At 45.8% G+C, this 72,089-nt stretch overlaps 3 protein-coding genes, 1 long non-coding RNA gene and 1 pseudogene across 4 annotated transcripts; 2 read left to right on the top strand and 3 right to left on the bottom strand.

The window, feature by feature from the left end:
- Positions 1 to 14,363: 14,363 nt before the first annotated feature.
- Positions 14,364 to 15,173, top strand: LOC139541882 (uncharacterized). The gene has a single exon (XM_071346766.1). The coding sequence runs from the start codon at positions 14,364 to 14,366 to the stop codon at positions 15,171 to 15,173; it is 810 nt and encodes a 269-aa protein (XP_071202867.1).
- A 4,049-nt stretch (positions 15,174 to 19,222) lies between these two features.
- Positions 19,223 to 23,074, bottom strand: LOC139541883 (elongation factor 1-alpha 2-like; annotated as a pseudogene).
- Positions 23,075 to 25,463: 2,389 nt separating this feature from the next.
- LOC139543019 (MRG/MORF4L-binding protein-like) lies at positions 25,464 to 30,903 on the bottom strand. Its single transcript, XM_071349113.1, has 5 exons — positions 30,609 to 30,903; positions 28,936 to 29,057; positions 28,739 to 28,820; positions 28,363 to 28,437; positions 25,464 to 26,727 (listed from the first exon to the last, which is right to left on the bottom strand). Exons 1-5 carry the CDS (start codon positions 30,742 to 30,744, stop codon positions 26,525 to 26,527), a joined length of 618 nt encoding a protein of 205 aa, XP_071205214.1. The 5' UTR covers positions 30,745 to 30,903; the 3' UTR covers positions 25,464 to 26,524.
- Positions 30,904 to 38,686: 7,783 nt separating this feature from the next.
- On the bottom strand, positions 38,687 to 39,944 carry LOC139542999 (DNA-binding protein inhibitor ID-1-like). The gene is made up of 2 exons (XM_071349064.1): positions 39,427 to 39,944; positions 38,687 to 39,261 (listed from the first exon to the last, which is right to left on the bottom strand). Exons 1-2 carry the CDS (start codon positions 39,769 to 39,771, stop codon positions 39,226 to 39,228), a joined length of 381 nt encoding a protein of 126 aa, XP_071205165.1. The 5' UTR covers positions 39,772 to 39,944; the 3' UTR covers positions 38,687 to 39,225.
- A 118-nt stretch (positions 39,945 to 40,062) lies between these two features.
- LOC139543000 (uncharacterized) lies at positions 40,063 to 41,677 on the top strand. Its single transcript, XR_011668585.1, has 2 exons — positions 40,063 to 40,246; positions 40,827 to 41,677. It is a non-coding gene; the product is annotated as an uncharacterized lncRNA (long non-coding RNA).
- Positions 41,678 to 72,089: the final 30,412 nt, after the last annotated feature.

Genomic DNA, 72,089 nt, shown 5'->3' on the forward strand with positions numbered 1-72,089 from the left:
TCTTAGGTCTCTCTTTATGTAGTGTAGTCTCTCTTGTTGTGATGTGTGTTTTGTCCTATATATATATTATTTTATCCCAGCCCCCGTCCCCACAGGAGGCCTTTTGCAATTTTGGTAGGCCGTCATTGTAAATAAGAATTTGTTCTTAACTGACTTGCCTAGTTAAATGAAGGTTAAATAAATATAAATCATTAAATAAACTAACTCTCCTCTCCAGTCTGCCTGAGCTAACTCTCCTCTCCAGTCTGCCTGAGCTAACTCTCCTCTCCAGTCTGCCTGAGCTAACTCTCCTCTCCAGTCGGGCCTGAGCTAACTCTCCTCTCCAGTCTGCCTGAGCTAACTCTCCTCTCCAGTCTGCCTGAGCTAACTCTCCTCTCCAGTCTGCCTGAGCTAACTCTCCTCTCCAGTCTGCCTGAGCTAACTCTCCTCTCCAGTCTGCCTGAGTTAACTCTCCTCTCCAGTCTGCCTGAGCTAACTCTCCTCTCCAGTCTGCCTGAGTTAACTCTCCTCTCCAGTCTGCCTGAGCTAACTCTCCTCTCCAGTCTGCCTGAGCTAACTCTCCTCTCCAGTCTGCCTGAGCTAACTCTCCTCTCCAGTCTGCCTGAGCTAACTCTCCTCTCCAGTCTGCCTGAGCTAACTCTCCTCTCCAGTCGGGCCTGAGCTAACTCTCCTCTCCGGTCGGGCCTGAGCTAACTCTCCTCTCCAGTCTGCCTGAGTTAACTCTCCTCTCCAGTCTGCCTGAGCTAACTCTCCTCTCCAGTCTGCCTGAGTTAACTCTCCTCTCCAGTCTGCCTGAGTTAACTCTCCTCTCCGGTCGGGCCTGAGCTAACTCTCCTCTCCAGTCTGCCTGAGCTAACTCTCCTCTCCAGTCTGCCTGAGCTAACTCTCCTCTCCAGTCTGCCTGAGTTAACTCTCCTCTCCAGTCTGCCTGAGCTAACTCTCCTCTCCAGTCTGCCTGAGTTAACTCTCCTCTCCAGTCTGCCTGAGTTAACTCTCCTCTCCAGTCTGCCTGAGCTAACTCTCCTCTCCAGTCTGCCTGAGCTAACTCTCCTCTCCAGTCTGCCTGAGCTAACTCTCCTCTCCAGTCTGCCTGAGTTAACTCTCCTCTCCAGTCTGCCTGAGCTAACTCTCCTCTCCAGTCTGCCTGAGCTAACTCTCCTCTCCAGTCTGCCTGAGCTAACTCTCCTCTCCAGTCGGGCCTGAGTTAACTCTCCTCTCCGGTCGGGCCTGAGCTAACTCTCCTCTCCAGTCTGCCTGAGTTAACTCTCCTCTCCAGTCTGCCTGAGCTAACTCTCCTCTCCAGTCTGCCTGAGTTAACTCTCCTCTCCAGTCTGCCTGAGTTAACTCTCCTCTCCGGTCGGGCCTGAGCTAACTCTCCTCTCCAGTCTGCCTGAGCTAACTCTCCTCTCCAGTCTGCCTGAGCTAACTCTCCTCTCCAGTCTGCCTGAGTTAACTCTCCTCTCCAGTCTGCCTGAGCTAACTCTCCTCTCCAGTCTGCCTGAGTTAACTCTCCTCTCCAGTCTGCCTGAGTTAACTCTCCTCTCCAGTCTGCCTGAGCTAACTCTCCTCTCCAGTCTGCCTGAGCTAACTCTCCTCTCCAGTCTGCCTGAGCTAATTGTCACAGTTCTGCTTCAACTGGACGTGAACATCCTTTTACTCCACTGTAAGCTCTGACAGTGAACACACCGTGGAGGCCACTGAGAGACAGTGATGACCAGACAGAGAACCAGATCTCCACAAAAGTGTTTCAAAACTACAGTTATTCTTAGTCCACTGAATGTGGACCGGTATGGTGTTCTCATCAGGGTTGAAAACTGGGCTAACTCCAAGATGGCTTCCCCTCTGGAGAGGCACAGAGAAAGTTCAGCTCAACATTTATCAAAGTAGGCATGAACTCGCCGTGACATGGACTATACAACATCACTACCAGGTTGGGTCAGTAGGGAAATGCCCCGAAAAAAAATGGGCTTATAAAATATTTGTGATGTGCCAGTTGATGTTGTAATCATTGTGTCACGTTCCTGACCTGTTTTCTGTTAGTTTTATGTGTTAGTTGGTCAGGACGTGAGTTTGGGTGGGCATTTCTATGTTTTCTGTTTCTATGTTGGTTTTGGGTTGCCTGGTATGGCTCTCAATTAGAGGCAGGTGTTTGACGTTTCCTCTGATTGAGAGTCATATTAAGGTAGGTGTTTTCACACTGTTTGTTTGTGGGTAGTTGTCTCCTGTGTCTGTGTCGATGTTACACCATACGGGAATGTTTCGGTTTGTTCGTGCGTTTATGTAGTCTGTTCCTGTGTCAGCGTGCTTCGTGTATATGTAAGTTCGTTTGTTCAGGTCTGTCTACATCGTTTTGTTGTTTTGTTAGTTATATCAAGTATAGTTCGTTTTCGTCTTTGTCTGTTTTGTTTATTTAATAAATCATTATGTATTCACAACCTGCTGCGCCTTGGTTCGATCACTACTCCTCCTCTTCGTATGAAGAGAGAGAGGAACCCCGTTACACATTGTCTCAACATTTAGCTGTTGATTTAGCCTAACAAATCCTGCCATCCTCTTATTTGAAAACCAATGTGTTTCATTCAGTCATCTTAAAGATTCTCTGAGTTGCAGCTAATGGACTCCACACGTGTCTTTCTATCTTCACAGACACATGTAGACTGACTTATTTTCCTTACAGGGGTCGGTCAAAATGCTCACGACAAGCAGACTTTAATACGTTCTCTGAATAATTAATTTCTTACGCTAAATGATTTAGTGTTCTCAGTTACAGTAGGAGAGTTTGGTAGAATCAGGAAGTGATGAGGTGATATGACTATATAGACTAGACCTAGATCATAGAGACCATGAATCCAGATAATAACCCGCCAGAGAACCTGAGGGGGGTTGAAACTGTGGACATTTTTAAAAGAGATCTTAAAACACATCTTTTTAGTTTTGCTTTTCCTCTGGGTGCTTTTTAGTTGTTCAAATTGTTATTGTAATTCTCTCATGTTTGCTGTGTAGTAAATATTTCAGTTTTTATTTTCATTGTTTTTATTCATGTTTTCTTCTTCTTGTGAAGCACATTGTGTTGCATTCCATGTCTGTAATCTGCTGTATAAATAAAGCTTGATTTGATGCCTTTCATGGTTGTTATAACTGAACAATACACAACATGACCAAAAGTATGTGGACACCTACTCGTCAAACATCGCATTCCAAAATCATGGGCATTAATATGGAGTTGGTTCCCCCTTTGCTGCTATAACAGCCTCCACTCTTCTGGGAAGACTTTCCACTAGATGTTGGAACATTGATGCGGGGACTTGCTTCCATTCAGCCACAAGAGCGTTAGTGAGGTCGGGCGCTGATGTTGGGCGATTAGGCCTGGCTCACAGTCGGTGTTCCAATTCATCCCAAAGGTGTTCGATGGGGTTGAGGTCAGGGCTCTCTGCAGGCCAGTCAAGTTCTCCCACACTGATCTCAACATAATACTTCTGTATGGACCTCACTTTGTGCACAGGTGCATTGTAGCCTAGTGGTTAGAGCATTGGGCCAGTAACCGAAAGGTTGCTAGATCTAATCCCCGAGCTGACAAGGTAAAAGTCTGTCGTTCTGCCCCTGAACAAGGCAGTTAACCCACTGTTCCTAGGCCGTCATTGTAAATAAGAATTTGTTCTCAACTGACTTGCCTAGTTAAATAAAGGTTACATTTAAAAAATTGTCATGCTGAAACACACACACACACACACACAGAGAGACACACACCACAACTGACCTTAACACTAATGTATTTAGATAGGTGTGGCATTTCTGGTGACATTTTGGATACATTCATACTGATGCCCATTGGGCCATTACCATGTCACTGTTGTAATTCTATCCTGCATACAACCACACGAACAGTCCAGTCCTGCTATCTCTCCCTCCACATTGTGTCTAAATAGGCCTTACAGAACATGATTCATGAGCAACAATGGCAGGTAGGTCTGACGTTGGACCTGACTGTTTCATTTAGGGAACAAAGTGAGGCTCACTTGGCTGGGTTGTGTTTGGCATACTAACACACCAGCCGTAGCTATTTCACTTATCATTCACAGAGCTCATTTACAGAGCTCATTCACAGAGCTCATTCACAGAGCTCATTCACAGAGCTCATTCCCAGAGCTCATTCACAGAGCTCATTCACAGCGCTCATTCACAGCGCTCATTCACAGAGCTCATTCCCAGAGCTCATTTACAGAGCTCATTTACAGAGCTCATTCACAGCGCTCATTTACAGCGCTCATTCACAGAGCTCATTCACAGAGCTAATTCACAGCACTCATTCACAGAGCTCATTCACAGAGCTCATTTACAGCGCTCATTCACAGAGCTCATTCACAGTGCTCATTCACAGCGCTCATTCACAGCGCTCATTCACAGAGCTCATCATTCACAGAGCTCCAGGCTGCTTGGATATGTACACAATGCAGTAAGAAATAGAATGCATACATTACAATAGCGATTCAGTGGCAAACTCATTTCAAACAGGAGTTAAACAAACTGTCCATGCGGGATATCCAGGAACACTAATGAACACAGAAACAAGGCTCTGTTATTCTTCAACACAGAAATATGTATTATGTTGTTGACGTTTCTCCTAAAAGATATTCAGGAGTACCCCAGAGTCATTCTCAAATCTAGCTACGACGAACGTGGTTATGTGGCTGTTGGGTGAAGTCAGATCATGCCCGTTTTAAAAACTTCACAATTAACGGCTCTAGTCTTCCTCCACACTTCTGCAAAGCTATGTAACACGAGCCCCCTGATTCCCCCCGTCGTAACCTCACAGTGCAGCGCAGACTAGCTTGTGCCCCAGACCTGCCCTAACTAGTAACCTGGCTCATAAACAGCAAGTGACTCAGGTGCCAGACAGGACTAAGCAACCAGCGAGTCAGGTGCCAGCAGAGCTGTGTGAAACCACAGAGAGAGACTGGCGCCTCCGTCTCAACACAGAAGACTGTGTGTGTGTGTGTGTGTGTGTGTGTGTGTGTGTGTGCGAGAGAGAGAGAGAGAGAGAGAGAGAGAGAGAGAGAGAGAGAGAGAGAGAGAGAGAGATGGACCAGCTCAATTCAATAATATTCTATGCTTTATTCAGTTACATAATCGTAACAAACAGATTTCACTTTTTACATATCTTTCAAATATCAAAAGGAGGACTGATGTGTGTACTATACTGCTGTATGATCTATAGTGCTGTGTGTTCTATACTGCTGTGTGTTCTATACTGCTGTGTGTTCTATACTGCTGTGTGTTCTATACTGCTGTGTGATCTATACTGCTGTGTGTTCTATACTGCTGTGTGTTCTATACTGCTGTGTGTACTATACTGCTGTGTGTTCTATACTGCTGTGTGTTCTATACTGCTGTGTGTTCTATACTGCTGTGTGATCTATACTGCTGTGTGTTCTATACTGCTGTGTGATCTATACTGCTGTGTGATCTATACTGCTGTGTGTTCTATAGTGCTGTGTGTTATGTTCTGCTGTGTGTTCTATACTGCTGTGTGATCTATACTGCTGTGTGATCTATACTGCTATGGGTTATGTAGTGCTGTGTGTTCTATACTGCTGTGTGTTCTATACTGCTGTGTGTTCTATTCTGCTGTGTGTTCTATACTGCTGTGTGTTCTATACTGCTGTGTGTTCTATACTGCTGTGTGATCTATACTGCTGTGTGATCTATACTGCTGTGTGTTCTATACTGCTGTGTGTTCTATACTGCTGTGTGTTCTATACTGCTATGGGTTATGTAGTGCTGTGTGTTCTATACTGCTCTGTGTTCTATACTGCTGTGTGATGAAGCATAAGATGAATGTAATGTGGGATTCATTTACTGTCAGAGAATTGCCACACAGGTTTTCATTAAGAAGAAATATCATTGTTCTTGTCACTCGCTTCCCATCAGAAGCAAAGAGCCAGGGAGAGTAAGAGGCAGAGTAGGTATCAGGCATGTTTTAATAGATAGGGAGAGTAAGAGGGAGAGTAGGTATCAGGCATGTTTTAATAGACAGGGAGAGTAAGAGGGAGAGTAGGTATCAGGCATGTTTTAATAGACAGGGAGGGTAAGAGCGAGAGTAGGTATCAGGCATGTTTTAATAGACAGGGAGGGTAAGAGGGAGAGTAGGTATCAGGCATGTTTTAATAGACAGGGAGAGTAAGAGCGAGAGTAGGTATCAGGCATGTTTTAATAGACAGGGAGGGTAAGAGGGAGAGTAGGTATCAGGCATGTTTTAATAGACAGGGAGAGTAAGAGGGAGAGTAGGTATCAGGCATGTTTTAATAGACAGGGAGGGTAAGAGGGAGAGTAGGTATCAGGCATGTTTTAATAGACAGGGAGAGTAAGAGGGAGAGTAGGTATCAGGCATGTTTTAATAGACAGGGAGAGTAAGAGGGAGAGTAGGTATCAGGCATGTTTTAATAGACAGGGAGAGTAAGAGGGAGAGTAGGTATCAGGCATGTTTTAATAGACAAGATGAGTATGTGTTGTAGTTCTTGGTACACTTTAATGAACTACTTAATAAATAAGCCATAAGCCTCCTGATCATGGTTAATATGCTCTCAGTCTCAACACACTCAGCTCTGAGAGACGAGCCAGGGTAGGCCTGTCCTCGTATTCTAATGATGAATGTAAAAGCATATTTCAAAAGGCCGTTCTCCAACGGAGCCATCACCTCCAAACCCCCTGTGTTATTTTATTGTTTACTCTCATCAGATCCACGTTTCCTGCCCCCATCGGTTCTCTTTTATTTATTTCATTATTTATGTTATTTAAAATAAAATAAAAGATTATTCCACCTTTATTTAACCAGGTAGGCTAGTTGAGAACAAGTTCTTATTTACAACTGCGACCTGGCCAGTTTTACACTGTGTTCCTCTACAAGCTTCCCAGACAGCGAGCTCTGAGTCGGAATGACACCTTTAATGGCTGAACTGCTGTAATGGAAAATAGAAGGACACAAAGCAGCAGTACATGAAAACGGGAGAACGAGAGAGAGAACGAGAGAGAGAGAGAGAACGAGAGAGAGAATGAGAGAGAAAGAGAACGAGAGAGAGAGAGAATGAGAGAGAGAGAGAGAACGAGAGAGAGAGAGAGAGAGAACGAGAGAGACAGAGAGAGAGAGAGAGAGAGAGAGAGAGAACGAGAGAGAGAGAGAGAAAGAAAGTAGAGGCCTCAAGTCGCCGCCGGTCTAGTGTCATGGTCATACCATCAGAAATGTTTCCTGGCTGTTCGGGCCCTACCACCACTACCTACTGTATACCTGCTCCAACCTGACAGCTATAAAGAGGAGCAGGCAACATGCCAGCAAGGAGCCCTGTAAAATTGCCATGAAAACTAATTTGTCCCATGACTGAGCTGCTTATGAACAAGCTTGGAAACAGAAATCAAAGCCAGGAGCTGTAGCATTTAGGCTAATTACTGTTGCAGCAAGCCAGAGGATAGTACACAGTGTTCCATGGGTACAAACACAAAGTGGTCTCAGAGCACTTCATATTATTCTGTACGTAAATCCGAGGCACTCCATTTAGTGTACAGTGGAGGCTGCAGAGAGGAGGACGGCTCATAATAATGTCTGGAATGGAGTGAATGGAATGGTATCAAACACATCAAGACGTCGTTTCCATCTGGTTGATACCATTCCATTGACTCAATTCCAGACATTATTATGAGCGGTCCTCCCCTCAACAGCCACCACTGATTTAATATTATATGTTATGTTTTGTATGGTATGTATTAATTTGTGGATGTCCATCATCCGTTTCGTATGATATGTTATGAATTACAATATGTATGATATGTTATGAATTACAATATGTATGATATGTTATGAATTACAATATGTATGATATGTTACGAATTACAATATGCATGATATGTTATGAATTACAATATGTATGATATGTTACGAATTACAATATGCATGATATGTTACGAATTACAATATGTATGATATGTTACGAATTACAATTTGTTGTGGCTAACGTTAGCTAGGTGGTTAGCTAGCTCTAGGGGTTAGAGATTGGGGTTAAGGTTAGCGATAGGTTAAAGGGTTAGGTATAGGTCAAAGGGTTAAGGTTAGGGATAGGTTAAAGGGTTAACCCTTTAACCTATCCCTAACCTTAACCCTTTAACCTATCCATAACCTTAACCCTTTAACCTATCCCTAACTTTAACCCTTTAACCTATCCCTAACCTTAACCCTTTAACCTATCCCTAACCTTAACCCTTTAACCTATCCCTAACCTTAAGTAACTTTCTATCTTATGTAAACATACCAAACGTAACACATCATACTAATTAAAGTGTCCCGGATTCGCGTTTACTATGTTACGTCTAGTCTTTGAGACCAATCTGAGAAACATAAAATCTGTCTTCTGGCCACAGGGGTATTTATTTATTCCTGTATAGTACAATCTGTCTGCTGTGGTTTAAATTACCTCCATTCATCTCAGAAGACACAGGCAGGGCAATGTCACTGGACTTAATAAAGACTGGCTGTCAGATCAGGATTCCATTAATGTGCCTGTCTCTGCCCAATAGAGGCCCAGGACTTTATCATGTGTCAGACATTGAGGTCAGGGCAGAGCCACCCATAACCAATCAAATAAAATGGTATAGTGAAATACTTACTTACAAGCCTCTAACCAACAATGCAGTTTAAAAAATATGAATAAGAAATAAAAGTTACAAGTAGTTAATTAAAGGCCAGCAGTAAAATAACAATAGCAAGACTATTTACAGGGGGTACCGGTACAGAGTCAATGTGCGGGGCACCAGTTAGTAGAGGTAATTGAGGTAATATGTACATGTAGGTAGAGTTATTAATGTGACTATGCATAGGTAATAACAGAGTAGCAGCAGAATAAAAAAAGGGGGGGTGGGACAATGCAAATAGTCTGGGTAGCCATTTGATTAGATGTTCAGGAGTCTTACGGTTTGGGGGTAGAAGCTGTTTAGAAGCCTCTTGGATCTTGACTTGGCACTCCGGTACCGCTTGCCGTGCGGTAGCAGAGAGAACAGTCTATGACTAGGGTGGCTGGAGTCTTTGACAATTTTTAGGGCCTTCCTCTGACAAACCCTGGTATAGAGGTCCTGAATGGCAGGAAGCTTGGCCCCAGAGATGTACTGGGCCATACTCACTACCGTTTGTAAAATCACTGGTAAATTGTGTGAGGTGGTGTGTGTATACAGTCGTGGCCAAAAGTTTTGAGAATGACACAAATATTCATTTTCACAAAGTTTGCTGCTTCAGTGTCTTTGGATATTTTTGTCAGATGTTACTGTGGAATACTGAAGTATAATTGCAAGAATTTCATATGTGTCAAAGGCTTTTATTGACAATTACATGAAGTTGATGCAAAGAGTCAATATTTGCAGTGTTGACCCTTCTTTTTCAAGACCTCTGCAATCCGCCCTGGCATGCTGTCAATTAACTTCTGGGCCACATCCTGACTGATGGCAGCCCATTCTTGCATAATCAATGCTTGGAGTTTGTCAGAATTAGTGGGGTTTTGTTTGTCCACCCGTCTCTTGAGGATTGACCACAAGTTCTCGATGGGATTAAGGTCTGGGGAGTTTCCTGGCCAAGGACCCAAAATATCAATGTTTTGTTCCCCGAGCCACTTAGTTATCACTTTTGCCTTATGGCAAGGTGCTCCACCATGCTGGAAAAGGCATTGTTCGTCACCAAACTGTTCCTGGATGGTTGGGAGAAATTGCTCTCGGAGGATGTGTTGGTACCATTCTTTATTCATGGCTGTGTTCTTAGGCAAAATTGTGAGTGAGCCCACTCCCTTGGCTGAGAAGCAACCCCACACATGAATAGACTCAGGATTCTTTACTGTTGGCATGACACAGGACTGATGGTAGCGCTCACCTTGTCTTCTCCGGACAAGCTTTTTTCCGGATGCTCCAAACAATCGGAAAGGGGATTCATCAGAGAAAATGACTTTACCCCAGTCCTCAGCAGTCCAATCCCTGTACCTTTTGCAGAATATCAGTCTGTCCCTGATGCTTTTCCTGGAGAGAAGTGGCTTCTTTGCTGCCCTTCTTGACACCAGGCCATCCTCCAAAAGTCTTCGCCTCACTGTGCGTGCAGATGCACTCACACCTGCCTGCTGCCATTCCTGAGCAAGCTCTGTACTGGTGGTGCCCCAATCCCGCAGCTAAATCAACTTTAGGAGACGGTCCTGGCGCTTGCTGGACTTTCTTGGGCGCCCTGAAGCCTTCTTCACAACAATTGAACCACTCTCCTTGAAGTTCTTGATGATCCGATAAATGGTTGATTTAGGTGCAATCTTACTGGCAGCAATATCCTTGCCTGTGAAGCCCTTTTTGTGCAAAGCAATGATGACAGCACGTGTTTCCTTGCAGGTAACCATGGATGACAGAGGAAGAACAATGATTCCAAGCACCACCCTCCTTTTGAAGCTTCCAGTCTGTTATTCGAACTCAATCAGCATGGCAGAGTGATCTCCAGCCTTGTCCTCGTCAACACTCACACCTATGTTAACGAGAGAATCACTTCAGTTCATTTGCATGGCAAAGAGGGACTTTGCAATTAATTGCAATTCATCTGATCACTCTTCATAACCTTCTGTGTGTATCTGTGTAAGTAGCAGACCGCTTTCGTAGACAGGCGCTGACTTTCAAAAGAAAACTGTATGTGTTTTTGATCGGTATAGGGCTCTAAGTTTACTTTGTTTACGGGTAACACTGGTGCTTCCAAGTTTTAAAAAGTTAGGAGAACCAACAAAAATAAATGTTTTTATGTAGATAGCCTTCTCTACATTAATTACTTTATTAAATGTTTTATTTAACCTTAATCCATACCCTGGATTCGAACCAGGGTGTCTGTAGTGATGCCCCTAGCACTGAGATGCAGTGCCTTAGACCGCTGCGCCACTCGGGAGCCTAGCAGCCTAGCCTACTTATGAAGCACATCTCCTGGTACCATCCAGGAGCCCCTTGTCTTTCTTCCAGTGCCATAAAACATACTGGTCAAGTTGCAGGTTGCTAACTTGCCCTTCTTCCTCCAGCATGGCCTACACAGATGGGCAAATTGTTAGCCAACTAGATAACATGTCTGGACACAGTTGTTTGTTATTAAACAAATATAGTTAATCAAGTCCGTGACATAGTTGATATATGTATATATTTAAATATACAGATATATGGCCCTGAATCTGCATCGAAAGAGACAATGTTAGCTCCGGTATGAGACATATCTTTTAAACGGCTTGTGCTAGAGAGACGAGCACTTTTCTGCTTGTAAAGGTGCAATTGTCATTAAGGTCATGACACAACAGTAACTGAAGTTGTAGCTCCAGTTCTATGAGTGGAGCTCCGCCCCATAGGGAGCTCTGCTCCTATTGGTTTACCCTAGCTAGTTTCTCACGTGACTGGCCTATCTCGGTGATGTTTTTTCTCATCTGAATGATCTGAATCTAGGATTACAGGGACCCTCCGCAACTATATTCAATGTGCGGGACAAAATGGAGGCAATATGATTAAGAAGTTGGAGCTCTTCTCTGTCTGCATTAACAAGGACAACAAACAGGTCTTTCCATCATTGTATGATTTTTTTGTGTGCAAATTAACTCAAGCTTACGGACAATGTCAAACGTGATATAGTGAAGGACCTGAGTGAGTTGGGTGCGCAATTATGCAGATACTTTCCTGAAACGGACGACACAAACAACTGGATTCATTATCCCTTTCATGCACTGCCTCCAGTCCACTTACCGATATCTGAACAAGAGAGCCTCATCGAAATTGCAACAAGCGGTTCTGTGAAAATTGAATTTAATCAGAAGCCACTGCCAGATTTCTGGATTGGGCTGCGCTCAGAGTTTCCTGCCTTGGCAAATCGCGCTGTTAAGACACTGCTGCCCTTTGCAACCACGTACCTATGTGAGAGTGGATTCTCGGCCCTCACTAGCATGAAAACTAAATACAGGCACAGACTGTGTGTGGAAAATTCTTTAAGACTGAGACTCTCTCCAATAAAACCCAACATTGCAGAGTTATGTGCATCCTTTCAAGCACACCCTTCTCATTAACCTGTGGTGAGTTATTCACAATTATCGATGAACAAATAACGTTATATATGTAAATAAAGAGCAAAATTATTGATTATTATTATATTATTATTTGTGCCCTGGTCCTATAAGAGCTCTTTGTCACTTCCCATGAGCCGGGTTGTGACAAAAACTCACATTCATTCTTATGTTTAATAAATGTATTGTATAGTGTGTGTTGCAGGCTTATACAATGATGGCAAAAAACAACATTTGAGAGTACGCTGACCCTGGTGCTAGAGGGGGTACAGCTGGAGTGTGCTGACCCTGGTACTAGAGAGGGTACGCAGCTGGAGGTTGAATGTTTGAAGGGGTACGGGACTATAAAAAGTTTGGGAACCACTGCTCTAGGGGAATATCCTCACAAAAGAAAGCCCAAAGCTGCATCCTATCCTTTACAGGAAGAAGGGCCAGCTGGTGCGTTCTGGGGAATCTGTGAGGCCACTGTGATCCCAAACACACGGAACACAGGTCATGTGACTCCACAGCCATCAACATGGAGAAGCAGCGACACTGAGCTCTAAAAAAAAAAAAAAGCTTTTGGGGGTGGAAAAACTCCAGGCGTACTCATTATGAAGAACGACGGAGTAGCTTGAATCGACCGCCTGTTCACTCTGAAGGACAACAGAGAGGCTTGGATCGATTGCGTGTTCATTAGGAAGGACGACGGAGAGGCTTGGATCGAAAGCGGGTTCATTATGAAGGACGACGGAGAGGCTTGGATCGACGGCAGGTTCATTATGAAGGACGACGGAGAGGCTTGGATCGACAGCAGGTTCATTATCAAGGATGAAGGAGAGGCTTCGATCGACGGTGGGTTCATCCTGAGTCTTATCTCTTCTTTTCGTCTGGCTTCTTCAGTCCAAGTCTCGCTGAAGATAAAGGGAGACTGATTGTGGGGACGCGTCCCAATATATAGGGGCACGTGGACTCCCATTGGCTGCAGGTGCATGCATACATTTTCTCAGGCTATTTGCTGCCTAGGCAGCTAGGGTAAACCAATAGGAGCAGAGATCCTCTATGGGGCGGAGCTCCACAATATAGAACTGTTTTTACTCTATCATACTCAGAATCTGCGGTACAACAAAGCCTATTCAGACTTGCTTGTGCTCATGGTTCTCACAGGTGAGCTGCAAAGGAAAGTTAACACTACAGCTACTGGTGAACAATATAAGTTGTTCTGCTTATCAGCAGGTTTGACAGATTGAAAAGTGAAGGAGGCTTTTATATATTTCAAATAGGCTCATGGGTTCAAGGACCAATCACAATGGGAATACAAAACAAAACATGATGTGAATGGTCAATGAGTTGAAAATAATTGACCAATAGGATAGTGGGTCAGCTGTTTGTTTGCCCGCAATTGCTAATAACACATCCGCAACCACCCGACTAGATGTGATAAAGTGAAGATCTGAGGCCTGCACCTGACCCGCTAATATAGAAAATGCGCTGTAGGCTACAGTCAGAGACGGCAGAACGATTCTTTGACCGTGGGTGCAGGATGTTTTTTTTGCCTCATTTAGATATGTTTCTGCTTGTAATTTCCAACATTTCTGTAGGCTATTTGTTAGTCAACTTGTTTATAATTAGATACATGTAGCTTCTCTTCTGTCATATGCTGCTCTAGAATACTAAATAAACCATTACTCAACAGAATAATGTAATAGATCGATAGAATGAATGCTTCATACAATAATGCAAAAAAAGAACGGGAACAATTTTCTGTACAAAATGTCCAAATTGACATCAGTTTGACCGGTTGTAAAGATAAAGAAAGCTGTGAAAACTACCCAAAGTGTTTCTGATAAGATTTCAGTTCGGCTTCGATGCATAATTTGTGTGGTTGAAATGCAGCTTTTATGATGAAGACAGCACCTCTACATGAGCACTGCGTTCTCTCAAGATGCAGAAAGAAAGAAATCATATTTCTCCACTCCTGTTCCCAAGTGCAAATTTTGCCTACATTTAGTGTATCAAGAAATGGTTAAACCACTTCACCTGACCTTTACCAAACATGACCTTTCTGGTCCTCCATTCTATTCATTGTCACCTCTCCTTCAGCAGCTTTTGTCTTGTTGAAGTAAACTTCGACAATGACCTTTTTGCCTCCGTGGATTGAGGTTAACCTTGCCTGCCCATTCCCAAAAGCATTATTTGGCGATTGGCTGTGTACTCTATTTGGCACGGGTACAGTTAAGACTTAAAGCTTAGGCCTATGCATTAACAGCAGATAGATATAAATTGCACAAGAATTATACATTTATGGAATTTAAGGTATTGTTTTCTCTTTATTCAACCCGCTCGTCCCCCCCTCATCCACCCACCACCCTCATCCACCCATCCCCATCCACCCCTCATCCACCCTTCATCCGCCCACCCCGCATCCACCCACCCTTCATCCACCCACCCACCCTTCATCCACCCACCCTTCATCCACCCGCTCCTCATCCATCCACCCACCCACCCTTCATCCACCCACCGTCCATCCACCCACCCCGCATCCGCCCACCCTTCATCCGCCCACCGTCCATCCGCCCACCGTCCATCCGCCCACCCTTCATCCGCCCACCCCGCATCCACCCACCCTTCATCCACCCACCCACCCTTCATCCACCCACCCCTCATCCACCCACGCCTCATCCACCCTTCATCCACCCTTCATCCACCCGCCCCTCATCCACCCACCCACCCACCCTTCATCCACCCACCCTCATCCACCCACCCTTCATCCACCCACCCTCATCCACCCACCCTTCATCCACCCACCCTCATCCACCCACCCTTCATCCACCCGCTCCTCATCCATCCACCCACCCACCCTTCATCCACCCACCGTCCATCCACCCACCCCGCATCCGCCCACCCTTCATCCGCCCACCGTCCATCCGCCCACCCTTCATCCGCCCACCCCGCATCCACCCACCCTTCATCCACCCACCCACCCTTCATCCACCCACCCCTCATCCACCCACGCCTCATCCACCCACCCTTCATCCAACCCACATCCACACAATATCTAATAACCCTAAACCCGTCAGCCCCATGGATATAACCGAGGGGACTGCAGGTTGAGTCAACCCGTGCATCACTACAATAGGAGGCCATTTTGAAATACATAAAAGCTTCCTTCAGTCCACATTTCGATCTGTAAAACTCTAATGAAGGGCGGAAATGCGCTCTTACGTTTGACAATAGCCTAAAGCCCTTTTACCAACTTCCCGTCTCCTCCAAGAGATACATGTAACAACAGCCGGAGCACACCGGACACAAAAATATTATACAAATTGAACAATGTTGCTTACTTCCAACGGCACAAATAGCATTTTGCTGTTCATGGTTCACTATGTTTAGGTGTACTGGTGCTCCCAGATTAAAGCACCAGGTCGCACAGATAAATATTTAGGATAATATGCAGCCAAAATAGTCACATTTTAGACCAAAGTATATGGGTTATTCTCACTCAGGCTACAATCCCTTATGGCCGTCGATGAGGTATGAGTTCCGCACCAATTTATTAACACTTAGGTCCAACCTTTACAAAAGTTTAAATGGGGTTCTAAAATGTGTGTAACCACCAGATAAATACAATATATACGTTTTATGATATATGATCGGCAAAGTGCTGCATTACAAATCTGCTTTGTTGCATGTACTTAAAATAGCTTAATCAAATCCATTCAATCAGTGATCAATAACCCCACTGTTTATTCCTTGTGAAGCTAAACTGCAAGTGCAATGACTGTACACTATTCCACTGAAATCACATGTATTCATAGTCCTCATGTAGGCCTAGAAAAGAAACGTGAAAACACACTAAACTGATTTAGTATTGGATTGATTAAGGTTGTAAACTGTGCCCAGAAATACAAATATTACATTACCAATGAGGTCATCGGGTCTGTTAGAGGGGTTTGTACAATATCTCATTCAATGGTGTGTCAAGACGTACACTGAGTATACAAAACATTAAGGACACCTGCTCTTTCCATGTCAGACTGACCAGGTGAATCCAGGTGAAAGCTATGATCCCTTATGGATGTCACCTGTTAAATCCACTTCAATCAGTGTAGATGAAGGGGAGGAGAGAAGTAAAAATATATATATTTTTAAGCCTTGAGACATGGATTGTGTATGTGTGCTATTCAGAGGGTGAATGGACAAGACAAAAGATTTAAGTGCCTTTGAATCCAGAATGAACGGTTGGGTTTTTCAACTGTTTCCTGTGTGTATCAAGAATGGTCCACCACCCAAAGAAGAATATTAGGTATGTGTTCCTAAGGTTTGGTATACTCAGTGTATGTTTCACAAGTAAATCAACAACTAATGTCACTTAATAGACAAATTAAGAACATCACTTGGCTCTGCCATCAAGTACAACATGTGAAACATAATGGTGGTGATACCTTGGGTGAGGCCTGCTCTCTACTGGTCACGCTAACACACTGCACTACTCTGACTGACACCGTCAACATACAGAAAACAGACTAGGCATATCGCCTTTTTCCCACCGAACTGTTTGTACGGCTAAGAGTCCCGCCTCATGTTTAAGACCTGTAGAGCCCATGTCTGCTTGTTATTTATCTGGAACAACATTGGAAAAAGAAGCATGGGGATTAGTCCAACTTTATGGTGCCTAATACAGTCATTGATTGGTTGGCTACAGTTCACAGTTGACCTTACAGACGTTGACACACACTGCTTTCTTTCCTCAAGGACTCCCACTGACAACGGCTGACAGATAGTGTGGAACTACTTTGTTTGTGGTAAAAAGCATGAGCTGACACACACCACAAACATTTAGTGGAGGTGCTGACTAACGGAGAGTAAACTGTAGAAAAAGAAAGTCACACACTATACATGCTCCCGTCCCAACTATTTAATGGGTAAACCTAACCAACGTTATTTAATGGGTAAACCTAACCAACGTTATTTAATGGGTAAACCTAACCAACGTTATTTAATGGGTAAACCTAACCAACGTTATTTAATGGGTAAACCTAACCAACGTTATTTAATGGGTAAACCTAACCAACGTTATTTAATGGGTAAACCTAACCAACGTTATTTAATGGGTAAACCTAACCAACGTTATTTAATGGGTAAACCTAACCAACGTTATTTAATGGGTAAACCTAACCAACGTTATTTAATGGGTAAACCTAACCAACGTTATTTAATGGGTAAACCTAACCAACGTTATTTAATGGGTAAACCTAACCAACGTTATTTAATGGGTAAACCTAACCAACGTTATTTAATGGGTAAACCTAACCAACGTTATTTAATAGGTAAACCTAACCAACGTTATTTAATGGGTAAACCTAACCAACGTTATTTAATAGGTAAACCTAATAATCATGACCAGAGGATAGGTGATGATGACGCTTCATTTTGTCTGTATTGTGGAAAAGCAGGTCAGAGTGGAGATTGAGATACCAGTCACCGGGAAGTGCCACAGCTTGGTTAATTTGATCATCTGAGTTATCTGGGCTGACTTGGGGGCATACCACATTGAAGTTTACATTTAAAAAGGTTACGGTTAGGTAAGGGTTATGAGCGGTCTGGGCTGAATTGGTGACCTTCTGGGCTGACTTGGTGATCTTGCCAGTAGGTCTGTGATATCCGGAATCCTTGGGACGTCGCTACCCCCTTCTCCTGAGGGGGATAGGCTTTGTCGTGCCCTCTTCACGACTGTCTTAGTGTGTTTGAACCATGATAGTTTGTTGGTGATGTGGACACCAAGGAACTTGAAGCTCTCAACCTGTTCCACTACAGCCCCGTCGATGAGAATGGGGGAATGCTCTGTCCTCATTTTCCTGTTGTCCACAATCATCTCCTTTATCTTGTTCACATTGAGGGAGAGGTTGTTGTCCTGGCACCACACGACCAGGTCTCTGACCTTCTCCCTATAGCCTGTCTCACTGTTGTCGGTGATCAGGCCTACCACTGTTGTGTCATCGGCAAACTTGATGATGGTGTTGGAGTCGTGCCTGGCCATGCAGTCATGAGTGAACAGGGAGTACAGGAGGGGACTGAGCACGCACCCCTGAGGGGCCCCCGTGTTGAGGATCAGCGTGGCGGATGTGTTGTTACCTACCCTCACTACCTGGGGGCGTCCCGTCAGGAAGTCCAGGATCCAGTTGCAGAAGGAGGTGTTCAGTCCCAGGGTCCTGAGCTTAGTGATGAGCTTGGAGGGCACTATGGTGTTGAACGCTGAGCTGTAGTCAATGAACAGCATTCTCACATAGGTGTTCCTTTTGTCCAGGTGGGAAAGGGCCGTGTGGAGTGCAATAGAGATTGCATCATCTGTGGATCTGTTGAGGCGGTATGCGAATTAGAGTGGGTCTAGGTTTTCTGGGATAATGGTGTTGATGTGAGCCATGACCAGCCTTTCAAAGCACTTCATGGCTACAGACGTGAGTGCTAGGGGTCGGTAGTCATTTAGGCAGGTTACATTAGTGTTCTTGGGAAAATCAAATCAAAGTTGATTTGTCACGTGCACTGAATACAACAGGTGTAGACCTTACAGTGAAATGCTTACTTACAGGCCCTAACCAACAATGCAATTTTTAAGTAAAAAATAGGTATTAGGTGAACATTAGATAAGTAAAGAAATAAAAACAACAGTAAAAAGACAGTGAAAAATATGTCAGTGAATACACTTGCCAGTTGGTCAGCGCATGCTCGGAGTACACGTCCTGGTAATCCGTCTGGCCCTGCAGCCTTGTGAATGTTGACCTGTTTAAAGGTCTTACTCACATCGGCTACGGACAGTGTGATCACACAGTCTTCCGGAACAGCTGTTGCTTTCATGCAGGCACACACAGTGAAACAGTGTTTCATAATGGTGTTTAACATCTCACAAGGATTCTATTGGCTCCTCATTCTTAGTATTTAATGTTGTTTAACATCTCACAAGGATTCTATTGGCTCCTCATTCTTAGTATTTAATGTTGTTTAACATCTCACAACGATTCTATTGGCTCCTCATTCTTAGTATTTAATGTTGTTTCAGTATTCTGCTCATCTTGCATGAGTTCTCTGATACTAAGCAGGCCTGTTGAAACGTAACCATGGAAAAGGCTGCCTGTACCTGGGTACCACTCACCAACAATACTCCCTCACTCTGCCATTCTGGGCCCAGCACACATGGGAGGCCAGGGCCTAGTGGTGTCACAGAGGATTTCACGCTTCAAAAACACATGCAATTATTTCCTCCATTGATTGCACACAGAACCTCTGACAAATATTCTCAATCAAAATCAGGGCCAGAGAAATCAACAAAGACTCTCCCTGGACTGTGTAATGGGTAAATAGTGCATCCATGTTACAAACCATCATCAGAGAGAGAGAGAGTTTCAGAAGAACCAGCTGTCTGTCCAAGGGGGGGGCTTTAGCTTAGTGACTTGTCTGTTTGTGTGTAACCAAAACAGCCACCCTTATGGAACTAGAGCAAGATGTGGAGGACGGCATGCCAGCTTCACACACAAAAGGGTGATTCTTACAAGTACGTCAGTCCCTGAGATTTGATTATAGCCAATGAATTGACCACACATGGGCCGCAGATGGACGTGAAGGAATCAGAGGCCAGCTAGCCAGGCAAGTCTTGAAGAGTGAGGTAAATATGATAACTATATCATAATAAATCCCATTCAGCAGACGCTTTTATCCAAACAGTCATCCGTGCACCTATTTTATATACGAGTGGTCCCACTATCCTGGTGTTTTAAGCGCCATGCTCAACCAACTGAGCTACAGGGGACCACTAGATGTCTGAGGACAGTGGGTGTTAGTTAGGGTTACCAGGTGTAAATACTCTCCCAGTGGAGGGTATTTGGAGAAGCTCTCCACCCACGTGGGCTTCCCAGGAACCATCTCTACAATGGCAGCGTCCCCAGACTTCATGGAATTGGGGTTGACTTCCAGCTTCTTCCCCGTGCGGGGGTCTATCTTCACTTTAAGCTTAGTAAACCTACAGGCGATGTGGGTGTCAGTGGCCGGGGAGTAGACTGCACTGATCTTACCAGGGTTGTTCAGGATAATCACCTGACACACACACACACACACACACACACACACACACACACACACACACACACACACACACACACACACACACACACACACACACACACACACACACACACACACACACACACACACACACACACACACACACACACACACACACACAGAGAGAGAGAGACAGAAAAGAGAGAGAGAGAGAGAAAATTAATATGTAAATGAAGAACCTCTACCAGGCTTGAGTACAGTATCTGTCTGAGATGTCCAGAGGGATGACCTTTGACCCTGACCTGAGCTGTGAACCCAGCTTGGGTCCTGAGGACACCACTCTCCACTTGACCCCACTGGTGGCATTCCAATTCCTGGGAAACAAAAGAGAGACTTCTAGTCATCACTCTCTTCTGAAGTAATAAGGCAATGTGTTACATCACGTATTAGTTCTCTGTGCTGTTGATGTTGTTTGTGAGAATATTACTCGTTTAGTGTTAGAGTAGTAACCCTACCTCTTATCTTGTAGACGTCCTGCGTGGGCAAGTGAGGGGTTTGTCTGTAGGCCGTCGGTATCCAGAGCCTCTAGCAGACTCACCCCGTTGACATGGTGCTCCCGTCTGTCCAGCTTCCAGCCTTTGAACCAAGGGCATCTGGACAGAGTAACAACATGGACATCTGGGTGCTGAATTTGTGCGTCAGTTGATTGAGCAACAGGTAAATGCCTTTTATATGGACATGAGGACCTCTGGTGGAGAGTTGAGGAACTACACATCGTGGCACTAAAGCTTTGAGAAAGAACACATCTATTTTGAATGCTAAACAATGTGATGTTATTCAGGCCAAAAGAAGATACTCACGTTGGGGGAGGGCTCCAGCATGTTGTCCCCATGCCAACAGGAGATTGAAGGGCACAGCGTTGGGGTTGTAACCGATCTTCACCATGTAGGCTCTGACCACCATCACCATCTCATCATAGCTCTTCTCACTGTAGGCCATCTTGTTGACCCCTACAATGAGTTACTGGACCACCAGGGTGTAGGCCATCTTGTTGACCCCTACAATGAGTTACTGGACCACCAGGGTGTAGGCCTTCTTGTTGACCCCTACAATGAGTTACTGGACCCCCAAGGTGTAGGCCATCTTGTTGACCCCTACAATGAGTTACTGGACCCCCAGGGTGTAGTCCATCTTGTTGACCCCTACAATGAGTTACTGGACCCCCAGGGTGTAGGCCATCTTGTTGACCCCTACAATGAGTTACTGGACCCCCAGTGTGTAGGCCATCTTATTGACCCCTACAATGAGTTACTGGACCCCCAGGGTTTAGGCCATCTTGTTGACCCCTACAATGAGTTACTGGACCCCCAGGGTGTAGGCCATCTTGTTGACCCTTACAATGAGTTACTGGACCCCCAGGGTGTAGGCCATCTTGTTGACCCCTACTATGAATTACTGGACCCCCAGGGTGTAGGCCATCTTGTTGACCCCTACAATGAGTTACTGGACCCCCAGGGTTTAGGCCATCTTGTTGACCCCTACAATGAGTTACTGGACCCCCAGGGTGTAGGCCATCTTGTTGACCCCTACAATGAATTACTGGACCCCCAGGGTGTAGGCCATCTTGTTGACCCCTACAATGAGTTACTGGACCCCAGGGTGTAGGCCAGGAGGGCATGCTCCCTCGTCTGACCGTTCTTGGAGATGCCTGCCTCAAACTCTCACTCCAGCTGCCACGATCAGCGTGACACCGTCCGCCTGCACAACACAACACAGCAGGAATGGGAACATTTTTGGACCGTTCATCAGTGGGAATACTGTGATGGTTTGCGTTGCTTGTTGTAATGGTTAACAATTAAGGTTTCGATGACGGGTTACGTTGAGGAATGGTAACATTTAGGTGAAGGTTTCATCCTCCTTACCTGAGACGTCCCTACTTACCTGAGACGTCCCTCCTTACCTGAGACGTCCATCCTTACCTGAGACGTCCCTACTTACCTGAGATGTCCCTACTTACCTGAGATGTCCCTACTTACCTGAGATGTCCCTACTTACCTGAGATGTCCCTACTTACCTGAGATGTCCCTACTTACCTGAGATGTCCCTACTTACCTGAGACGTCCCTCCTTACCTGAGATGTCCCTACTTACCTGAGACGTCCCTCCTTACCTGAGACGTCCCTACTTACCTGAGACGTCCCTACTTACCTGAGACGTACCTACTTACCTGAGATGTCCCTACTTACCTGAGATGTCCCTACTTACCTGAGACGTCCCTACTTACCTGAGATGTCCCTCCTTACCTGAGATGTCCCTACTTACCTGAGATGTCCCTACTTACCTGAGACGTCCCTCCTTACCTGAGACGTCCCTACTTACCTGAGACGTCCCTACTTACCTGGGAGGTCCCCGTGATCATGTTGTTGATGAAGTTTCTGTGCCCTGGGGCGTCAAATCAAATCAAGTTTATTTTATATAGTCCTTCGTACATCAGCTAATATCTCGAAGTGCTGTACAGAAACCCAGCCTAAAACCCCAAACAGCAAGCAATGCAGGTGTAGAAGCACGGTGGCTAGGATAAAATCCCTAGAAAGTCCAAAACCTAGGAAGAAACCTAGAGAGGAACCAGGCTATGAGGGGTGGCCAGTCCTCTTCTGGCTGTGCCGGGTGGAGATTATAACAGAACATGGCCAAGATGTTCAAAAATGACAAGCATGGTCAAATAATAATCAGGAATAAATGTCAGTTGGCTTTTCATAGCCGATCATTAAGAGTTGAAAACAGCAGGTCTGGGACAGGTAGGGGGCTCCATAACCGCAGACAGAACAGTTGAAACTGGAATAGCAGCATACTTAAATTCCACGCGTCCACGGGGATATATGTCTCTACGGTGATGCCCCGCTCCCTCTCTGTCTTCAGCTTGTCCAGCACCCATGCATACTTGAAGGAGCCTCTTCCCATCTAGTGCAGAGAGATAAGGTAAAGATACTGTATATTAACAGTTAGAATGAGAAACGCCTCAGTTATAATAGAGAAATTATTTATGACAGTCTATCTCCTGGCTACAGTTTATCCCCTGACTACAGTCTATTCCCTGACTACAGTATATCCCCTGGCTACAGTCTATCCCCTGGCTACAGTCTATCCCCTGACTACAGTCTATCCCCTGACTACAGTCTATCCCCTGGCTACAGTCTATCCCCTGGCTACAGTCTATCCCCTGGCTACAGTCTATCCCCTGACTACAGTATATCCCCTGGCTACAGTCTATCCCCTGACTACAGTATATCCCCTGGCTACAGTCTATCCCCTGGCTACAGTCTATCCCCTGACTACAGTCTATCCCCTGGCTACAGTCTATCCCCTGACTACAGTCTATCCCCTGGCTACAGTCTATCCCCTGACTACAGTCTATCCCCTGGCTACAGTTTATCCCCTGACTACAGTCTATCCCCTGACTACAGTCTATCCCCTGGCTACAGTCAATTCCCTGGCTACAGTCTATCCCCTGACTACAGTCTATTCCCTGGCTACAGTCTATCCCCTGACTACAGTCTATCCCCTGGCTACAGTCTATCCCCTGGCTACAGTTTATCCCCTGACTACAGTCTATCCCCTGACTACAGTCTATCCCCTGGCTACAGTCAATTCCCTGGCTACAGTCTATCCCCTGACTACAGTCTATCCCCTGACTACAGTCTATCCCCTGGCTACAGTCTATCCCCTGGCTACAGTCTATCCCCTGACTACAGTCTATCCCCTGACTACAGTCTATCCCCTGACTACAGTCTATCCCCTGACTACAGTCTATCCCCTGGCTACAGTCTATCCCCTGGCTACAGTTTATCCCCTGACTACAGTCTATCCCCTGACTACAGTCTATCCCCTGGCTACAGTCAATTCCCTGGCTACAGTCTATCCCCTGACTACAGTCTATCCCCTGACTACAGTCTATCCCCTGGCTACAGTCTATCCCCTGGCTACAGTCTATCCCCTGACTACAGTCTATCCCCTGGCTACAGTCTATCCCCTGGCTACAGTCTATCCCCTGACTACAGTCTATCCCCTGGCTACAGTCAATTCCCTGGCTACAGTCTATCCCCTGGCTACAGTCTATCCCCTGACTACAGTCTATCCCCTGGCTAGTCTATCCCCTGGCTACAGTCTATCCACTGGCTACAGTCTATCCCCTGACTACAGTCTATCCACTGGCTACAGTTTATTGCTACACTGAGCATATAAAATGTTACAAAATGTTTAATCAAGGTATAGGTTTATTCACTGAGATCTCACAAACTACTAGTAAAACAGCTTGTGTTTTTCAATACCGAAGTTACCACGTATCAATCAGGCTCTGAGATATTTTACGTAGCATTAAAACTGATGTTGGTGATAATGTCTTTCATATTCAATGGATAGCGCAGTGCTCCTAAACCTCATTTGGCTGTGCAGTAGGTCATATCAGGACGTTTTGAGGTGAAGAAATCATGCAAGATGGTAAACAGGCTCATGTGTCAGTGGCCTCAGATGATCTTAAGGCTGGAACTGTCATCAAAAGCAATTCTGTTTTTATTTTATAAAACATCATTGCACTATAACAGACATCATAATTTGCATGTTCTAGTCTTATTGGACGAAGACATTTGAGCATTTCAACTAGACATTCCAAATGTTATACTCATCTTTATGCAAATGAAAACACAAGAGAAGAGATGGCAGCTCTCAATACACCCCTGAACAGTGAGCCCTGAAAGGCAGGTATACCCATATTGTACAGCCTCTTACCTGTAGCAGAATGGGCTACGCTGCCCACTCGGTGTCGGCACCCCCTCCTCCTCCTTTGGGTGCAGTAGGATGGAGGGAAAGGCACAGCCTGCAGTGAGGCACTTGTCGGCAGCAGCTCAGTGTGTGAAGCAATTAGACGGGGAACCGGACAGCAAGAATGGAAAGAGGTGGGCTGCTCCCAGATATCATACTGGGAAGTAACTCAAAAACAGTGTTAGTAAAGTAATCCTTATCAGTCATAAGAGTTTAATTAATATCAACTAATTACACAGGTATGGTGCGCTGCAGTTAGAGCGCCATCAACTGGACTGACAAAGCTACTTAGAAGTTCTGCTGCAAGGTGATTGGGTATCAAAGATGCATGTGTCGCCAGAGAGTACATAGTCACTGACATATCACTCTGAGAGATACTGGCTTAATACAAACACAGACATGTTGCTTAGTAATTGTCTCCCGAGTAGGCACCGGGAAGTTCAGCCCAACGGGATTTTAATGAACAAATGCTGCAAATCATCACACTCCATTAGAATAGACGGTTTGTTGAATTAATGAACCAGTCACAAACTTCGTCAAAACTAATTTAATGGGACATAGGCCTTAAAAATGTTACATGTCCAATAAATAGACAATAAAAAAATAATCTCAAATGGATGGAGACTATAGCTACACGTGTTTATTATATTCCGAAAAGTCTGTCCTTGACATGGACAAAAAAATATTTTTAGCAATTATCAAAACATGCACATTCAATAATCCCCAAGGACAAAATACATGAGACTATGACTGTAGAAAAAAGGGGACAATGACCGACATCTTGCACAAATGGCAACTACATTTCATACAGATGAGGTACAATAACAATCTGGTTGGCAGTTACTGGAAGAGCTGGACGAGGTACGCTACGCTCTATGCATGTGTTTACAACCACTTGTAACAAATCAGAACACACATCAAAAAAATGACAATTAGCGCAAGCATCCAGCCGGTAACAGTGTATTGCTGTGATTTAGTAGTCCTGCGTTTCTCAAAGCCAAACAGGATAACGTCACAATAACACAAGCACTAGAACCATTACACTTATTCTGATGTCAGAGCCGATTCATTGATACGTGTCTGATTGAATTGTGTCAATATTACTAAACATGGCTGCTGGCCTCTCATCCAGAGCTGAGGACTGGAGGGAGGGGATTGTTCAAAAACCTCCGCTGCTGTGACAGTATATTGATAATCATGACCAATACGATTCAGTTTTGTCATCACATTGCTATGGCGGTGTTGTTTTCAGAGATTGTGTGCTACATCTTTCCAGACGTTCTGAGAACATAACATAAGTCTAAAATTGCAGCTTCTGTGGGGCTGAAAGTTCTTCATTTCGTCTCCTGGATACCTGTGCACAAATTCTGCATTGTCCAAATAGCTTCTCTATTGTCTGACTCAAACGCCACTCTCTCCCCCTCCCTCCCGTTTCCCTCCAGGCTTCACAGATGAGTCTCTCCAGTCCCAGGTCTCTCCCCCTTCCAGATTTCACAGATGAGTCTCTCCAGTCCCAGGTCTCTCCTCCTCCCCCTGGGGTCTCCTGCTCTCTGCAGTGGCTGATATCTTGAGGGCGCCTACTGGTGGCTTGGCCTACGTCCTTCTCCGCTTGGCTCCACCGGGGCTGGAGGGGTTGCTGCTGGAGTTGAGCACCTTCTCAGTGGCACGATTCCTCTTCCTCTTGTCTGCTGCCTCCTTCCCCGGGCCGCCCTCAGTGGAACCCTTCTCTCTGTCTCTCTCTCTCTCCTTGTCTTTGCTGACGACCCTCTCTGTCATCTTCACCGAGGAGTTGCTGCCTGAGAGAGAGGAGGAGAGAAATAAAAGATTGAGTTGTCAGGTAAAGGGAGAGGGGTTTTGGAAATGATTGAAGGTTCAAAAGATTCTGCATCACTCAGTCCAAATTCTGTAAGTTGACCTATGAAACCAAATGCTTTAGATCCTCTCTCAGAACAGTGGAGGAGGCAGTGACTGCTCTCTCAGATCAGTGAAGGAGGAGACAGTGACTGCTCTCTCAGATCAGGGAAGGAGGCGGCAGTGACTGCTCTCTCAGATCAGTGAAGGAGGAGACAGTGACTGCTCTCTCAGATCAGTGAAGGATGCGGCAGTGACTGCTCTCTCAGATCAGTGAAGGAGGAGACAGTGACTGCTCTCTCAGATCAGGGAAGGAGGCGGCAGTGACTGCTCTCTCAGATCAGGGAAGGAGGCGGCAGTGACTGCTCTCTCAGATCAGGGAAGGAGGCGGCAGTGACTGCTCTCTCAGATCAGTGAAGGAGGAGACAGTGACTGCTCTCTCAGATCAGGGAAGGAGGCGGCAGTGACTGCTCTCTCAGATCAGGGAAGGAGGCGGCAGTGACTGCTCTCTCAGATCAGGGAAGGAGGCGGCAGTGACTGCTCTCTCAGATCAGTGAAGGAGGAGACAGTGACTGCTCTCTCAGATCAGGGAAGGAGGCGGCAGTGACTGCTCTCTCAGATCAGTGAAGGAGGAGACAGTGACTGCTCTCTCAGATCAGGGAAGGAGGCGGCAGTGACTGCTCTCTCAGATCAGGGAAGGAGGCGGCAGTGACTGCTCTCTCAGATCAGTGAAGGAGGAGACAGTGACTGCTCTCTCAGATCAGTGAAGGAGGAGGCAGTGACTGCTCTCTCAGATCAGTGAAGGAGGCGGCAGTGACTGTTCTCTCAGATCAGTGAAGAAAACAGTAAGTGACTGCTGCTACAGTGACTGTGACTTTGTAGGGTATGATAGAGTCAAATTAAACCAGTTGTTATTCTAGTGTCCGGCGATAGGCTAGTGTTTGCTGTGTACATCCAATGGGAATATCATGTACCTTAGAGCAGAGTCACAGTGGAGGATACAGAGGACCAGAGCTGAGTTCAACAGACAAATGACATTCAAATAGTATAAAGAAAGGAATGGCAGAAGAGCGAAAAAGCCAGTTCAAGATCACCGCCCATTTGAAGCTTGCCATTATATCTTCTTTATATGTTTTAAGTCATAAAACTCCATCAAAACAATATAGAATTATAAATAAAAAAAATGGACATGCCATGCTTGAAAATGTTCTCAAACCTAAGTTAACAAGGAGAGAAAAAGAGAAACTGAAATAAAGACAGACGCACATTTTCTGTGCACTAGGCGGGCGGTCACTCTAAAGAACCTCTGGTTCTGATCTGTTCTATACCGAGGTCAAGCTGGAGTTTTGGAACAGAGCAAACGAGTTCTTCTGTCCATACCTCTCAAAATCCTGGCCAGCAGCCATACAGGGATTCAGACCTTTAAAACGAGCCAAGTGACCAGAGTTAGGGATTCCGCTTTGTGTGCCACAGAGGAGAAGATATGTACGGACGTAGTCCAAATAAGGCTCACATCAGATAGAAAGAGGAGGAGCACACGAGGTGAAATACAGCTAATGTAATTGAATGAGAGAGAGAACCTTCTTCATGCGTGGCTGGGGAGTCTCGTTCTTCTTTTAACTCGTCTTTCATGTCGTCCTCAGACACCAGTTTACCTGTTCAGGGCAGGAATAATAATAATAATATGCCTTTTTAGCAGTCTAACAGCGTCTTATAGTCATGTGTGCATACATTTTATGTACAGTCAGGTGGAAGAGAGATGTATACATTTGTATTTATTACGTTTATTTGAACAGGGACAATGTACAAAAAAAACGAATGTCTCAGTAAACTTGAGAAAAGATGCGTTGTACCAAGTTTAGCTAGCAGCTCATTTCCGTCCTCAAGCTAAATATGGATTTTCTAGTAGCTCAGCATTTTTGTAAGTATGGTGGATTCTGAAGAGAGAGGGTTTACCTTCTTTTACTTCTTGAATCATCTCCTCTGGAAGATTGAAGCTCTTCTCTGAGTTGGGAAATGGCAATATTTCTGACTCATGCTGCAGTGGACAGAATGTGTGACAGTATTCAGTGTTAAATTAGAGAGGAAAGACTGACTGAATCTATAACATTCCATTTCAAACGGCCAGAGAAAGATTAAAATGCTCTACTCACCAAGGCTAACATGTCATACATAGTTCCCAGGTGGTCCCAGATCACCTTTGATGACACTTGCCTCCCAATATTCTGACTGAATTTATCCCGGATGCAGATCATGTGAAAGTGGCGATTTACCCCTGCAGAGAAAATAAGTAAAACTACGTCTTCAAAAAGTGTGAGGGGAAAAAAGTAAAATACAAATAACATTTGTCAAAGACTCCAGTCACCCAACACTGTTCTCTCTGCTACCGCACAGCAAGCAGTACCAGAGCGCCAAGTCTAGGACCAAAAAGCTCCTTAACAGCTTCTACCCCCTAGCCATAAGCCTGCTGCACAATTAATCAAATGGCCACCTGGACTATTTACATTGACACCCCGAACCCCCTCCATTTGTTTTTACACTGCTGCTACTTGCTGTTTATTATCTATGCATAGTCACTTCACCCCTACCTACATGTACAATTACCTCAACTAGCCTGTACCCCCGCACACTGACTCTGTACTGTATATAGTCTCCACACTGACTGTACCAGTGCCCCTGTATATAGCCTCGTTATGTTATTGTGTTACTTTTTTTCTACTTTAGTTTATCTGGTAAATATTTTCTTAACTCTACTGAACTGCACTGTTGGTTAAGGGCTTGTAACTAAGCATTTCACGCTATTCGGCGCAAGTGATAAATACATTTTTATTTGATTTAGGATGACAATCTGACAACGGATAATGATGCTGCATTATTAGCGAACGTTATGTGCAATTTACAAAAGTATATTTACAAAAGTAAATATAGGGTAGCAAGCTAGCTAGCTGGTTTATTTATTATAATAATACACATCACGCTATTACCATGGATACTACTTCTATTAATGGTTATTTTTTATTTGACTATTATTGATTATTCTACCGCAATGTTGATGGAGTTAGCAAAGATTTCACTGCACCTTTTAAACCTGCAGTAGACTGTGTACGTGACTAATACAATTTGATACTACAGTAGTTAACAGCATGCAAAAAAATAAATAAAAGACATAACGTTACACTTGAATTTGTCACAAGAAGCTGCTTGTGTTAGAATTTCCAGATTTATGTCAGCTCAGTAACAAGCTAGCTAGCCACCTCCTTGAATACATTTGGCCAACACTTTAAGACAAAAACATGCAACGTTTAACAAGCTAAAATGGGGGTGGGTATAATTTGTGTAACGTTCCAACAAAGTAGCATGATAGTTAGCTAGGTGAATCAATCTGCCGAATAGGCATCAACTCACCACGTAGTTTATTCTTAATGTTTGTCCATAGGCTACCAGAGTGGGGACAGACATTTTTCGGAATAAACATGATGAGGGAAAACTTAATGAAATAGCCCATCCCGTACCCGGTGTCTTGTTTTGCCGCTATACAACTTTGTATGCATTGTTTGTTGGCAACCTTGTTGTTTACGAAGTTTTTGGAACAAATTCCTGTTGGAACGTTCCACAAATTATACCCACCCCTAAAATGGTCAAGAACTGTGGGAGTTCATTGATATGTGTAATTGTCTGACTATATATGAATAGCTGGCTAGCTAACTTGTTATGGGTGTCAGGCTTTCGTCCTCCGCGTCGGGTCTCCACTACAGCCCGGGGATTTTCAGGCCTACACGATTAAGACACTAGCTCGTTAGCTAGCTAGCCAACGTGATATTCTTACCTACGGGTTTGTGACCTAGCATTGCATGGAACAGGCACACCTCGACTTCTTGACTCCATACGACCGAGTCTTCGATGGTACTGATGCCCGACTCTGCTTGTTTACCGTCAGCTGGAACAAGCTCGGCTTCGCCCATGCTGTTGTCCTTCTCCAATAACAAAACACTGCAATCAAAGATTTTAACAACTGACCCAAATGAACACAAGAAACACCACAGCAGCCTGTCTTCTTCTTCGATTACGTTAATGGCGGTGGGAATTCAATATGTTGCATTACCGCCCCCTACTGAATTATAGTATAGCTCCATTACACTTTGTGATACAGAAATTGGAAACGGGAACCGGGAAAAAAAATAAAAATAGAATAAAATATATTTATATATTGCCCTACCATCTAACCCTACACACATTAAAACCCACCACCTTATTCCACTACTTTAACCCTATCTGACCCTACCCCAGACCAACGGCCTGAGAGGATGGAACATGACCACTCAACACACCCTGTAACTCTTCTGAAGTAAAATATCGTACCCCCAAGTACTTCTCTGCAGCTGCCAACACAACATCTATTTTGTGTGAGGGCTACCTGCTCCACTGTCTCTGTTTCCTGGCAATAACCACACTTTCCTGTTGGATGCTTTCCTATCACATTTAAAGTCTTATTCAACTAGCTAGTGTCCCACCCATAATCTTGTAAAAATAGACTCCTCACTTTTGTCTCTTCCTGCCGTCCTCCCCGACTTTCCTCTGTACTTGAAATAAATGCCTGCCCTTAGTATCTCTATTCCACTGCTCTTGCCGTTTCTGAACCATCACTGTCCATTTCAGGCTTTTTGCCTTTGCCTTGCTCATTGAAACTACATCAACATCCCCACTACTAAGTGCATGTTTAACCAGTACATCAACTGCCTCATTCCCCTCCAACCCAACATGGGCTGGGACCCAAGTAAGTGTTTTCTGGATAGCCATCTGTCTAATCCTGCCATGGGTTTGTAGCACCTCATAAATCAAGTCTTGTCTGCTACGTGAGCTAAAGGACTGCAGACTCATCAACACTGCACATGAATCAGAGCAAATAACTGCTCTGTCAGGCTTGACTTCCTCCGCCCACTGCAAGGCCAACAGTATGACCATCAGCTCCGCCGTATATACAGCCAGATGATCTGTAATATGTTTCCTGACTGCCACACCACATTCCTGCACTACAAATGCTGACCCAGTACATCCTGTCCTTGGATCTTATGAACCATCTGTGTAAATGGCCACAAAATCCTGATACACAGTATCCAGACGTCTCTTAAACCAATCAGATGGATCAACACCCTCCCTTTCTTTCAAGGTCTCTCCAACACTTTGAGGTTAACTACTGGAGGCGAGAGTAGCCACAATGGGTTCACAGGAATATCTACCGTTGGACTAAACTCCCTTCCATACAGTCCCGTCTCCTTTGCCTGGGTATTACCCACCCACCCAAAGCTCGAGTGCTGTCCTCGCTCATGTTCCCAGCATGCCTGTAAAATCTATTTTGCAGGATGAGACACCTCATGTTCCTGTAGGTTGACCCATTAATGAATTGCCATCTGCTATCTCCTAATATGCAATGACATATCCCCCATCTCTACCTGTAGTGCCGACACTGGGGAGGTCCAAAACACCCCCCTACATATTCTGAATCCTTGCCCCTGTAGGGACCTCGTTTCCAATGAGGTCCGGGCTGCCGAACCATATTCTATACTGCCATAGTCTATTACAGATCGGATCAATACAACATACATTATCCTCATTGAGGAACGCCCAGCCCCCCATTCCTTCCCCGTCAGACAGGATCAATGCAACATACATGGTCCTCATTGAGGAACGCCCAGCCCCCCACTCCTTCCCCGTCAGACAGGATCAATACAACATACATGGTCCTCAATGAGGAACACCCAGCCCCCCACTCCTTCCCCGTCAGACAGGATCAATGCAACATACATGGTCCTCATTGAGGAACGCCCAGCCTCCCACTCCTTCCCCGTCAGACAGGATCAATGCAACATACATGGTCCTCATTGAGGAACGCCCAGCCCCCCACTCCTTCCCCGTCAGACAGGATCAATGCAACATACATGGTCCTCAATGAGGAACGCCCAGCCCCCCACTCCTTCCCCGTCAGACAGGATCAATGCAACATACATGGTCCTCATTGAGGAACGCCCAGCCTCCCACTCCTTCCCCGTCAGACAGGATCAATGCAACATACATGGTCCTCAATGAGGAACGCCCAGCCCCCCACTCCTCCCCTGTCAGACCGGATCAATGCAACATACATGGTCCTCAATGAGGAACGCCCAGCCCCCCACTCCTTCCCTGTCAGACAGGATCAATGCAACATACATGGTCCTCAATGAGGAACGCCCAGCCCCCCACTCCTTCCCCGTCAGACAGGATCAATGCAACATACATGATCCTCAATGAGGAACGCCCAGCCCCCCACTCCTTCCCCGTCAGACAGGATCAATGCAACATACATGGTCCTCAATGAGGAACGCCCAGCCCCCCACTCCTTCCCCGTCAGACCGGATCAATGCAACATACATGGTCCTCAATGAGGAACGCCCAGCCCCCCCACTCCTTCCCTGTCAGACAGGATCAATGCAACATACATGGTCCTCAATGAGGAACGCCCAGCCCCCCACTCCTTCCCCGTCAGACAGGATCAATGCAACATACATGATCCTCAATGAGGAACGCCCAGCCCCCCCACTCCTTCCCCGTCAGACAGGATCAATGCAACATACATGGTCCTCAATGAGGAACGCCCAGCCCCCCACTCCTTCCCCGTCAGACAGGATCAATGCAACATACATGATCCTCAATGAGGAACGCCCAGCCCCCCACTCCTTCCCCGTCAGACAGGATCAATGCAACATACATGGTCCTCAATGAGGAACGCCCAGCCCCCCACTCCTTCCCCGTCAGACCGGATCAATGCAACATACATGGTCCTCAATGAGGAACGCCCAGCCCCCCACTCCTTCCCCGTCAGACAGGATCAATGCAACATACATGGTCCTCAATGAGGAACGCCCAGCCCCCCACTCCTTCCCCGTCAGACAGGATCAATGCAACATACATGGTCCTCAATGAGGAACGCCCAGCCCACCACTCCTTCCCCGTCAGACAGGATCAATGCAACATACATGGTCCTCAATGAGGAACGCCCAGCCCCCCACTCCTTCCCCGTCAGACAGGATCAATGCAACATACATGGTCCTCAATGAGGAACGCCCAGCCCCCCACTCCTTCCCCGTCAGACAGGATCAATGCAACATACATGGTCCTCAATGAGGAACGCCCAGCCCCCCCACTCCTTCCCCGTCAGACAGGATCAATGCAACATACATGGTCCTCAGTGAGGAACGCCCAGCCTCCCACTCCTTCCCTGTCAGACAGGATCAATGCAACATACATGGTCCTCAATGAGGAACGCCCAGCCCCCCCACTCCTTCCCTGTCAGACAGGATCAATGTAACATACATGGTCCTCAATGAGGAACGCCCAGCCTCCCACTCCTTCCCCGTCAGACAGCGCATCACATTTAGCACCTTCTTACACTTTCCCACCACTCTCTCAATGTGTTCTGCCCAGGTCAGTCTAGTGTCAAAGTATACCCCAAGGAACCTGAAGGTCCCCACCCTCTCAATGTGTTCTGCCCAGGTCAGTCTAGTGTCAAAGTATACCCCAAGGAACCTGAAGGCCCCCACCCTCGCCAAGTTTCTCCCATATAACCTCAAGCATACCTCATCTCCCACCTTCCTCCTGGTAAAGAACACAGTCTGAGTTTTCTCTATAGAGAACCTGAATCCTCACATTAATGCCCACCGCTCTACCTCATCAATTGGTTCCTGTACCTTCCTGACTCTGTATGGCACATTTCTTCCCCTCTTCCATAAGGCCCCATCATCTGCAAATAACAACCTCCCAATATCCATCCGTATCTGAGAGTAAACATCATTGATCATGATTGAGAACAACAGAGGACTAATCAGGCTCCCCTGTAGTGTACCGTTATCCACCAGGTAGATGCCTGATAGAGACTTCCCCACCCTCACCTGGATAGACCTTCCAAACAGGAAATCCTTTATCCAGTTGTACGTTTTTCCTCCTACCCCCATAATATCAAGCTTGATTAACAACCCCTCCTTCCACATCATATCATGCTCCTTCTCCACATCAAAAAAGACAGCTACAACAGTCTCCTTGTTCACCTGAGCCTTCCTGACCTCTGCTTCTAAGCAGAATACTGGGTCCATAGTTCCACTCCCCTTCCTGAACCCACTCTGATGTGGCGATACTAGCCCCCTGCTCTCCAGGAAGTAAGTTAGCATCTCCGTAATCATACGTTCCATAATCTTACATTCATGTTATGTTAAAGCTATTGGCCGATAGTTAGTTGGCCTCGTTGGGTCCTTCCCTGGCTTCCGGATTGGTACCACTACTGCCTCCTTCCAGCTGCCTGGTAGGTTCCCCTCCTCCTAAACTCTGTTGTACAACACCAATAACCCAGCCTTACCTATTGTCCATTTCATCTCTGCCATGGTAAATGGTGCATTCAACGCATCATTTACATCCTCCCGCCTACGTCTCTCGTTCTCTCTCTCCCGCTCTGTCCGTCCTCTGACAAATCTACAGAGCTGTGCACTTGGACAAACGCTTTGGCCATCATCTCTGCCTTCTCCTCATCTGTTACTGCCATATCCTCCCCACTCATCAACACTGGATCATCCCACTCTCTTCTGATCATCCCCCACTCTTCTCCCACAGGTGTCGTCCAATGGTGTCACCGAACCGACGCCAACACAACCTCTTTGCCTGACGGATAGTTCTCCTCACCAGGGCCCGGGCCTGCTTATACTGAATCAGACTGACAGATAGTTCTCCTCACCAGGGCCCGGGCCTGCTTATACTGAATCAGACTGACAGATAGTTCTCCTCACCAGGGCCCGGGCCTGCTTATACTGAATCAGACTGACGGATAGTTCTCCTCACCAGGGCCCGGGCCTGCTTATACTGAATCAGACTGATGGATAGTTCTCCTCACCAGGGCCCGGGCCTGCTTATACTGAATCAGACTGACAGATAGTTCTCCACACCAGGGCCCGGGCCTGCTTATACTGAATCAGACTGACAGATAGTTCTCCTCACCAGGGCCCGGGCCTGCTTATACTGAATCAGACTGACGGATAGTTCTCCTCACCAGGGCCCGGGCCTGCTTATACTGAATCAGACTGATGGATAGTTCTCCTCACCAGGGCCAGGGCCTGTTTATACTGAATCAGACTGATGGATAGTTCTCCTCACCAGGGCCTGGGCCTGTTTATACTGAATCAGACTGACAGATAGTTCTCCTCACCAGGGCCCGGGCCTGCTTATACTGAATCAGACTGACAGATAGTTCTCCTCACCAGGACCTGGGTCTGTTTATACTGAATCAGACTGACGGATAGTTCTCCTCACCAGGGCCTGGGCCTGTTTATACTGAATCAGACGTTGGAAGTTATGTGTCCTTTTCAGTACTCTAAATGCCCTGTTCCTACTCCTCCCCGCTGCCCCACACCCCTCCGTCCACCATGGGACTGCTTTCCTCCTCCTCCCTGAACTCTTAGGTATAGCCTCAGCAGCTGCCCCCACTAAAGCTGTTTAGAGTGGAAATTCCAACTGGATGCTTCAGATTAATGCATCAGGTGAAACATCTGGCTCCTTGTTCTATCTGTACTTCAAACAGCACAGCCAAACAGAGAACAGCACCCCCTATCACTCTGGTCAAATTGTTAGCCAACTGGGATGCTCTTTCATCCAGAAAGGTTTGATAGCCATCCTACTTTGATAGACTAGAATAAAATAGTTGTTTTTTTCATTTCCATCTATTGTAGGCACACAAACTAAAGTACTGTATATCTGTGACATGGATACACAAGGATACATTTAAGCAGGGCATTCCATTGTGGTGGCCCTCCTCATGCATAAACGGTGGACAGAGGGCGTGTCTAGGTGTCTAGCCCCATGCCACTGCTTAGGGTTACATTGTTGCACTGTGTCCGGTCTAGAGTCTACAATCGTGATAAACGTTCTATCACTTCATCGCCAAATGATTGGCTATGAAAATAATGTAAAGGGCTGTCTGTACTATCCGTGTAGCACCACAAGAGGGCGCTATACGACCCTGTGTCTGCTTGCTTCAGCAGGCCTATGTTTAGTGCAGTAGAATGAAACACAATGGAATTGACACTACTAGTCATGATAAAGTAGGCTATGAGAAAAATTATTATTGAACAGAAGATTTGCGTGGATTCTTTTTTTACCATCTTCGTTGCCTCTTTCAGATGCATTGAATAATATATAGTCATATATAACGTTTTAATGGCACATTGCTTTTTATATTATTTTGATAAGTGGCTACATTTCTTAGTTATGTTCTTATCCAACAGATTAATATTATTATAGTCTACAAAGAGTAAAGAGTTATGCCAACTATAAAATTAACATTAATTTCCACATTTGAAAGGAATGACCTATCTTGATTAGACAAGTTGATGAGCAAAGTGAACTCGTGTAATAGAGTCGCTCACCTGACCATTATAGCCTGCTATGATACAAGATGTGACAAGCTATGATACAAGATGTGACACGTGCAGTTACGGTTTCTTTTTCACTGTTTTACATGACCTCGGCGCGTTATAACCCATTAGTTTAATGTTCATGGCTCAACAATGGAATTCTAACAAAAGTCAAAATAGCTCAACATAAGTCGGGAGAATGCAGGGCAAAAGCTATGATAGATAGTAGCCCTCTATTCAACAGTTGTATTTATTTCCATTCCCAGATGTAAAGCGGCTCTAAATCCCCTGCAGTGCAGTACGCACAGCTGCGGCGCTAATGTTTTAAAGCCGAGTCAGTGTGGGATTGTGTTTGTGTGATAGCATCGTGCCAAGGGCAGGCGGGCCCAGACTGAGCGGCGCCGCCGCACACCTGGCGAAGTTCAGGTTAAGTAGCCTCACATTCCTCAACGCACAGCTGATTGGAACATTAACAAACAGAAATCCGTGAGCCAGGCTGCAGATGGACTGGCATCGCAGCCAAGAAAATAGACTCGCTGTGTGTGTGTGTGAGTCTGTGTGTGTGACAGAGAGAGAGAATAGTAGGAAAAGTTATAACAACTTTGAAACTGTGAATATGAGAAAATAAATCCTAAATCAATAATTCTCATATATTCTCTAAACCAAAATCATTTCGTATATCATGAATATTCATGAATCTCTTTTAGGGCTGTGCTGAATGCCTTGGTACTCTTAAAAAAAGGGTTATTCTGCTCCATGTAGAACCCCTTAGGATTCCTTGTAGAACCCTCTGTGGAAAGGGTTCTACATGGAACCTAAAGGGGTTCTACCTGGAACCAAAAAGGGTTATTCAAAGGCTTATCCTATGGGGACAAATAACCCTTGTTGGTTCTAGATAGCACCTTTTGTCCAAGAGTATAGGTTATTTCAATTAGGAGGCGGTTTTATATTTAAATTATATTTAAATTAGTAGGCCTATGGTGGTACACAATGATAAAGGTCTATTATGAAAACATCACTAGATTAGCCTATGTTGAATGCACTCTTATTAATTGGATAATAGTTAAGATAACATTCTAGTGTAATAGCTGTGTAAGTTACTAACTATTAACCTCATTGACGTTTTCATGCTCTGTGAATAAGTGGAAGTAAACATCCATCTATTCAATATGGCAGTGAATTGTCACCTGTCATAGAATATCATTACAAGTATTGTGATCACCTTATTACAGTGATTGTTCAACAAAATACTATAGTTGTCATGGTTTGGTTACTTAGTAGATACAGACATGCTTCTGTACATTGATTGAACTAATTGTACTTTTCCATGCCTGCCAAAACGATGTTCTGTCTGGAAATCTAACCGTTACAAGGGAATGTCTGACCCTCAGTTCAAACCAAGGTAGTAGGTCTACAGCGAACATGTGTTGTGAATAAACAAACTAGATTCAAAGAATGAAGAAAAGTGAAAGCATTATTCTCACCTAACATATATTGTTTTAATAAAAACACCACAAGTACATTGTTATAAAAACAATATTGGGGATCACATCTGAATCATTGTAATATACAATACAAATATAGCTCAGCAATCTGAGAAATTGACATTTTAAAATATAAATATTTTCTACATATATATTGCTCAAAATACAGAACAGATAATAAGGAATGAAATATTATTTCACATAAAGTCCAACATGTATCAACATCTAAGAGAGCTCGTTGGGTTAGGATGCTATGTTGTTGATGACCATCCTGTCTCAACTCGACTCACACGTGTTTTCACCGAGCGCGCCGCTCTTCTTGGTGACAGCAGGAGACCTGTGGCTGCGTGAGGACAGCTCCCCTGACCAGACACTTCGTAGTTTCAACTCAGAATGTTTATCTACGCATATCATGGATTTTCACGTCGCTTCACTGCTTGATGCAAGACATAAGATGCGACGAAATGTCATCCATGGCTGGCCAACATCGTTCTTCATGTTGCTTCGGTTAATGGTTATATATGTTGCTTGATCAGCGGCAGAGAATTCTGTCATCGGAGCATCCGTTCTGTGAAAAGGAAGAGGGGTAATGGTACATTTTAACACACAGATAACAACTTGGTTTTAGCACACAGGATTATGCAGTGGTGTCCTTTTTACACTTGAATATGTAATGCATGGCAATAATATATTTTCCTGAAATTGCGTTGATGGAATTGTTCTGTACACATACCTCCACAGAGATGCTGGCGATTTCTGCATTGAGGGTTGTCAGAGGGGTCCGGGGTGCATCTGTGGTCTGCTGTTTGCCGGGTGCGTCCAGCTCGACCTGTAGGTCCCAAATATAGTCGATGACATGCTGCAGAATCTCCATCTTACTGGCTTTCTTGTTGGCTGGCAGAGTGGGCACCAGCTCCTTCAGCTTGCTGTAGCAGCTGTTCATGTCCTGCAGAAATACACTCATCTGCTCGTCCAGCAGTGGGATCTTGCACTTGGAGATGGCCATACTCTGTTCAGAGAGACACCGGACCATGTCCTCGGTGTTCTTGAGGGTGCAGGTAGATCCGACAACTTTCATTTTCTCTTGTTCTGACGTCTTGAAGAGTGAAGAGCAATATACGAAAAAGAGGTGAAGTAGATGCGAGTTCTGGTATCCTGGTGAGAATTCTCAGACTGTTACTGTCAAGTGAATTTTGACAGTTTGTGGCTCTGAAGGGAACTCACGCCGTATTTATCTCTCCAGCAGGATTCGGGGAGTGACTAAAGCGGGTACATTTTGAAGCGTTGGACCAATGAGAAACTCCCGCCTGCAAAGGAGGGGTGGGCTTCCAATCCTCGCACTACCATTAGAGACAGGGTGTTTATCAATCTTTACAATCTGCTAAATGATGGTGTTACAAATGGAAACAAATTTCCCAGCTGTCCTTTGACCGTGGACTCTGCAGGTGTAGAGACCGCCCGGAGACGTGGGTGTGGAGCTTAGTCATGAAGAATGCTGCAATAACTAGGTTAATAGGATTTTAATTGTATACCGAATGGAACTCAATCTTACGGTAAATAACCGGACCTGTCACATCAATATAGATTTTTATTGGGGATGTCTATAGCCGACTGAAAAAATGCCAGTCCATTTATAATCTCGATAATATAGAGTAGCTGAACTAAGCATTTTGCACATCCCAGCTCTGCAGAATCCTACCCTCGAATACATGTTTTTATTTGTTTATAAGTATTATGTTTTAATCAACTGAAAAGTGCATATCACATTTTATTATAAACTAAATACATCATTCTGCAGTTGACCAATCAACAAATCCTATCCAAATTAATGTTTTAATAGGATCAATTAATTTGACAGTTATTTAGCAGCTATAGATTTTGCATTATGGTATGCAAATTGTGATTTAAAATATAAGATAAAAACATTAAATGTATTTAAAATTGCATTTCATTAGTAGACGAATCTCATGGATTCACATATCCTATGCAATACATTTATTTCAATGTACAAATCTCATAGTTTACACACATTAAGCCTTAAATCTTCCAATGAATAGTTTCACAGATTCGTTCACATGTTCCCACTGTGCGCCCGGCGGTATGTGAATTGCTCTGTTTTGAATCTTTCCTCAGATAGTCCAAACAAGCTGACGCAGACTGCCAGGCGCCAGTTCCGTGACGTCGCCCATTCATGTAGTCCCTGACGGCTGTCAGCCTGGCGCCGCGCGGGCGGTGTCCATGGAGACCTCAAACAAGGGGGCTCACAATCCCCCCATTCACCTGCACAGCACAAACCCTGAGAATAAACTGTCTGCCCAAAATCGTTATTCATTTATCACGTTAAACCACTCAGTGAAGAGATTACTGCCCCACACACCTGCAAACTGCCATTGTCTCTAGCTTGCTCACTCAAGCTCCAAAGGCTTGTAAAATAAAAAAAAGACAGAGGGCTTTGAATGTAAAATGACAGTTCCTGAATTCCTTCAGTTAGGTACTCCCCTTCTTTTTTCATAAGGAAATTCCTCAAGTAAAACATTGTATATTTTACACTGATATAAAATAACTTACAATGTTGCAGTTTCAGTCCCTGTCTGTCTGTAGTCCACCAGAATTAGATTTTTATTTGTTTTTCTTTTTACTTAGTAAATAGATTCAAATAAATTTTACAACTTGTATAATTGTGCTGAGTTTTCCACAAACTTGCAATTCATTTGGAGACAGAGAACCAAACGAGAGAAGGCATGAAAACACAAAGTGAAAACAGAGAAGAATGTAATTATTAGCATCTGGTATTCCCCCCCCCCCAAAAAAAAAATATATATGTGGTGTGAATGAGTAATTCAGTTGGCCTATGTTAAATGCTCAAATAATGCACTGGAAATACAGCATGTGGACCTTTCATTTTTTTTATCAAAGCATGTATCATACTCAAGTGCATGGAATTGATTATGCAAATGTGATTAAATCAGCATTTCTTAACTGGACAATTAACCCTCTTTTTAAAAAAAATCCCTGCATTTTACTTATTCTCGCTAAGCAAAACTCATCTTCTTCTCCAGCATCTAGAGAGAGTTGTTTCTGTGTGAGGAGAGTGACATCCTCTTTCACAGGTCATGTTGGGGATGGGGAGAGCCAGTGGTCTGAAACAATGGGAGTGCAGAGCAAGGATTGTGGGAGAAAATCTTGTCTGGAACCAGTGAGTCTGGAGCGCCCCTCTGCTCTCTCATCCAGCTTTTGTTCAGTTGCAGAAGCTATCAGCACTTCCTACTGACACCAACAATAACCCCACACAGCTGGGCCCTTTTAATCCTGTTTACTGCAACATCAAGGAGAGGGGAGGGGCAGGGGAGGGGGACAGAGGAAAGTGAAACACATTAGCTCTTGATTTTAAGACAGAGAGGAGGTTCTTTCTGTTGTGGTTTGTTACAACTAGCTACTAACTGAGTTGTAAAAATGTTTTCTGGCTCTGTCTCCCTCCCTTGTTGTTAGATCCTCCCTGAGTTGAGACAGTGACACCACACACACTGGGTTTGAAGGCAGTTGGTTGTTGGTTGAATGACATGAAGTGGTATAGAATGTGGGGCATTTTGTTCACTCAACCTCTGCAACTCATGTTTTCATTTTCAAGAAATGAATTTGGTTTAAACATTTTCTATTGTAATCTTATCCCGGCACTGCTGCAGACTGTGGACAGGAAACAGAGAGGGAGACGCTGGACGACGGGTTGATGATAAGGAGGAAGGAAGAACATTCCAGGAATGTTTTTCCTGTTGCCATCTTCTCCCACCACAGCAGTTTTTGTTGGCCCTATCTCTACATTGCATTGAATTACTTTTCACTGGAATTAAAGCTTTTTCCACAGAATGCTGGAAAAAATAAAAAATTCTGCTGTAGTCTACTGTAGACTAGTGATGCTTTGCTGGTGGACGGAATCTAAGAAGAGGTCTATGCTGTTACATAGACTAATCCTGCTCCTTATGAGTGACATGTAATGAGTATTGTGCTGGTGGCCCAGGCATGGTCCAGGCATGGATGTCCCCTGTCACTGTGCATCTGGGGATGAGAGGGTGCTTGAGGTCATACAATAAATAAAAAATAGAATGAAATAAAATTGTATTTGTCACATGCACCGAATACAACAGGTGTAGACTTTACCATGAAATACTTACTTACAAGCCCTTAAATCAACAATGCAGAGTTAAAAAGTGAAAACGATTTCATACATTTAAAAAAATAATAATAATTGTAACACAATGAAATAGCAATAACAAGACTATATACAAGGAGTACCGGTACCGAGTCAATGTGCAGGGGTACAAGGTAGTTGAGGTAATTGAGGTAATATGTACATGTAGGTAGGGATAAAAGTGACCATGCAATCAGGATAGATCATATACAGAGTAGCAGCAGCGTCTGTGAAGAGTGTGAAAGTGTGTGTGGCGTCAATATGCATGTGTGTGTGTGTATATATATGTGTGTTGAATTGTCAGTGTAGTATGTGTGAGTGTCTGGGTAGAATAGAGTGAGTGTCTGGGTAGAGTCCAGTGAGTGTCTGGGTAGAGTCCAGTGAGTGTGTGTATCTGCATATAATTTTTTTGTGGACTGCTGTCTCTCTTGCCATCCATAATGTTTGTTGGTCAAAGTTCAACACAAGCTGAGACATTACCACAGTTTAACTTCTCTGTATACAGTATATCAACATTTCAGTCGACTCAACAGCCAGTGACAGAGCTGTAGGCTTGAACATGTGTTTTCTTTAGGCCTGTCCCATTTAGCTGAAGGATGCATTGTGTTTTCCATTTTCTCACCATTCCTGCTTGACTTCTAATATCACCATTCCTGCTTTACTTCTAATATCCCCATTCCTGCTTGACTTCTAATATCCCCATTCCTGCTTGACTGATAATGTCAGGTGCGGGGACCCTCGCCCCGGACTGGGGACCCTTGTAGCGGGCCCCGGACTGGGGACCCTCGCTGCGGACCCCGGACTGGGCACCCTCGCTGTGGGCCCCGGACTCGGCACCCTCGCTGCGGGCCCCGGACTGGGTACCCTCGCTGCGGGCCCCGGACTGGGCACCCTCGCTGCGGGCCCCGGACTGGGCACCCTTGCTGTGGGCCCCGGACCCGGCACCCTCGCTGCGGGCCTCGGACTGGGCACCCTCGCTGCGGGCCCCGGACTGGGGACCCTCGCCCCGGACTGGGGACCCTCGTAGCGGGCCCCGGACTGGGGACCCTCGCTGCGGGCCCCGGACTGGGCACCCTCGCTGCGGGCCCCGGACTGGGCACCCTCGCACCCTCGCTGCGGGCCCCGGACTGGAGAACATCGCTGAAGACTCCGGACTGGAGAACGTCGCTGGAGGCTCCGGGCTGGAGGCCGTCGCTGGAGGCTCCGGACTGGAGACCGTCTCTGGAGTCCCTTACCATCCAGGATCTCTTCCCATGTCCAGGAGTCCTCTCTACCACGCTGCTTGGTCCTTTGGTGGTGGGAAGTTCTGTCACGGCTGTTGAAAGGAAAGGACCAAGGTGCAGCGTGGTGAGCGTACATTTTCGTTATTTTAATCAAAATGACACCGAACAAAACAATAAACACTACAAAAACAAACCGTGAAGCTAAAGGCTATGTGCCCTAAACAAAGTCAACTTCCCACAAAGACAGGTGGAAAAAAGGGCTACCTAAGTATGGTTCTCAATCAGAGACAACGATAGACAGCTGCCTCTGATTGAGAACCACACCCGGCCAAACACAAAGAAATACACAACATAGAACATAGAATACCCACCCCAAATCACGCCCTGACAAAACCAAAATAGAGACATAAAAAGGATCTCTAAGGTCAGGGCGTGACAGATAACATCACCATTCCTGCGTGACTGATAATATCACCATTCCTGTTTGACTGATAACATCACCATTCCTGTTTGACTGATAACATCACCATTCCTGTTTGACTGATAACATCACCATTCCTGTTTGACTGATAACATCACCATTCCTGTTTGACTGATAACATCACCATTCCTGTTTGACTGATAACATCACCATTCCTGTTTGACTGATAACATCACCATTCCTGTTTGACTGATAACATCACCATTCCTGTTTGACTGATAACATCACCATTCCTGTTTGACTGATAACATCACCATTCCTGTTTGACTGATAACATCACCATTCCTGTTTGACTGATAACATCACCATTCCTGTTTGACTGATAACATCACCATTCCTGTTTGACTGATAACATCACCATTCCTGTTTGACTGATAACATCACCATTCTTGTTTGACTGATAACATCACCTGTGAACAGGTGTGCTGAGTGTTCAGAGGGGGCGGGGCCATGGCCTAACGTAGGCCCTGTGAAAATGACCTTGGTATTATGCTCTTCACTTTTATCATAGTACTCTGACATTTGGCCCATATGGCTAAACATTTTTCATGTAGCCCATGTGATGAAAAAAAATCATACTTTTTTAAATTCCACATATGTTTTGATTTCAGATGTCTCATTTTGGATGGGGTGTGTCACTGGAGCTCAAGGGACGGGAATGGAAGGGAAAAGAGAGCGGAGCTGTGTCATCCCGGGGGGTCTATGTTCTACAGGACAAGCTAAGATGGTCACCAATCATTGACCTCTGGTGTCAGAAACACATTGTGATGGTAATTTAGGTCAGAGTCAGCAGATTATAAGGGCTTTAAAGATCTCAAATAGGCTGAATGTAGTGAGGGGCTCTCTTTTCTTTTTAATAGAGAAAGATAACAGTTAAACCATGCAAGTATAGGACAGGATATGAACCTACAGATGTAGGATCTTAATTTTGATCACCCTGTTGCAAGAGAACTTTCCTTAAAACGTGTAGTATATTTGAGGTTTTAAAAGGCTTCTGAAGATTGCAATTTAAAATTTGATGTTTCAAACTTGATTTTCCCTTACAAAAAAAGGATGAACCACTAAACAATGTCCATTAATTAGAATCCACATAATAATTAACATTTCTTTTTGCTGCGAGATTGTTTTCCTGCTGTATCAAATTAAGATCCTACATCTGTAATACAGAGTGGAATGTTATCAAAACATGTTCTGGATTCCAGGCTAATGCCATTGCCAGCTGATAGGTTTCCACTGAGCCCTGAGGATCACCATGCAGGCAGACTGCAGCCCTCTGACAGGCAGCTAATGAGCATCCTCCTTTGGCTGTGCTCTGACCTTTGACCCCTGCCACCAATCTCACTGACGCTGTGTTAGCGGGTCAAGCCCAGTTTAGACCCACACAGCGCCTCGCCCCCACCCCCTGAGAGCTGCATGTTGGAGGGTGTATTATGCTTAGGTATGTGAAAGTATGCAGGCCCAACTTTAACCCCCACCCTATGTAGACTACTGTTGCTTGCATTTGAATGAGTGTGCCCCTCCCTGGCTTTCCTGCCAACACTATGGCACTCACTCAATCATACATTGTCCTTTAACAGTGTCCCCTGGTCTTCCCAGGGCGTTCTCTCTCTCCCCATGGTGCCCCCTCTCTCCCCATGATGCCTGATTCCACAGGGCTGCCCCTCTCTCCCACACCCAGCAGGGCGAGACTTTGGTTGAGGCAGAGGCAACAGCTTGTCTGGCAATTGAGGGCCCTGAGCACCGGGCTCCTGCAACCAGCCTGGTTCTCACACATAATATCTTCTAATTAGCTCGTCATCTGCTAGTGCCAGTGCACCAATGGCACGCAAAGATCTATTGAGAGCGTAGACATTGTGTTGTGGGATCCTTTCCACTTCAATGGTGAATGCTTGGAGAAGCCTAGGACCTGTGGCCCATTCAGGGCCTTTTCTAAGGGGGAGGTCCACACAATAGGAGACACTGTTATAGCCTGGAGACTTTACAGTGTTCAGGACAACCCTGCCCAAGCCAACCCCCTGCTACTCCTCTCTGACCCCCTCCTCCATCACCCCAGCATTAGCTAAAGCACTGACTCTTCCTTCAGTCAGTGTATACCACATTATATGCAGTGGAATGTGTCAGACAGACCTGCCCTTTGACCCCATCTGCATGTTGATAAGTTGTAACCAGTTCCTCCACTGCAGCGAATGGATCAGATAGCACTTCAAATCCATTGGTAATATTGTGCTTTTACAATTTTAAAATTGAACCTTTATTTAACGAGGCAAGTCAGTTAAGAACAAATTCTTATTTACAATGACGGCCTACCAAAAGGCAAAAGGCCTCCTGCGGGGATGGGGGCTGGGATTCAAAATATATATTTTTATAAAAATATAGGACAAAACACACATCACGACAAGAGAGACAGCGCAACACTACATAAAGAGAGACAACAACATAGCATGGCAGCAACACATGACAACACAGCATGGTAGCAACACAACATGACAACACAGCATGTTAGCAACACATGACAACACAGCATGGTAGCAACACATGACAACACAACATGACAACACAGCATGGCAGAAACACATGACAACACAGCATGGTAGCAACACAACATGACAACACAGCATGGTAGCAACACAACATGACAACACAGCATGGTAGCAACACAACATGACCACACAGCATGGTAGCAACACAACATGACCACACAGCATGGTAGCAACACAACATGACAACACAGCATGGTAGAAACACAACATGACAACACAGCATGGTAGCAACACAACATGACAACATAGCATGGCAGCAACACATGACAACACAGCATGGTAGCACTAGCAACACAACATGACAACATAGCATTGTAGCAACACAACATGACAACACAGCATGACAACACAGCATGGCAGCAACACATGACAACACAGCATGGCAGCAACACATGACAACACAGCATGGTAGCAACACATGACAACACAACATGACAACACAGCATGGTAGAAACACATGACAACACAGCATGGTAGCAACACAACATGACAACACAGCATGGTAGCAACACAACATGACAACACAGCATGGTAGCAACACAACATGACAACACAGCATGGTAGCAACACATGACAAAACAGCATGGTAGCAACACAACATGACAACATAGCATTGTAGCAACACAATATGACAACACAGCATGGTAGCAACACAACATGACAACATAGCATGGCAGCAACATATGACAACACAGCATGGTAGCAACACAACATGACAACATAGCATTGTAGCAACACAATATGACAACACAGCATGGTAGCAACACAACATGACAACATAGCATGGTAGCAACACAACATGACAACATAGCATGGCAGCAACATATGACAACACAGCATGGTAGCAACACAACATGACAACATAGCATTGTAGCAACACAATATGACAACACAGCATGGTAGCAACACAACATGACAACATAGCATGGCAGCAACACATGACAACACAGCATGGTAGCACCACAACATGACAACATAGCATGGTAGCAACACAACATGACAACATTGCATGGTAGCAACACATGACATGACAACACAGCATGGTAGCAACACAACATGACAACAATATGGTAGCAACACAACATGACAACATAGCATGGTATCAACACAACATGACAACACAACATGACAACATAGCATGGTAGCAACACAACATGACAACACAGCATGACAACATTGCATGGTAGCAACACAACATGACAATACAGCATGGTAGCAACACAACATGACAACACAGCATGGTAGCAACACAACATGACAACACAGCATGGTAGCAACACAACATGACCACACAGCATGGTAGCAACACAACATGACAACACAGCATGGTAGCAACACAACATGACAACACAACATAGTAGCAACACATGACAACACAGCATGGTAGCAACACAACATGACAACACAGCATGGTAGCAACACAACATGACAACACAACATGGTAGCAACACAACATGACAACACAACATGACAACATAGCATGGTAGCAACACAACATGACAACACAGCATGACAACATTGCATGGTAGCAACACAACATGACAATACAGCATGGTAGCAACACAACATGACAACACAGCATGGTAGCAACACAACATGACAACACAGCATGGTAGCAACACATGACAACACAGCATGGTAGCAACACAACATGACAACACAGCATGGTAGCAACACAACATGACAACACAGCATGGTAGCAACACAACATGACCACACAGCATGGTAGCAACACAACATGACAACACCGCATGGTAGCAACACAACATGACAACACAACATAGTAGCAACACAACATGACAACACAGCATGGTAGCAACACAACAACACAGCATGGTAGCAACACAACATGACAACACAACATGGTAGCAACACAACATGACAACACAACATGACAACATAGCATGGTAGCAACACAACATGACAACACAGCATGACAACATTGCATGGTAGCAACACAACATGACAATACAGCATGGTAGCAACACAACATGACAACACAGCATGGTAGCAACACAACATGACAACACAGCATGGTAGCAACACAACATGACCACACAGCATGGTAGCAACACAACATGACAACACAGCATGGTAGCAACACAACATGACAACACAACATAGTAGCAACACATGACAACACAGCATGGTAGCAACACAACATGACAACACAGCATGGTAGCAACACAACATGACAACACAACATGGTAGCAACACAACATGACAACACAACATGACAACATAGCATGGTAGCAACACAACATGACAACACAGCATGACAACATTGCATGGTAGCAACACAACATGACAATACAGCATGGTAGCAACACAACATGACAACACAGCATGGTAGCAACACAACATGACAACACAGCATGGTAGCAACACAACATGACAACACAGCATGGTAGCAACACATGACAAAACAGCATGGTAGCAACACAACATGACAACATAGCATTGTAGCAACACAATATGACAACACAGCATGGTAGCAACACAACATGACAACATAGCATGGCAGCAACATATGACAACACAGCATGGTAGCAACACAACATGACAACATAGCATTGTAGCAACACAATATGACAACACAGCATGGTAGCAACACAACATGACAACATAGCATGGTAGCAACACAACATGACAACATAGCATGGCAGCAACATATGACAACACAGCATGGTAGCAACACAACATGACAACATAGCATTGTAGCAACACAATATGACAACACAGCATGGTAGCAACACAACATGACAACATAGCATGGTAGCAACACAACATGACAACACAGCATGGTAGCAACACATGACAACACAGCATGGTAGCAACACAACATGACCACACAGCATGGTAGCAACACAACATGACCACACAGCATGGTAGCAACACAACATGACAACACAGCATGGTAGCAACACAACATGACCACACAGCATGGTAGCAACACAACATGACAACACAACATGGTAGCAACACAACATGACAACACAACATGGTAGCAACACAACATGACAACACAACATGGTAGCAACACAACATGACAACACAGCATGGTAGCAACACAACATGACCACACAGCATGGTAGCAACACAACATGACAACACAACATGGTAGCAACACAACATGGCAGCAGAACAACATGGTAGCAGCACAAAACATGGTACAAACACTATTGGGCACAGACAACAGCACAAAAAGTGAAAAGGTAGAGACAACAACACGAAGCAGACACAACTATCAGTAACTATCAGGGTCCATGATTGAGTCTTTGAATGAAGAGATTGAGATCAAACAGTCCAGGTTGAGTGTTTCTTGCAGCTCGTTCCAGTCGCTAAAGAGCAACTGGTGGATAAGGAGTTTGAATCAACAGGTCTAACCTTGTGTATGGGAGTTGTCTTACGAGCAGGTAGCTGTCAGTGTAGAGATGGTCATCTGTGACTCAGTTGGTAGAGCATGGCACAACAGGGTTGTAGGTATTGATTCACGCTCAGTCTACCCATGTGGCAAGAAAAAGTATGAAGTGAACCCTTTGGAATGACGTGGATTTCTGCATAAATTGGTCGTCAAATTTGATCTGATCTTCATCAAAGGCACAACAATAGACCAACATAATCTGCTTAAACTAATAACACACAACTTTTTGTATTTTTCTTGTCTATATTGAATACATAATTTAAACATTCACAGTGTAGGTTGTAAAAAGTATGTGAACCCCTAGGCTAAGGACTTCTCCAATAGCTAATTGGAGTCAGGAGTCAGCTAACCTGGAGTCCAATCAATGAGACGAGATTGGAGATGTTGGTTAGAGCTGCCATGCCCTATAAAAAACACTGGCAAAATTTGAGTTTGCTATTCACAAGAAGCATTGCCTGATGTACGCCCTGGCCATAGAGAGGCTTTTATTCTCTATTTTGGTTAGGCCAGGGTGTGACTAGGGTGGGCATTCTAGTTTCTTTATTTCTATGTTTTCTATTTCTTTGTGTTTGGCCGGGTGTGGTTCTCAATCAGAGGCAGCTGTCTATCGTTGTCTCTGATTGAGAACCATACTTAGGTAGCCCTTTTTTCCACCTGTCTTGGTGGGAAGTTGACTTTGTTTAGGGCACATAGCCTTTAGCTTCACGGTTTGTTTTTGTAGTGTTTATTGTTTTGTTCGGTGTCATTTTGATTCAATAATGGAAAATGTACGCTCACCACGCTGCACCTTGGTCCTCTTCCTTTAACGGCCAGAACTTCCCACCAACAACGGACCAAGCAGCGTGGTAAGGAGGAGCAGCGTGTCCAGGATTCATGGACTTGGGAGGAGATCCTGGACGGTAAGGGACCCTGGAGGCAGGCTGGGGAGTATCGCCGTTCACGGGAGGAACTGGAGGAAGCAAGAGCAGAGCGGCAGCGTTACGAAGGGACTCGGCTAGCAAGGAAGCCCGAGAGGCAGCTCACAAGTTTTTTTTTTTTTGGGGGGGGGGGGTAACGGGGGGTGTGCCTGAGTCAGGTTGGAGACCTGAGCCAACTCCCCTTGCTTAACGTGGCGATAGTCGTACTGGTGAGGCACCGTGTTATGCTGTGGAGCGCACGGTGTCTCCAGTGCGCGTGCACAGCCCGGTGCACTACCTTCCAGCTCCCCGAATCAGCCGGGCTAGAGTGGGCATCCAGCCAGGAAGGAGGATGCCGGCTCAGCGCATCTGGCCGCCAGTACGTCTCTACAGCCCGGGATATCCTGCTCCGGCTCTGCGCACTGTGTCTCTGGTGCGTCTGCACAGCCCAGTGCGTCCTGTGCCTGCGCCCCGCACCTGCAGGGCGAAAATAACCATCCAGCCAGGACGGGTTGTGCAGGCTCCTAGCTCGAGACCTCCAGTGCGCCTCCACGGCCCAGTGTATCCGGTGCCTCTGCCTAGGACAGGGCCTCCTGTATGTCTCTCCAGGCTGGTGAGTCCTGTGCCTGCGCCTATAACTAATCCTCCCGTATGTCTCCCCAGCTTGGTGAGCCCTGTGGCAGCTCAACGTACCAGACTGCCCATACGTCTCCTCCCTCCAGTGATGATCCATGGCACGAAGCCTCCAGTGATGATCCATGGCAAGAAGCCTCCAGTGATGATCCATGGCACGAAGCCTCCAGTGATGATCCATGGCAAGAAGCCTCCAGTGATGATCCATGGCAAGAAGCCTCCAGTGATGATCCATGGCACAAAGCCTCCAGTGATGATCCATGGCAAGAAGCCTCCAGTGATGATCCATGGCACGAAGCCTCCAGTGATGATCCATGGCACGAAGCCTCCAGTGATGATCCATGGCACGAAGCCTGCAGTGATGATCCATAGCAAGAAGCCTCCAGTGATGATCCAGGGCACGAAGCCTCCAGTCAGGAGTCATGGAGCGAAGGCCTCCAGTCCGGAGCCTCCAGCGAAGGTCTCCAGTCCAGAGCCTCCAGCGACGGCCTCCAGTCCGGGGCCCGCAGTGAGGGTGCCCAGTCCGGGGCCCGCAACGAGGGTGCCCAGTCCGGGGCCCGCAACGAGGGTGCCCAGTCCGGGGTCGGCGGCGAGGGTCCCCACACCAGAGGCACCACCAAAGTGGGGGGAGCCAGAGGAGGAGGGGGTCTACGGCCCGCACCAGAGCCGCCGCCGTAAAGGAAGCCCACCCGGACCCTCCCCTTTAGAGTCAGGTTTTGCGGCCGGAGTCCGCACCTTTGGGGGGGGGGTACTGTCATGCCCTGGCCATAGAGAGGCTTTTATTCTCTATTTTGGTTAGGCCAGGGTGTGACTAGGGTGGGCATTCTAGTTTCTTTATTTCTATGTTTTCTATTTCTTTGTGTTTGGCCGGGTGTGGTTCTCAATCAGAGGCAGCTGTCTATCGTCGTCTCTGATTGAGAACCATAATTAGGTAGCCCTTTCTTCCACCTGTCTTTGTGGGAAGTTGACTTTGTTTAGGGCACATAGCCTTTAGCTTCACGGTTTTGTTTTTGTAGTGTTTATTGTTTTGTTCGGCGTCATTTTTATTCAATAAAGGAAAATGTACGCTAACCACGCTGCACCTTGGTCCTCTTCCTTTAACGGCCGTGACAATTGTTGACTTGCATAAAGCAGGAAAGGGTTACAAAAGTATCTCTAAAAGCCTTGATTTGTAAGACAAATTGTCTATAAATGGAGAAAGTTCATCACTGTTGCTACTCTCTCTAGGAGTGTCCGTCCTGCAAAGATAACTGCAAGAGCACAGCTCAGAATGCTCAATGAGGTTAAGAAGAATCCTAGAGTGTCAGCTAAAGACTTACAGAAATCTCTGGAACATGCTAACATCTCTGTTGACGAGTCTACGATACGTAAAACACTAAACAAGAATGGTGTTCATGGGAGGACACCACAGAAGAAGCCACTGCTGTCCAAAAAAAAACATTGCTGCATGTCTGAAGTTTGCAAAACTGCACCTGGATGTTCCACAGCGCTACTGGCAAAATATTCTGTGGACAGATTAAACTAAAGTTGAGTTGTTTGGAAGGAACACAACACTATGTGTGGAGAGAAAAGAGGCACAGCACTCCAACATCAAAACCTCATCCCAACTGTAAAGTATGGTGGAGGGAGCATTGTGGTTTGGGGCTGGACAGCTTGCTTTCATCAATTGAATTATGATTTCCCAAGTTTATCAAGACATTTTGCAGGAGAATGTTAGGCTATCTGTCCACTGGGTGGGTGATGCAACAGGACAACGACCCAAAACACAGAAGTAAATCAACACGCCTTCTGGAGTGGCCTGACCTCAACCCGAATGAGATGCTGTGGCCTGACCTCAACCCGAATGAGATGCTGTGGCCTGACCTCAACCCGAATGAGATGCTGTGGCCTGACCTCAACCCGAATGAGATGCTGTGGCCTGACCTCAACCCGAATGAGATGCTGTGGCCTGACCTCAACCCGAATGAGATGCTGTGGCATGACCTCAACCCGAATGAGATGCTGTGGCCTGACCTCAACCCGAATGAGATGCTGTGGCCTGACCTCAACCCGAATGAGATGCTGTGGCCTGACCTCAACCCGAATGAGATGCTGTGGCCTGACCTCAACCCGAATGAGATGCTGTGGCCTGACCTCAACCCGAATGAGATGCTGTGGCCTGACCTCAACCCGAATGAGATGCTGTGGCCTGACCTCAACCCGAATGAGATGCTGTGGCCTGACCTCAACCCGAATGAGATGCTGTGGCCTGACCTCAACCCGAATGAGATGCTGTGGCCTGACCTCAAGAGAGCAGTTCACACCAGACATCCCAAGAATATTGCTGAACTGAAACAGTTTTGTAAAGAGGAATGGTCCAAAATTCGTCCTGAGCGTTGTGCAAGTCTGATCCGCAACTACAGAAAACGTTTGGTTGAGGTTATTGCTGCCAAAGCAGGGTCACCCAGTTATTAAATCCAATGGTTCACATACTTTTTCCACCCTGCACTGTGAATGTTTACATGGTGTGTTCAATAAAGACATGAAAACGTATAATTGTGTGTGTTATTAGTTTAAGCAGACTGTGTTTGTCTATTGTTGTGACTTAGATGAAGATCAGATCAAATGTTATGACCAATTTATGCAGAAATCCAGGTATTTCCAAAGGGTTCACATACTTTTTCTTGCCACTATATGCACGCATGACTGTAAGTCGCTTTGGATAAAAGTGTCTGCTAAATGACTTATATTATTATATATTAGATGTGTGGGTGAGTTGGAAAGGGGTACCCCTCCATTGATGCTTGCAGTCCATTATGAAGCCCTACTGCTGAAAATGCTAATTCCTACCGCCATTGAGTTGAAAAATGAGGTAAAGAATAGAATCCTTTTCTCAAAATTCTCCTTTTCATCCACCGCTGCTTTGAATTTCGAAGCATCCCCCTTTTCAATATCCAAAGATGTGAAGTGGGAGAGGAGAGGTTTTAAAATCAGTTTTGACAATCGCATAGAGCTCAGAGAGAGATTAGCTAGAAATTTGCACAAAACCTACTCAAGAAGCTTCAAGTCCTTCTTCTTTTTATTAGGTAAGAAGAAAAACTCAAACCAAATTCAGCTTTAAATAAAAAAATTAAAAAATGGCTTCCAAAACCAGACTAGTCTTGGCTTCCGAAAGTGACCCCTCGTCAGGCAATGGGACAACAGATTTGTCGGTGCTAAGTGACTCTGGAGACATGGTAACTCATTTACAGTGAGACAATGACACTGGTCTAACAAGCTCCCTCTTAAACAACTGTTTCCCCCAAACACCCCCAGATGAGCTCAACAACGAGGCTGTGTCTTTCTGCTGCACCCATAGAAAGTCCCCGGGGGGGCGCAGGGGGGTGCAGGGGGGGGTGCAGGGGGGGGGTGCAGGGGGGGGGGTGCAGGGGGGGGGTGCAGGGGGGGGGGTGCAGGGGGGGGGTGCAGGGGGTTCCCTCTAGCGCTACCGGCTGTTCACAGCTGGCCAACGGCACCACAGCGCTCGATCCTAAACCGGTTTGAGATGAACAGCCAATCAGCAGCTGTCATTCCCTAAAGAGACGGGGAGGGGAAGATGGAGAAAGACAGAGAGAGAGAGCGAGGGCTCATCCTCTCATCACATAAACACTAAGTCCTCCTCTGTCCATGTGGACAACACCAATAAGCTAGAACTGTCTCTGCATTCTGTTCCCAACACCATTGTATTTTGATGTTCAGATGAGAGGGACCTGGGAAACATTTGAACAAACACCCTTCAAACCCAACAGCTGATCTGCTCAATCCCACGCTGAGCAAACAACCTTTATCCAGGCCGATCTACATAGCTTACATTTTTACACAGCTAGGCACATACACTGAGGAAATTCAGATGACCTCGCCTCTAAAAAGAGCACTATGTACCGCATCTGGGATGGGAATCAATGGTCCATATACCAGTTAATGAAGGAGATGACTCCCCGTGTTTAGATAGGCCGTAGAACAGGTGTGTCAATGTTTTAGCCACAAAAAAGCCCTTGAGAAAATACTTTGACAATCAATTTGCTGAAGGCTGATAGGTAGTCAGTTGACTCTCTGTGTACTGTGGTCTCTCTGTGGTCTCTCTGTGTACTGTGGTCTCTCTGTGGTCTCTCTGTGTACTGTAGTCTCTCTGTGTACTGTGGTCCCTCTGTGGTCCCTCTGTGTACTGTGGTCTCTCTGTGATCTCTCTGTGTACTGTGGTCTCTCTGTGTACTGTAGTCTCTCTGTGTACTGTGGTCTCTCTGTGTACTGTAGTCTCTCTGTGTACTGTAGTCTCTCTGTGTACTCTGGTCTCTCTGTGTACTGTAGTCTCTCTGTGTACTGTGGTCTCTCTGTGTACTGTGATCTCTCTGTGTACTGTGGTCTATATGTGTACTGTAGTCTCTCTGTGTACTGTAGTCTCTATGTGTACTGTAGTCTCTCTGTGTACTGTGGTCTCTCTGTGTACAGTAGTCTCTCTGTTTACTGTAGTCTCTCTGTGTACTGTAGTCTCTCTGTGTACTGTGGTCTCTCTGTGTACTGTGGTCTCTCTGTGTACTGTGGTCTCTCTGTGTACAGTAGTCTCTCTGTTTACTGTAGTCTCTCTGTGTGCTGTAGTCTCTCTGTGTACTGTAGTCTCTCTGTGTACTGTAGTCTCTCTGTGTACTGTAGTCTCTCTGTGTACTGTAGTCTCTCTGTGTACTGTAGTCTCTCTGTGTACTGTGGTCTCTCTGTGTACTGTTGTCTCTCTGTGTACTGTAGTCTCTCTGTGTACTGTGGTCTCTCTGTGTACTGTAGTCTCTCTGTGTACTGTGGTCTCTCTGTGATCTCTCTGTGTACTGTAGTCTCTCTGTGTACTGTCGTCTCTCTGTGTACTGTAGTCTCTCTGTGTACTGTCGTCTCTCTGTGTACTGTCGTCTCTCTGTGTACTGTAGCCTCTCTGTGTACTGTAGTCTCTCTGTGGTCTCAGGTGCTCTGGCAGCCATACAGACAACACTCTGTGATCTAGCATGCACTCTGACCTTCCTGTTGCCGGTACGCCCTCTCTCTCACACACACACACACACACACACACACACACACACACACACACACACACACACACACACACACACACACACACACACACACACACACACACACACACACACACACACACACACACACACACACACACACACACACTCACACACACTCCTCCAAACAAAAAGAGTGAAACCAGCCGCAGGTACACTGGGGTGTGTCCCAGGATGTGGTGAGGCTGCAGGTGGGAGTGGGTTGGGCATGCTGCAGCTCTCTGACAAAACACCCACATTGGACCTGTTTGTTATTCGGAGTGTCACTGCTGTTGTTTTGTAGTTTTACCTGTCTTTTTTAACATGACCTGGTTGTGCAGAGTTACAACTGCCACCACACAAAAACAAAGCTGAAACCCTCTAATAATGAGGCCATGGGAAAATGCTGTGCTTTTGTAGGCTGGTGCAGGGCCACCTGTCCAGCTGCTGTATGGGATGCTTTGTGAGGTGACTGGACCAATACAACATGCACAAAGTCCCACCCGCCATACAAACCCTGATAACAGGGAACAGGTGTTCAGTCCTGGCCAGCCGCCTGCATCATGGGTACACAGCATAGAGAGGGATGGAGGAAGGGAGGTACAGTGAGGTAGAGAGAGGTAGAGGTACAGTAGAGAGAAGGTAGAGAGGGCAGGACCAGTGAGAGAGAGATACAGACCATAGTCGGCAGGAGAGGAACAGAGAGCTAGAAAGAATGTTGATATTAAAGAGTGACCATTCAATGACAATTGAACAGCAGCGGCATTCCATTCTAGCAAGTGGCATCTGTACTGCTGCTGCACATCTATGATAATGTCAATACCAAACCTGGTGTTTTACTACCAGGACACACAGTGTCCACTGGCAACAAGAAAAGAGCCATCTGTCCCAGTGTGTTCCCGCTCAGCGTTCCGATGTGCACCGTCCCTTGCGTTCTCATAATAAAGGCATTACTACCCTCTGGTCTGTGTATGTCCTTCTACCCCCCTCGGCCCCCTCTCTCTGAAGGGGCAGTGCATCTTTGTGAGTTAGAACCCCCTGTGTCATATAGAAATTATTCATTTGCCATTCCTTTGTGAGAAAATATGCCTTATTTCTGTGCTCTATATAGAAGAGCAGGACTTAGGGGTGGATATATAGCCCAGAGGGAGGTACGGACAGGAGGGTATCGGGGAAGACATACAACAATTCCTGCCTCTGCCCTATTGAAGTACTTCTCCCGCCTTTTTTCACCCTGGGAAAATCAAACAGGTGGTTTGCGCCTGGCTGGCAAGCTGCTGTGGCCAGCGGTAGGGCTGGCCCAAAGGCTGCGGGTACGATCAAAAGCACTTCAGCCCAGCTGTAGCCCCACAGAGAGTAAAGAGGAATGGCTTAATTATCATGTGAATTCTGGGAACTGGGAGCGGAGAGAGAGAAAACCTATCATTCTTAGACCCCCCCCCCCCCCCCCCCCCTCCAACCCCTACATCCACCCCCTGCCTCATAGTGACACTGTGTTGCTGCTCATATGCCTCGGCTCCCTCTCTGTCTGGGCTGCTGGAGAGGAGGGATCATGGACCTTTCCATAGTGAAGCCGTGGCCTCCCTTACCATTGAGATCAAAGTAAGAGCGGCAAAACGTCCCAAGTCCCAGGGTCTTAGCAACTGCTCCACATTTCTCTGACAGAGGCCAGGATGACCACACAGAGTGGAGGGTGGATGATCAGCGATCAACACAGCCTCCTGGTGGGGTACAGCCTGCTGCCTGGTGAACGTGAACCACCAGCCCCTCTACAGCACCTCAGATCTGGCTTGCTGTCTGTCTGTCTGGCTGTCTGTCTGGCTTGCTGTCTGTCTGGCCATATGTCTGTCCGGCTTGCTGTCTGTCTGTCTATATGTCTGTCTGTCTATATGACTGTCTGTCTGGCTTGCTGTCTGTCTGGCTATATGTCTGTCTGTCTATATGACTGTCTGTCTGGCTTGCTGTCTGTCTGTCTGTCTGTCTGTCTGTCTGTCTGTCTGTCTGTCTGTCTGTCTGTCTGTCTGTCTGTCTGTCTGTCTGTCTGTCTGGCTTGCTGTCTGTCTGGCTATATGTCTGTCTGTCTATATGACTGTCTGTCTGGCTTGCTGTCTGTCAAATCAAATTTTATTTGTCACATACACATGGTTAGCAGATGTTAATGCGAGTGTAGCGAAATGCTTGTGCTTCTAGTTCTGACAATGCAGTAATAACCAACGAGTAATCTAACCTAACAATTCCACAACTACTACCTTATACACACACGTGTAAAGGGATAAAGAATATGTACATAAAGATATATGAATGAGTGATGGTACAGAACGGCATAGGCAAGATGCAGTAGATGGTATCGAGTACAGTATAAACATATGAGATGAGTAATGTAGGGTATGTAAACATAAAAGTGCATAGTTTAAAGTGGCTAGTGATACATGTATTACATAAAGATGGCAAGATGCAGTAGATGATATAGAGTACAGTATATACATTATATTAAGTGGCATTGTTTAAAGTGGCTAGTGATACATTTTTGATCAATTTCCATCCATTTCCATTATTAAAGTGAGCTGGAGTTGAGTCAGTGTCACGAACGTCGTAGTGAGGAGACCAAAGCGCAGCGTGATGTGAATACATATTCTTTAATTATAACGAAGAATAATAACCAAACTAATACAAAATAACAAAGACGAACGTGAAGCTAAATATAACGATTGCAGACATGCAACATCACATAGACAATCACCCACAAACCAAACTGGAAAATGGCAACCTAAATAGGATCCCCAATCAGAGACAACGATAAACAGCTGCCTCTGATTGGGAACCAATCTAGGCCACCATAGACCTACATAATGACTAGACTACACACACACACCTAGACATACCCAAAACCCTAGACAAGACAAAAACACACATACCACCCTCGTCACACCCTGACCTAACCAAAATAATAAAGAAAAAAAGAAAATAATTAAGAAAACAAAGATAACTAAGGTCAGGGCGTGACAACTGGCAGCTCAGGACAGACGGGAGAACCTGGAGGGAGGAGATGGAGAGACAGCCTGGTGCGTGGCGCTGCCACAGGGCCCACCAGGCTGGGGAGACCTACAGTAGGGCTGGTGTGTGGCGCTGCCACAGGGCCCACCAGGCTGGGGAGACCTACAGTAGGCCTGGTGCGTGGCGCTGCCACAGGGCCCACCAGGCTGGGGAGACCTACAGTAGGGCTGGTGCGTGGCGCTGCCACAGGGCCCACCAGGCTGGGGAGACCTACAGTAGGCCTGGTGCGTGGCGCTGCCACAGGGCCCACCAGGCTGGGGAGACCTACAGTAGGGCTGGTGCGTGGAGGAGGCACCGGATGGACCGGGCTGTGGGGGAGCACTGGAGCTCTGGTGCATACTACTCGCACCTCTCCCTTAGGCTCAATGCCCACATTCGCCCGGCACGGGCGGAGCGCAGGCATAGGACGCACTGCACCCTTGCCTTCCAGTATCTCCTCCCAAGTCCAGGACTCCAGAACCCTCTGCTCTGGTTACCACGCTGCTTGGTCCTTTTTTGGTGGGTGATTCTGTCACGAACGTCGTAGTGAGGAGACCAAAGCGCAGCGTGATGTGAATACATCTTCTTTAATTATAACGAAAAATAATTACCAAACTAATACAAAATAACAAAGACGAACGTGAAGCTAAATATAACGATTGCAGACATGCAACATCACATAGACAATCACCCACAAACCAAACTGGAAAATGGCAACCTAAATAGGATCCCCAATCAGAGACAACGATAAACAGCTGCCTCTGATTGGGAACCAATCTAGGCCACCATAGACCTACATAGACCTACATAGACCTTGAGATAGAAGCTGTTTTTCAGTCTCTCGGTCCCTGTCTGTATGTCTGGCTGTATGTCTGTCTGTCTGGCTGGCTGGCTGGCTTGCTGTCTGTATGTCTGGCTGTAAGTCTGGCTGTCTGTATGTCTGGTTGTATGTCTGTCTGTCTGTCTGTCTGTCTGTCTGTCTGTCTGTCTGTCTGTCTGTCTGTCTGTATGTCTGGCTGTATGTCTGTATGTCTGTCTGTCTGGCTGTCTGTCTGTCTGTCTGTCTGTATGTCTGTCTGGCTCTCTGGCTGGCTGGCTGTCTGTCTGTCTTGTTGTCATGGGATTGTTTTGACTGTTACATTAGTTAGATTTCATCCCCATTTGGAAGTCTCACTCTATTCCATTCTTGCAAAACCTTAACCCTATAACTTATACAGTATACCTGTTCCCCTTCCCAAACGACATACCTTTTAGCTGGTTGTTGAACTGTACATTTGTGTGATAAATATACAGTATGTATATGGCACAGTGCATGACTGATCCCAGCTAACAGAAAACTCTCAACAGGACGTTAAAGTCTTAACTGCCAGCCAGCTGCAAAGGGAAGAGGTCAAGGGGTTCTATCCTCCCCCTGAACCTGCTCCACTGGTTTTGAGGTGACATCATGTTACACACACTGATAATAAACCAAGCTGCGTTCCCTCATATAGCGAACACACACACACACACACACACACACACACACACACACACACACACACACACACATACACACACACACACACCAGCTGCTCTCAAGAACCGACCGCCTGTAAACCTGGTTCCACATCAGCGGCAATTGTTGCCCAATTAACCCCCTAGTAATCTAGTAGTTTTCTTCTATTTGTCATACAGAGCAAAACAAGGCTTGGCACACATTAAACCCCAATATCGCTCTACGATGAACGACGCAGGAGTTTTATTTACTTCTGGAAAGATCATATACGTTTGACTGCATGCATGTCATGTTATACATGTGTCTTGCTTTGTTTGCAGGCATGAGTCATGGGTGTTTGTATGAGTGTCTATTGTACTCCACACTGCCCTTTTCCACCATAGTACCTTCCAAGCTCATCACTAAAGTCAGGAACCTGGGAATGAACACCTCCCTCTACAACTGCATCCTGGACTTCCTGACAGTCCGTCCCCCAGGTGGCGAGGGTAGGCAACAACACATCCACCACACTGACCCTCAACACTGGGGCCCCTCAGGGATGCATGCTTAGTCCCCTCCTAATGACCCCAACACCATCAGCCTGTAGGGAGGAGTTCAGTGACACACTGCCAGGACAACAACCTCTCCCTCAACATCAGCAAGACAAAGGAGCTGATAGTGGACTACAGGAAACAGGGGGCCGAGAGCACGCCCACATCCCCATCGACAGGGCTGTAGTGGAGTGAGTCGAGAGCTTCAAGTTCCTCTGTGTCCACATCGCTAAGAAATGATCATGGTCCACACACACCAACACAGTCGTGAAGAAGGCACGACAACGCCTCTTCCCCCTCAGGAGGCTGAAAAGACTCTAAATGGATCCTCAGATTCTCAAAAAGTTATACAGCTGCACCATTGAGAGCATCTTGATGGGCTGTATCATCGCTTGGCATGCCAACTGCTTGGCACCCGAGTGCATGTCAACTGCTTGGCACCCGAGTGCATGCCAACTGCTTGGCACCCGAGCGCATGCCAACTGCTTGGCACCCGAGCACATGTCAACTGCTTGGCACCCGAGAGCATGCCAACTGCTTGGCACCCGAGCACATGTCAACTGCTTGGCACCCGAGCGCATGCCAACTGCTTGGCACCCGAGCGCATGCCAACTGCTTGGCACCCGAGCACATGTCAACTGCTTGGCACCCGAGCGCATGTCAACTGCTTGGCACCCGAGAGCATGCCAACTGCTTGGCACCCGAGCGCATGCCAACTGCTTGGCACCCGAGCGCATGCCAACTGCTTGGCACCCGAGCGCATGCCAACTGCTTGGCACCCGAACGCATGTCAACTGCTTGGCACCCGAGCGCATGCCAGCTGCTTGGCACCCGAGCGCATGCCAACTACTTGGCACCCGAGCGCAAGGCTACAGAAATACTTTTTTCTCTGCTACCGCACCGCAAACGACACCAAGTCTGGAACCAACAGGACCCTGAGTGGCTTCTACCCCCAAGCCATAAGACTGCTAAATAGTTGGGTAGCTATTTGGTAAACTTTTTTTCACTGTTACACGGAACCCAAACCGGCTGCGCGTGTGCGCCATCGTGCGCTATCGTGCATAAATGTATTTTGTCCCCCCACACCAAACGCGATCACGACACGCAGGTTAAAATATCAAAACAAACTCTGAACCAATTACATTAATTTGGGGACAGGTCGAAAAGCATTAAACATGTATGGCAATTTAGCTAGTTAGCTTGCACTTGCTAGCTAACGTTAATTTGTCCTATTTAGCTAGCTTGCTGTTGCTAGCTAATTTGTCCTGGGATATAAACATTGTTATTTTACCTGAAATGCACAAGGTCCTCTACTCCGACAATTAATCCACACATAAAACGGCCAACCGAATCGTTTCTAGTCATCTCTCCTCCTTCCAGGCTTTTTCATCGTTTAACTTATATGGTGATCGCATCTAAACTTTCATTGTATTACCACGACTACCGGCAAAACAGTTCGTCTTTCAATCACCCATGTGGGTATAACCAATGAGGAGATGGCACGTGGGTACCTGCTTCTATAAACCAATGAGGAGATGGGAGAGGCAGGACTTGCAGCGCGATCTGCGTCAGAAATAGGAATGAGTTCTATTTTAGCCCTTGGCGTTGCAGACGCTCGTTGGCGCGCGCGAGCAGTGTGGGTGCAATAATTGAATAACATGGATTTCAAATTTTATTTTGCGACGCTTGCGCACGTGACGTGTCCGGTCTGGTCAGCATGTTAATCTACACCTGTTGTTTACGAAGCATGTGACGAATAACATTTGATTTGATTTGATTGAGTGATTGTGTTGTATTGTGGATATGATGTTTATGTGTACACAGACAGACAGACAGACAGACAGACAGACAGACAGACAGACAGACAGACAGACAGACAGACAGACAGACAGACAGACAGACAGACAGACACCCATGGAGCAGCTGGCTTGAGAAAGACCCAGTGGCCCATGCTGCCTCTGCCTGACCCCCACTGCCCCTCTGCTCTGCTCTGCACACAACCTGGAGAAAGCTGGGCCACAGGGGTGGGTGGACGGGGAACCAAGGCATATGGATCTACCACACACACAAATATGTACGCACACATACACATGCACTCACATACACGCACTCGCACACACTCACACACATCGGTTCTAAAGATTGGTGTAAAAATCTATGGTAAATCTGATGTATCTGTTACCCTCTCCTGTTCAAACCGAATAAATATTCAGTCAAACCGAATAAATATTCAGTCAAACCGAATAAATATTCAGTCAAACCGAATAAATATTCAGTCAAAACTAATAAATATTCAGTCAAAACTAATAAATATTCAGTCAAAACTAATAAATATTCAGTCCAAACTAGAAATATTCAGTCAAAGCGAATAAATATTCAGTCAAAACTAATAAATATTCAGTCAAAACTAATAAATATTCAGTCAAAACTAATAAATATTCAGTCAAAACTAGAAATATTCAGTCAAACCTAATAATTATTTAGTCAACCCTAAGGAATAGTTACCGTGAGAAGCTATCATGACATCATATCATGCTGCTGATGCTATTGTTGGCTGTGTGTGTTTTTGGCAACGTTGAGCGAGAGCTTTGACAGGATGTCCAAGACTTCAAGAATCAGAGATCGTACAGTACATGCTGACACACTGCCCGAAAATAGAGCAAGTTCTTTCTTTAATCTCTCTCTCTCTCTTTGACTATTAATAAGAGCACAGCTGAACACAGATTCCCAATGACTCTCTGCATAATGCATTGTTTATCAGCCAGCAGCAGAGCAGCCCAGAGGTCCTTAGTGACGCTATCTGTGGAGGGTTACAGCTCCTGGCTGAGAGGAGAGGAGAGGAGAGGAGAGGAGAGGAGAGGAGAGGAGAGGAGAGGAGAGGAGAGGAGAGGAGAGGAGAGGAGAGGAGAGGAGAGGAGAGGAGAGGAGAGGAGAGGAGAGGAGAGGAGAGGAGAGGAGAGCCCTGGCCTGAGGACTGGCCTTGGGCCATGAGGCACACAGCCCTCAGCAACACCAGCCGACGATGAGAAGAGGCTGAGCCAAAACCAGGTGTTGTGTCGTAACAGGACAGAAGCAAAACACACACACGTTTGCCAAGGCAACAGGCAAATTAGCAAATAGCAAGATGAGTCAACAGCAACAACATCTGGGCCATTGGTGATAACTTTGTGTTTATCAGCTCAGCTCAGAGGACATCGCATTAGATATCTCTTGTTCTTTCTGCTGTGCCAGACAGGCACTATTCCATGATGTCACGTATGTCCTTGCAGGTGGTACCTATGGTTAAACCTAATCTCTCATGGACAGACTACGTATCTGACCAAATGAGGCAAGATTTAGTTCTGGGTTAACCGAGATTATGGTGAACCAGAATTCTGCTGGGGCACACCATACCTTGCTCTTCTCATTGCTATGGAAACCAATAGACAGACCTAACAGCATCAGATATCAAAGGGACCAACGTCACACTGTTGACAGGCCAAAATGCTCTGTCATACAATGCTTAATGCTGGCTTGCTCATGAATCTAGAAGGTTTTGTTTTGTCCTTTCTGTACTTAGTGAAAAACAACCCCAGGGGGATGTTGGATTCCAAAAGATAGAGCAAGACACGTGCAGTGAGTTACCAGCAGTGAGTTACCAGCAGTGAGTTACCAGCAGTGAGTTACCAGCAGTGAGCCACATGCAGTGAGTTACCAGCAGTGAGTTACCGGCAATGAGTTACCAGCAGTGAGTTACCAGCAGTGAGTTACCAGCAGTGAGTTACCAGCAGTGAGTTAGCAGCAGTGAGTTACCGGCAGTGAGTTACCAGCAGTGAGTTACCAGCAGTGAGTTACCAGCAGTGAGTTACCAGCAGTGAGTTAGCAGCAGTGAGTTACCGGCAGTGAGTTACCAGCAGTGAGCCACATGCAGTGAGTTACCGGCAGTGAGTTACCAGCAGTGAGTTACCAGCAGTGAGCTACCAGCAGTGAGTTACCAGCAGTGAGTTACCAGCAGTGAGTTACCGGCAGTGAGCTACCGGCAGTGAGCTACCGGCAGTGAGTTACCAGCAGTGAGCTACCAGCAGTGAGCTACCGGCAGTGAGTTACCGGCAGTGAGTTACCGGCAGTGAGTTAGCGGCAGTGAGTTACCGGCAGTGAGTTACCGGCAGTGAGTTAACGGCAGTGAGTTACCGGCAGTGAGTTACCGGCAGTGAGTTACCGGCAGTGAGTTACCGGCAGTGAGTTACCAGCAGTGAGTTACCAGCAGTGAGTTACCAGCAGTGAGTTACCAGCAGTGAGTTACCAGCAGTGAGCCACATGCAGTGAGTTACCAGCATTACTCTCATTGCCCAATGCTGAATGCTGAAAAGAATACACAAAAAGCTCACTTTCATCTGGATCTTGATTACTGGAACATTTGGGGCTTCCCAGCTATGTCGCAAGGCAGCTGCGAACCAGTCCAAAACACTTCAGCCAGTATGTCTACAATAGGCACTTTCAACTGTCCTATATTGCTATACAGGCTTCCTGTTCATGATTAGAGTTTACAACCAGACATTCTTAGTCGTAAACCCTGTACCAGTACCTTCCTCTCTTTACTATATCTATATCAACCCCTGGGCTTCCCTGCAAGGCACGATCAGCTGATCTCCATCCGTCATATGAGCTGAAGTGTGACTCACACAAAGAGGCTAGTCTTCACATCAGACTACACTCCTCCTGTTATGTGATTTCTCAGAAAGACTCCTGAAATCCCACTGAGCTATCCTGCACTCTTTCCAAATGAGAGGCACCTGGGGCATTTGGTGCAGTGGTCAGGGTAAACTGGTATTCCTCATGGGGACAGTCTGCTCTCTTGGGCAGATTAGCGTTCTGGTCTGGATTGATGACCCTTCAGCATCGTCTGTCCCTATAGGATAACCTTTTTTGGTTCCAGGTAGAACCCTTTTTGGTTCCAGGTAGAACCATTTTGGGTTCCATGTAGAACCCTCTTTGGAAAGGATTCTACATGGAACCCAAAAGGGTTCTACCTGGAACCAATAAGGGTTCTTCAAAGGGTTCTCTCAGGGGAACAGCCGAAGAGCCCTTTTAGGTTCTAAATAGCACCTTTTTTCTGAGCGTGTAGGAGTCAGTGTCACTTGTAGTTTGCATAATGTGGCATTCTGTACTGAACACCTGTGGCATATGATATCTGTTTGAGTGTGAATGATCCCTATGTTCGTTCAGCAGGCATGAACGCACGCACGCACGCACGCACGCACGCACGCACGCACGCACGCACGCACGCACGCACGCACACACACACACACACACACACACACACACACACACACACACACACACACACACACACACACACACACACACACACACACACACACACACACAGTGATACTCACCCTGCAGCTGTAGATCAGGTACACATGTTTAGCTGTCACTGCTGGCATTGTTTTGCTCTGTTTCCATCAGTCTGGGACAGCCCCCCCCCCCCCCCCCTGTCGTTTGTCCTGTCCAAAACAGCCTCCAGTCTAAAGCAGGTGCTACCATCAGTTGTCTGCATGGACATGCTGTATTTCGTTACAACATTTTTAAAGGATTTGCCTCAGCACTCTCATAAACTACCTTAGAAAATGTCTGCACATGTGTGTGTAAAGCTGGAGAGGTGGAGAGATGTATGAGTGTGTGTTAAAATTAGTAACTTGAGTAGAAACCACCTGTATCACACAAACACACTTAGATGTCCTGTTCTCTCCGCTAGGATCACTTCCTGCCACTGATGAATGAAGGACATTGTTGTAGCATTACACATTTCCTACGATGAAGCAATACTCTATGACCCTGCCTACCCACACTCAGTGTAATGTTTCTCCCTCTGTCGGTTGTCTTCCTTTGACATAGCTTGACATTAGCACAGGACATATATTACATTTCACTTATTCTAATTCACATTTTAATACTCTAACTGAATAGCCTATACCAGTCAAACCAGTTCTCCATTCAGCATTATTCAGTACATGTTATTATGCTCAGGACTGGACCTCCTGTTACTTCAGAACCACACAATATGCCTAATATTGTATTTTATTGTATTACCATTATTAAAATTGTCTATATTATCCAACAAGTCTTACAAGTCCTCTGTAGCTCAGTTGGCCGAGCATGGCGCTTGCAATGTCAGGATGATGGGTTCAATTCCCGGGACCACCAGTATGTAAAATGTATGTACACATAAGTCGCTTTGGATAAAAATTATTCTGCTAAATGACACTTATTATTATATACTGTGTATATACAATACATGGCCAAATGGTATGTGGACACCTGCTCGTCAAACATCTCATTCCAAAATCACGGGCATTAATATGGAGTTGGTCCACCTTTGCTGCTATAACAGCCTCCACTCTTCTGGGAAGGCTTTCCACTAGATGTTGGAACATTGCTGCAGGGACTTGCTTCCATTCAGCCACAAGAGCGTTAGTGAGATCAGGCACTAATTTTGGGCGATTAGGCCTGGCTCGCAGTCGGCATACCAATTCATCACAAAGTTGTTTGATGGGGTTGAGGTCAGGGCTCTGTGCAGGCCAGTCAAGTTCTTCCACACCAATCTCGACAAACCATTTCTGTATGGACCTTGCTTTGTGCACGGGGGCATTGTCATGCTGAAACTGGAAAGGGCCTTCCCCAAACTGTTGTCACAAAGTTGGAAGCACAGAATCGTGTAGCATGTCATAGTATGCTGTAGTGTTAAGATAGTGCTGGCCCGAACCATGAAAACCAGCCCCACCATTATTCCTCCTCCACCAAACTTTACAGTTGGCACAATGCATTGGGGTAGGTAGGCTGACATCCGCCAAACTCAGATTCGTCCGTCGGTCTGACAGGTAGTGAAGCCTGATTCATCACTCCAGAGAACACGTTTCCACTGCTCCCAAATCCAATGGTGGCAAGCTTTACACCACTCCAGCCGACGCTCAGCATTGCGCACGGTGATCTTAGGCTAGTGTGCAGCTATGGAAACCCATTTCATGAAGCTCCCGACGAACAGTTCTTGTGCTGACGTTGCTTCCAGAGGCAGTTGAGTGTTGCAACCTGAAGACAGTAAATGTTTACATGCTTCAGCACTCACGTTCTGTGAGCTTATGTGGCCTACCAATTCACTGTTGCTGCTTCTAGACATTTCCACTTCACAATAACAGCACTTACAGTTGACCAGGGCAGCTCTAGCTGGACAGAAATTTGACAAACTGACTTGTTGGAAAGGTGTCATCCTATGACAGTGACACAGCTCTTCACTGAGGCCATGCTACTTCTTGTCTACGGGCTCAATTTTATGTGGCTGAAATAGCCAAATCCACTAATTTGAAGGGGTGTACACCTCATTTATCTAACCAGGCAAGTCAGTTAAGAACAAATTCTTATTTACAATGACGTCCTACCCCGGCCAAACCCTGACGACGCTGGGCCAATTGTGCACCGCCCTATGGGACTCCCAATCACGGCCAGTTGTGATACAGCCTGGATTCGAACCAGGGTGTCTGTAGTGACACCTCTAGCACTGAGGTGCAGTGCCTTAGACCTCTGCACCACTCTGGAACACATGTAGTGTTCATGTCTAGAGCCCAGGGCAGCCCTCAGGTCTTGCCCAGTCCTTAAACCTGTGGTTGGCAATTATAACGTCTCTAACAAGGAGAGGGAGGGGAACCTTGCTATGTTGAGGAGTAAACTTGGGGGAACTAGGGAGTGGAAGTGCTCAGTAAAAGTGACAGGCTGGTGTCAGTTACAGGCCGTAGTTAACACAGGCAGCGCGGCAGTAAAGCCGGCAGTCAGGTGTGTGTGAAGGCCACTGATGAGGCCTCATTATGGGCTGTAGGGTGCTTCTGTAAACAAGCTCCTTATGCTGGAGACGGCAACCTGTCTGACTGTGGCTCCCTGACTAGCTAGCTGCTCTCTATGCTAAAGAGGGTGTATGGGAACGAGATGAGAGGAGCGAGAGCTTTCACTTTTACTGTGTCACAACAACAACCAAGTCTGGTGACTTGTGTCTCAATGACAAAATATGAATAACACAAAATAAAATAGCTGAGATTTCACTGGTCTGGAAAAACACAAAATAAAATAGCAGAGATTTCACTTCGCTGGTCTGCTACTGCCATGGCTGTTATGAACCCTCCATAAACCCCCTCCATGTTGTGACTATGGCTGTTATAAACCCTCCATAAACCCCCTCCATGTTGTGACTATGGCTGGTATAAACCCTCCATAAACCCCCTCCATGTTGTGACTATGGCTGTTATAAACCCTCCATAAACCCCCTCCATGTTGTGACTATGGCTGGTATAAACCCTCCATAAACCCCCTCCATGTTGTGACTATGGCTGTTATAAACCCTCCATAAACCCCCTCCATGTTGTGACTATGGCTGGTATAAACCCTCCATAAGCCCCCTCCATGTTGTGACTATGGCTGTTATGAACCCTCCGTGTTGTGACTATGGCTGTTATGAACCCTCCATGTTGTGACTATGGCTGTTATGAACCCTCCATGTGGTGACTATGGCTGTTATAAACCCTCCATAAACCCCCTCCATGTTGTGACTATGGCTGTTATGAACCCTCCATAAACCCCCTCCATGTTGTGACTATGGCTGTTATGAACCCTCCGTGTTGTGACTATGGCTGTTATGAACCCTCCATAAACCCCCTCCATGTTGTGACTATGGCTGTTATGAACCCTCCGTGTTGTGACTATGGCTGTTATGAACCCTCCATAAACCCCCTCCATGTTGTGACTATGGCTGTTATGAACCCTCCGTGTTGTGACTATGGCTGTTATGAACCCTCCATAAACCCCCTCCATGTTGTGACTATGGCTGTTATGAACCCTCCGTGTTGTGACTATGGCTGTTATGTAGTTACATGTGATGGGAGAGGCCTTTTCTCTCTCCTCAGCTATAATAAATGAAATGGATCTGGGTTAAGGTCTCTGTGGAGAAAATCCATCCTAGTGTAAGGCTGACGGTTGTTGGATAAGACTATCTGGGCTTGATGGGGTCATGTAAACAGGTTACATGACTTATTTATCTGACCCTTTACATTGTTTATATATATATAGTTTTCATCTTTATTTAACGAGGCAAGTCAGTTAAGAACAAATTCTTATTTTCAATGACAGCCTAGGAACGGTGTGTTAACTGTCAGGGGCTAAACAACAGATTTTTACCTTGGCACCTCGGGGATTCAATCTTCCAATCTTTTCGGTTACTAGTCAAACACTCTAACCACTAGGCTGCCTGCCTAGTAGCCTTGTGCTCCAACCTTATATAAGGCTATATGTGCTCATGTACATCTTACTAAGGGGTGGCAGGTAGCCTAGTGGTTAGAGTGTTGGGCCAGTAACTGAAAGGTTTCTAGATCGAATCCCCGAGCTGCCAAGATAAAAAATATGTTGTTCTGCCCCTGAACAAGGCAGTTAACCCACTGTTCCCCAGTAGGCCGTCATTGAAAATAAAAATTTGTTCTTAACTGACTTGCCTAGTTAAATATCTGTTTGTAGCTCACACATGTGTGCTTTAATGGCTGTCACTTTTAACATTAAATTAAGTGGCTTGATTTATCAGTATTTGAGTATTAGTATTAGTTAAACAGTCAATAATTAACCAATTAGTTTAACCATAAATGTCCACGGTTATTATCAGGAGTGCAGCTGGGAACACTTTCAAAAATCAAGATTAAGACACTTCAATGTTCCCTCTAAAAAAACACTTCTTTCTTTCATGTCCCTGCTTCTCTGGGCTCAATGCAGGGCCCTCAACAGATGGCAAAGCCTCCCAAACAACAAGAAACAGACAAGAGGGTGAGAGAGAAGAGAAGAAGGGGTAAAGAATTACAGTGAGTGAGTGAAAGAGTTGGCAAGTACGAGTGAGTGA

This window comes from Salvelinus alpinus, chromosome 17 (assembly GCF_045679555.1).
Source record: "Salvelinus alpinus chromosome 17, SLU_Salpinus.1, whole genome shotgun sequence".
Taxonomy (NCBI): Eukaryota; Metazoa; Chordata; class Actinopteri; order Salmoniformes; family Salmonidae; genus Salvelinus; species Salvelinus alpinus.

Bases quoted from the DNA above. Each gene is read 5' to 3' on its own strand.
- LOC139541882 (XM_071346766.1), top strand. From the start codon at position 14,364: ATGGAATTTAAGGTATTGTTTTCTCTTTATTCAACCCGCTCGTCCCCC.
- LOC139543019 (XM_071349113.1), bottom strand. From the start codon at position 30,744: ATGGGCGAAGCCGAGCTTGTTCCAGCTGACGGTAAACAAGCAGAGTCG. The intron at 28,438-28,738 runs GTAAACCCTCTC...TGCCCTGAACAG, and splicing joins GATTCAAGAAGTAAAAGAAG to GTAAACTGGTGTCTGAGGAC. The intron at 26,728-28,362 runs GTTCTCTCTCTC...CCTCTCTCTCAG, and splicing joins CCCAGCCACGCATGAAGAAG to GCAGCAACTCCTCGGTGAAG.
- LOC139542999 (XM_071349064.1), bottom strand. From the start codon at position 39,771: ATGAAAGTTGTCGGATCTACCTGCACCCTCAAGAACACCGAGGACATG. The intron at 39,262-39,426 runs GTATGTGTACAG...TCCTTTTCACAG, and splicing joins TCGCCAGCATCTCTGTGGAG to AACGGATGCTCCGATGACAG.